Consider the following 72,089-nt stretch of genomic DNA (forward strand, 5'->3'; position numbering starts at 1 on the left):
TTGAAATCAACTCTGGATCCTGAAAGGAGACCTTTAGAGATTCCATTCTCTAAATCAGATAGAATGACTGGAACATACGAAAGTGGGACAATGCTTTAAAACTGATAAAGGTCCATATCTGAAAGTGGAGAATTTATCTTCTGCCAGATCTGAGCAGATGAGAAAAAGACCTTCTTTCATCTGAATCTCTACAAAGTCTAAATGCGTTGTACTTTCCCTTAATGCTGAACAAGTGCTAAAGGTTATGCCACTGACTTTTATTCCTAGACAGCTGTACCTTTATGTCATACTGTCATGGCTATTTTCCACAGATCATTCCCCAATGGATATGCATGCATTTTACAGCAGGTTATAATCCACCTACATTATAGCAGGTAGGTTAAAATCCTTTCAGGTATGAAACTGGAGGCAACTTGAACTGGAGAGATGATCATTAAGCCAGATCCTCTGGCACCAAAAGAAGGCATTTGCACTGATTTTAGTGTGAATTAGAGGCTACAGCAGCCTCAGACAGAAACCACAGCCCTTTTCACACAAGCAGTCAAATCTTCTGATTTGTAACAAAGCAGGACAATTATGACCAGTGTGCAAGGAGAGGAGACGGGGCAGGATTGAAGTGGTTTCCTGTGGAGTATCTCCAGGAACATCATTAAAAATCAAATTCCTTGTAGATGAATGAGGAACAGACACCAACCTCAACTTGTACCTCCATGAACTGAAATGTGTGAGGATCAGTGCAATGAATGGAAGTTAACTGCTGAAAACACTGTAAGGGAGGACTAGATGGGTTGTTTTTGCTTGACCTCAGTTACCTACTCAGGGCAATTGGATGATCTTTGGAGGGCATCTGAGTGTATTTTTCAGCAACTGGGCGCGACCAATATGGGTCGAGAAACTCAGTGTGTATTTGTGTCTTCTGAGCCCATGTGCTTGTTTTTTTGTCTGGGTCCTTAGAGTAGAAATCAAAACTAGGCCCAGCTGTTCCTTATAATTAAATTTCAGTAACTCAAGCTGGGTGATTTTATTTTGACTAGTGACTTAAAAGTGATGGCATTTAAATGGCCTTAGCTGTATTTCAAAGTTAACGTTGAGAAACTTCACACAGACTTTAGTGTTATTTGCCTGTTGGCAAACTCAACAAAATACCACTGTGTTGATTTACATAGCGAAGGTTATCTTTGCTAACAGAAGGACTCAGAATTTCATTATTTAAAGTATGAGTATGAATCTCATCACAGTGCAGGAGGCTACAGATGCCATTACACACAACTTACCAAGAGTCAAGAGCAGAGGTGAAATGTATATTGTGCACTGAGCTCCGTGTTCAAATATACCTAAAAGATGCAAAAGCCAAAACCCACACATTATCTGACTGTACAATGAGGACTTTTCCTTTCTGTACTTAGGTTTGTTTCTACATGTCTGCTTCTCTCTCTTATTTATTTATAAGATATTTACGCCATACATGGGCAGTCTGTGAAGCAATAAACCAATAATAGGCTCAGTTTTCATTGCAGTTTCTATATTTGGGTATTTTAGTACATGAAAATCTGGATATAGGAAGTATTAGCAGTCTTATGCCAGCAGAAAGAAATTAATTTTATGCCTGCCTCTGCACAGAAGCCAAAAGCTTCAGGAAATAAGATCTCTTCTCATAAGCATCTTTTCAGATCCAGTTAGGAGAGGAGAAAATAAACAATGAAATGCAAGCTTCCAGGCGACAGCACAGCAGTGAGATAAGATCATTCATGTGATAATACATATAATTCACAATATCTGTCTGACTCCAAGACTCCAGTACTTATTGGTGATCAAGGTAGAACCTGGTGCTTTCATCAAGCCTTGGCCCTTGGGAGTCCAGTTGTGACAGGGGACTATGTGCAGTCTGGCAGAGAAGAGAGGAAGAGCAGTCTTTTAAAACCTGAGCACCCCTTGTTGTGACACAAATCCTTGGAACCAGCATGCACAGCCTAAAGCAAGCAGCAGTTCCGTTGCCTGGGTGGGGACATGTTTTTTGCATGCCACTCCAGCAGTGACATGCAGTACCATGACATGGACTACTGATAGGAAGCTGCTTTACTTTCTTCCTGCAGCTACTCCTAACCCGAGTCTGAAGCCTCAGAGAGAAGCACAGGGAATGCTTACTGAGCCTGCCCAGGCAGACAAGGTGGTCCTTATAGGAAGCCAGGTGAGCTGAGGTCATCACAGCCAGACCTGCCACGTGAACTTTCTTCTGACCACTCGAAGCAGTGCTACAGAAATGGGTGAGAAACCAACAAGCACAATGGAAGAAAACAAATGAGGGAGGAAAAAGAAATCTTCTTGGCAAGACAAAGAGGGAAGCAATGAACAATGATTACTGATGAATAATGACCCAGAATTAATGGAGAAGGGCAACAACAAAAGCTGTGCACAGAACACAAATATTTTAGAACGAGTATAAACAGTGCCATTAGTAGGGTGGCCAGAACTATTACCCATTCACATAATACTTGTCTACACTACACTCCATGGTTGATGGCAGTGGCTAGGGCTATGACACTGCCCTTGGAGGCTCTATAATTTTATCAGAAGAGCCTTTGCACAAGAGGCAAGCTGTTCCAAAACTAAATGAAGGACTAGGTTTTCCTCTTGTTATTATTGGTGTTTTAAATTTGAATTCCTCTCAGATACGTAGCCCTATTTGGGAAAATGTTGAGCTACAGAGGCTCGAGGGCAGTTGCCAACTTAAGCACAACTAAATTAAGCCAGAAATGCTGAGCAGAACTGAAAGGAATATCACACTGTATTAGAAGCCAGGATTATAAAATCTCTGCCTATCAAAGAGATCAGAAGAATGCAGACAGCAAGACTGCTTGAACACAAGGAGGCACCACAAAATAAAAACACGGAAACAGACCAAACCCTGTCTCCACACCCTTTTTGGGAAAACAGACAGACTCATTGACATTTTTATCTTCCTGTCAGTTCAGTGAATGTAGGCAAACCTTGACTGCCACTCTAATCCAAGGCAATCTTCCCCCACCTCCTTTCTTGAGAGTCTAACTAAAGATCTGGGACAGATTTTACAAAACCTCAAGCATCACCACTGGTGGTTTTTTTTTTTTTTTTTTTTTTTTTTTTTTTTTTTTTTTTTTTTTTTTTGTTTTGTTTTGTTTTTTTTTTTTTTTAATCTCAGGAGACCTGTCTTAGCACATCTTAAGATCAGGGCACCTTGCCCTGTGCCGAAGCAGGGAGGAAGGGGCCGTCCCCGCAGGGCTCTGACTTTCCCACACTGCTGTGCAGCTCTGGCTCTTCAGTTCAGTGCTTCTCTTCCTAGAGTTTCCGAGCCCAGCTGGACCACAATGGATCCTCTGCAGCCTCCTCTTGTGGCGTTTCCTTGATCTGCATCCTCCCAGGTGAGCCAGTCCCTCTTGCTCGAGGGTGACCAACAGAGCGCGGTGGTTTCTCACCCTGCCCGTGAGCTCCATGTCCCAGGCAGAACATTTCAGTGCCGGTCCCTGGGTGGTGCACAGCTCACAATGGACGGGGCCACGGGGAAATTATTTGCTTTCCATCACAGAGGGAAACAGGCAAGAGGAGATGTCCAAGAGGGAAGTGCTGAGAGTTTGCAGGGGACTCGGGCATGTAGCAGCGCGTGGAGATGTGCACAAACACGCTTGCAGACTTAAAACGCTTGTGTCCTCTCAGCTGAATTTGGCGTGGTGTCTCCGGGAGATTTAATCGGGTTGGAGCAGAGACATTTCACCGAGCTTGGAATTATCCTGACCCAGCAAAACGCAAGCTCGCGCTCCCTTTGTGTGCAAAACTTTCCTGCGGCTGCTGAGAACAGACGCTGGCAGGAGCTGCGGGACCTGGACAAGCGTGTGCTCCCCCTGCTCCTGTCCCCGCCCGCCGAGCCTGCAGGAGCCCGTGGGGCTCAGCAGGGCCGCTCAGCCGCGGGCGTGCCCCTCCCGCCAGGCACACCAGAAACATAGAGAAAAAATATAAAAGGAGGGGAGGGGGGAAGGGTAAAAAAGCATGAGCTCAGAAGACACGGGATTACTGGAAGTGTAAAGCAGGTGATGCGACCGGTGGGCCGCGCACACCTACTGCAGCCCTCGCCCGGCGGTCAGGGCGGGCGGTGCCCAGGTGTCTGCCCGCCCCGCCTGCGCCCCTGGCCCCACCGGCTCCTCCCGCACGCCCGGCTCCGGCACCGGCACCGAGCGGTGCTCGGAACGCCGCCGAGGGACGTGGCGGGGGGCAGTACACCCCGGCCCCCCGGGCTCCCTGGGGAGCCTGGCATCGCCCAGCCCCACGCGTACCCCAGCGTAGCAAGCACGGTGCCAGACAGGACGGGAACAAGGGCAGGACCGAGGAGCACCTGCACCCGCCCGTTCCGCGGCATCCTCGTCGGGCTGGGAGGGGAGGGGCCGCTCGCCGCCTGGGCGGGGGACGAGCTCGGGCTCCTCCCGACGCCTGCAGGGGCAGGGGCAGGGCAGGGGCAGGGGCGGGGGCCGGCGGCGGGGCCAGAGCGGACCCGACTCCCCCCACGTCGGGCGGCTCGTGGGTGCGGGAGGGAGGGCTCAGGGAGGCGGCGGCGGCTCCTCCTCCGCGGGCAGGCGGGCGGGCGGCCCGAGAGCGGCACCGGTTGCTCGGTGCCGGCACAGCCCGCTATATAAGGGGCGGCGGCCGCTCGCCGCTCGCTCACACCGGCCCCTGCCCGCGGCTGCCGGCGCTGGGCGGAGGCCGGGCCTCGACAGCATGGCCCGCGGCGGGGCGCGATGGGAGGTGGTCTCCCCCCCTGCCTCCCGCGGACCCTCCTCTTCCTCCTCCTGCTCCGCCCGCGGCGGCGGCTGCAAACTTGCCGCGGCGGGCCGCGTGTGAAGGCACGGCCCGGCCCGGCCCGGGGGGCGGCCCTGCTGCCCCCGCAGCCCCCGCAGCCCGGGGGTCCGGCCGCCGCCCGCGGGCATGCGGCGCTGCCGCCGCGCCCGTCCAGACTCGGTGCGGAGCCGCGGCCGGCGGGGCTGCGCGTAGGGGCGGCCGGGGCGGGAGCCCCATGCGCGGGGCTGGCCGCGCTCCGCGGGCGGGCGGCGGGGCCATGAGCTGCCGGGGCCAGCGGGCGCGCCCGGCCCCCGGGTCGCCCGGGTCCCTCGCCCGCGGGGAGTGAGGCTCCGCGGAGCCCGCTCGGAGCTCCCGGAAGGGCGGGCGGGAGGTGGTGCCGGCGCGGCGATGCCGCAGCCCTCCCCCGGCGCCGACGGGGTCCTGCCGGGGTAGCGGCCCCGCCGAGCCGCGCCGAGCCCCTCCGGCTGCGGGGGCGGCGGCCGCCCAGGGATGGAGCCGGCCGGCCCCTGCCGGGCGCACTTGGGCTCCGCCAACGACTCTTACCGAAACTGTAGCGCCGAGGAAGTGATTTACCAGGATGCCACCCCCCTCTCCGGGAAGATCGTGCTCGCCGTCGTCCTGGCGCTGGTCACTCTGGCCACGGTGCTTTCCAACGCCTTTGTCATCGCCACGGTCTACCAGACGAGGAAACTCCACACGCCCGCCAACTATCTGATCGCCTCGTTGGCCGTCACCGACCTCCTCGTCTCCATCCTCGTCATGCCCATCAGCACCATGTACACTGTGACCGGCAAGTGGACGCTGGGGCAGATCGTCTGCGACATCTGGCTGTCCTCGGACATCACCTGTTGTACGGCGTCCATCCTGCACCTCTGTGTCATCGCCCTGGACCGCTACTGGGCCATCACCGACGCCGTCGAGTACTCCACGAAACGGACTCCCCGGCGGGCAGCGGGCATGATCGCCCTGGTGTGGATCTTCTCCATCTGCATCTCCATGCCCCCTTTGTTTTGGCGGCAGGCGAAGGCCGAGGAAGTGTCTAACTGTGTGGTGAACACGGACCACGTCCTGTACACCGTGTACTCCACGGTGGGAGCCTTCTACTTCCCCACCCTGCTGCTGATCGCGCTCTACGGGAGGATCTACGTGGAAGCCAGGTCGCGGATTTTGAAGCAGACGCCAAAGAAAGCGGGTAAAAGGCTAACCCGGGCACAGTTAATCACGGACTCCCCGGGCTCGACCTCTTCCGTCACGTCCATAAACTCCAAGGCTCCCGAGGGCTCCAGCGAGACGGGCTCCCCCGTGTACATGAACCAGGTGAAGGTGAAGGTCTCGGACGCCCTGCTGGAGAAAAAGAAGCTGACGGCCGCTAGAGAGCGGAAAGCTACAAAGACTTTAGGGATTATTTTAGGAGCCTTCATCGTGTGTTGGCTGCCCTTTTTCATCATCAGCTTGGTGATGCCTATTTGCAAGGACGCTTGCTGGTTCCACATGGCCATCTTTGACTTTTTCACGTGGCTCGGATATCTCAACTCCCTCATCAACCCCGTCATCTATACTATGTCTAACGAAGACTTCAAACAAGCTTTCCACAAACTCATCCGTTTCCGATGCACAGGCTGAAGTGTTGACTGCGATGTGTTCCCGGGGCAGCCCCCATTGCACGCCCGGCGCCACAGGTATGTCCGGGGACCCGCCCTGCTGGGGGGAGGCATTGGGGGGCTGCACATGGGGCGGGGGGCTCGACCCCACACAGACCCGCTATTCACACCCTCGGCAAGCTGCGCGCTCCCGACATCGCACAGTCCGTGTGTGCCCCCAGACCGCCCCCCCTCCGGATCGCGGGGAGTGACTCACGGCAGTCTGCTTTTATTCCACACATTAAACCAATCTGCCGCCATTTCGTATGCTAATGCCCGTGTTTCGGTCAATTAGTGCTAAACGGCACCTGCTTTCCCAGCGCGCACAGCCGAGCTCCCCGGGGAGCGCCGGGCCCCGCCCGCTGCCGGCACTCCGGGCGTGCAGCCCTCCTGGGAGGGTCCTACGGCCCCGCAACCAGCGGCATGGGGGCTTGTTGATTTTTTTATTTTTTTTTTTTGAGGGGGGGGGTGGTTTTTTTTTTGGTGGTTTTTTTTTTGTTTGTTTGTTTTTTTTTTTTTTTTTTTTGGGAGGAAGGGCGGTAGGATACGCCCCTGATGAAGACTGCTGGCAAAGTGCAGCCCGACTTCTTCCCACCCTCCTCACGGCTCCGGCTGCGGGCAGGCGTCCCGAGGGGAATGCTGCCCCTCTGCCACCGTGGGAGCCTCCACACCTCCATGTGTCTCTTCACACGCGGTGGGGCTTTGCCTTTCCGCGCCTCTTGACAGCAGGGGCTGCCAGCTCATCACTAAACTCGGCGCCACGTTCTGCAGAATGCATACGTGCCTTTACTGTGACAGTTTAATAATTCTGCCAATCTTTTGCTTTTTGTCTGCAGAATCAAGTTGCTATTGTAAAGACCCACTGCTTGAAACTTCCCCAAGCCCAGTTGCCAGACTCATGATGCTGCAAAAACGTCAATACATTCTGCCACCAAACTGCTCAGCTCTGCGTTTCAGTGTAATGACTCTGGCAGAGATGCTGTTCCAATAGGCACGCAGATCAGTTGCAAAAAAAAAAAAAAAAAAAAAAAAAAAAAAAGGAAAAAAAAAAAGAGGGCAGCCTCGACTCAAGGTCTATAATTCATCTGGAATGAAGAAAAAAAGTTTGAGAGTAAACTACTCCATTTATTTTGCAGGCTTAACTTCTTAATTTGTTCTCCGGCCGGTTGTAGGGGTGTGCACAAGAGCACAGTTGTCTCTGTCTGTGTTGGTAGCATCGTTGTACTTCTGCACACCTGTAATTTCTTTCAGTGTAAAGAGTTGCTCCCTTCACCCATGAGGCCAAGAGGAGAAAAAATCACGTTTAAAATAGGAGCATCACAGTAAATTCTGTAAATGACTCCTTCAGATGAACATGTGTGAGAAGTGACAGTGTGCAAAAGTTTTATATTTGTATTTCGAACCAATAGTAAATGCAAATGCTCTAGATACAAGAGTTGTAGACCTGTTTAACTGCACTGCATATCTGTAGTCTGTCCTCATATTTGCCTTTAGAAAGGAAATACTTCTTGCTTTTACTCCATAAGAGTAGAAATCAAGAAGTCCAATGACCTTTTCCATAAACCAGCTGGGAATAGAAGTAGCAGTTTGATGCTGTAACCATGTTTTCCATTTTGTGTCGGTTGCACACCCTTACCGCATGAACCACTGCGAAATTTAGAATTCTCTAAGTACTTAACATTATTTAGTGTATTTTGTAAAGAAGTGAAGCAGTTTGCTCGTTCAGAAGAGCTATTTTACCTGCAAAATAAATACCCATGAATCATGAATTAACTGATGTTAGTGAAATTTCTTGCTTCCCTACTTCCCCCCTATGTTTTTTAAGTTTTTTCTTTTGTTTTGTTGGTTTTTTTGCCTCCTGATTGGACCTTAAGACAGGTCTATGCGTATTCAGCAGAGTTTCAGGATATGGTCCACCTGCTGTGATAGAACTGCATTGATTGTTCCTCTTATGTGTAAATGAAAATGAGTATAAACAATAAAACGCTTGACTGTGTTCTCAAGAGTGGTAGCAATTGTGTGACTGAAAGGAGTATTTATTGGTTTACCCTCTTTCTCAGTATTGACTTTTTAGGTAACACTGATTTGATGAGTCACTCAAGAAAGCAATTGATGAAGGTTGAAATTACAAACTTCAATCAGGGGTCAGTTTTTTAACTGGCAGCTTTACTTTCAATGTTGCCAGTTCTATTAGGCATCATTCTTACTATTTTCTTGTAATGTCAGAAAAAATGTTTCATTTTTTCCACGAATTTTTCTTACTCCTTTAAAAGCAATCAAAACTTATTTTAGCATTTGATGGATACTGTAATTCATGTTCTTTTAAAGCTCTGTGTATATATTCTAGATGGGGGGCTGTTAAAAGACTAGACAAATCTTACGTGATTTATCTACCTGCTCTTCTGAGAGTTGTTCAAATAATAAGAACTTAACTGGATAGTAAAGGAAGTGCATGACCCTTTGGGCTTCTACTGGTCATAGGCAGGAGGAAGTCTGTAAGATACAAACTGAAGCAGTGAAAAATAAACATTTTCAGTAATTTGAAGAAATTCAAAAGAATTGCCTTGAAATTGTTTGCCTCTAAAAAAGAGAATTAATATACTGTGGTTCTAGAAAGTACTCCCTTAAGTTATTACAGACAAATGGGATGATAAGAGGATTTTTCTAAAATGTTATTTTATTTGTTTGCAATGCCTACAATAATTTTAAACTTAAGGGGGTTTTGCATATATGGTATGAAAAAAGTAAGGAAGATAACATAAAGCAATGCTTAACCACTTCTCATTTGTAATTTTTTGATCTTGTAGAATGAGTTTTGTTTACCCCAAATTCTTTCTCACTAGGCTTCTTATATGTGTGGAAAATGAAATTTAACTCAGTGTTTCCAGAGACTTGAGATTTTGGTCAGTTTTACAAAGTTGGGGGCTTGAAGAACAAGGAGGTTCAGGAGTTGGACTTTGCATTCCTCATGCTGTTGGAGTGTGCCTTCATCTTCAGCAATGGGCAGCAAATACTCCAACTCCCTGTTGTGATGTGCGGGTCTTGCAGGGAAGCTAATTCATCAGGAAAACGTCCTTCTAAGTTTATGCTGAGGCTCTGAACTTTCTTCACAAGCAAACAGTTAGATAACCATGCTCGCTCTTGGAGGAAGACAGTCAGTGTGGAAGCTGCTTGGGGACTTGGGGACAGAGGAGAGGAGGCTGGCTCAAGCCCTGCTGAAGTACCTGTTAGTTAAAGGCCTCGTGCTACTGGAGCAGCAGCATCTACCTCAGAAAACCATTCACATGGGGCAATAGGTAGAGTGAGGACACGCGTGTGTTCGCAGTGAAAGAGAAGAAATGTAGGGCAAACCTTGCTCAGTGCTGGAAAATATAAATATGTAAAGCATGTTCCAAGATTCACAGGGAGTGTTTTAGGGTGGGAAGAGTGTCCCGTGTGAGCTTAGCATCTCTGTGATTGGCAGAGTGTGTCCTGGTTGAACCTAGGTTTTAAAAGACGCTCAGGGATGTGGTGGTAAAGTTTTCACTCTCTCTGAAGAGTTCTGAGAATGTTGCTGTCCTGCTTCTCTGCTCCGTTGCTATGCCTGGTCACCACACTCTGTCTCTGGGACGATGGAGCATCTGAAATTTTTAGTAGGAGGGGCTGTCCTTTCTGTCCACCCTATGTCTGTATTCCTGTGGAAATGGCTCAGTGAATCCTCCCTCTGGGTGTTTTCTCATGGGAGCCTCTTCACGACTCCACAGGTAAACTCCAAGGGTGCCTGAGCCCATGCTGTTTCAGTCTTTCATCACAGAAACAGTATGCTTTTCTTTTATCTATTTCTTGCCTTGGGTTCAGATACTCAAATTATTCTTTTGATACGAATCTCTGGTGAGCACTGAGGTTTGAAGTTGAATACACACTTTAAAACCTTGTGTTTCCTATGTTTCATGGAAAGGGATATGTGTGTGATGGTGTTGATGACTCCAAGTGCTGTGGCACATGACAGTTCGACAGTAGTTGCCATTGTGGGAGTAGCTGTTTGCAGCCCCATAGCTGCACTGTTTTCCTAGTGTTCCTCAGTTTTATTTAAGAGACATTTCTCACTTTTCCAATTAGTAAAGCACAGATGCTGACTATAGAAATCAAGAGGAGAAATCCCTTGCAATTTACCTTCATATGACCATGCAGCTGCCAACAAAGTTCTGCCTTTTTTGCATGAATAGGAAGAAAATGTCTTGACAAATGCGCCAAGTCTCTGTGTGCTAAAAGGGATCTCAACTAAACGTCTGGACTTTTACATCTTATTCCCTGCCCAAGCATTTGAGGAAGCTGACCTAGCCTTCAGCCTCCAGTAGAGCCATGCTGAGTAGGGACAACTCTATTTGGAGCAGCTGATTTCCACCCTCCATTGCCTCTGCCTGCAAAAAGCCACTCTGAATTCCAGCAGGAAAACACTCTAAGTGCTTTCTGACTTGAAAATGCTGCCCCTGTGTTCTCTTGGTCAGAAAGGACTGGATATTGTCAGAAGTAAACACTTTTACATGAAAATCCAGATCAGTCTAAAGCTATTCTTTCTGGAAGCAAAATGAAAATGACTAGTAGTGGTTACACTGAGAACAAGAATTTGTGGTTTGTGGCAGCAAATCAGGTTGAGGAATGTGGCTGAGAGCAACTCTGCAGGCAAACAGTAACATTCCATTCAAATTGAAATGTAGCAGAGATTAAAGAACAGCTTTCTCCACCAAAGAGAGTCTGGAGCAAAGAAAGTCTTCAAGGAAGTCATCCAAAATCTCCAAGCCTTGATGAGGGTTTAAGGAAAAAAACTGAGGTTACTACTCCAACATCTCGAGACTCTGGCGGAAAGGTGAGCAGGCAGTTTCAGAAAAAAGAACCAAGCCCAGAGACATGTAAGAAAATTACAGGTGTACATTTATGGAATGAAGTAGATGCCAACTCCATTTAGTGTGTTTGTAACATTTTTGTCATTAGAGGAACCAAACATATTTGAGATATATCCTTAAATATTCCTCCATGTCAGTATCACAGTGATTAGTGCTTCGTATTAAGAGATTTTTACATTCCAGCGGTTCGTACCTAAAACACAGAAACAGTTTAAGTGAAATCTCCTACAGCAGTGAGTCTGGCTGATAATGAGCTTGAAACATTTAAACACAGAATAATCATATAGAAAAGCAAGCAGTGAGGCTTTTTAATCAATCACGTGCTAAGCTTGAAAGATGTAACACAACAAGCAACTCAATAGGTGAGATGAGAAGATCCACAGGATATCAAGTTTGCAATATAGAGATCAGAATCTCATACTGAGTCATTTTCAAGAGTTGGAGAAAGAAAATCTTTGTTGTTCTTTTCAGAGATCAAACTACTTGTAGTCATTCTTATAAAGGAACGAGAGTTTTTTATTGTCTTTATACAAATAATACTTTGAAGGCTACAAACGGAGTTCATGGCTGCAGGGCTTTCACTGAATAATCGTATGTTCTATCTTTTAGGCTGAATGGTCACAGAAAAATAGGAAAGACATGAGCAGGGGGTGATTATGTAAAACAACCGCTTTTTGGTAATTTTTTCCATATGCAGAACCAAGGCAAAAATAAAAACAACAGGAAAAAACAAAATCTGGAAAATGTAGGCATTTATGATGTTATGTGAAATTTCAGGAACATGTTTAGGGCTAAATGGGGCAAAAAAATATATATATATTTCCAGTATTTGGAAAAGTTAAAATTAAATTAGAATTTTCCTTCCATCCAGATACTTTATGGTTTCCACTTTCATAATATTACTTGTATAACACCATTTCTAAAAATCTTGATATTCCTAAATGTGTTCAAATTAACATTTTTAATACATTCACTTCTGCTTTTACATTAAGGCATACACTTCCCAAGTTCATCCACTCTTTTTCCTGTAGATTTAAAATTTCAATTCATGCTCTTTCCTACCTGTATGTTGTGTTTAGAACAGAAATCACATTTGGACTTAGCCCTCTAATATCCAGTCTCTGAAAAGATGAGAAATACTGTTTTCAAAATGAATATTGGGATAAGTACATTTAAGAGAATTAGTGCAAAAGCAAGCAAGGCTCCTCGTTCCTATCTACAGAGAAAGGCTGTTTTTCCCTGAACTTGGTTCCTAGAGAAATCTGAGGTAGATTTGGAAGATGCAAATATGATGGAAGCTGGACCATAAACCAGTGCAGATGTAGAGAACAGCCAGCTTTTTTGGCAGCAGCAGGAAAGCATCAGTGCTAAGTTCACATTGGGACAGATGTCTGTGACTCACAAGGGACATACCAAAACTCTGCGTTTAATTGAGTCCAGAAAGATTCAAAGGAGTGGTATATAGGTGAGAGATGGTGAAGGAACATGCATTCCCTGGAGGCCCCATGGGCTCTCTCCCCTGGGTCTGCATGGCCCTGGCTCAGGGCAGCTCTGACACAGGAGCTACGTGGCCATGGATCAGGCTACTGGGAGAACAATGTTAGGAGAGCCAAACCCAGTAGCCTTGTAGAGGTGAGGCTGCACAGCTCCATGCCCCAGGTCTAGTCAATAGTGAGGCCAAGGTATTTCCCCAGCCACATGCTGGGGACGTGTATATGTGTGCAAAACACACACACAAACACATTGCAAGCAACACACGTCAGCACAGATAGAAGTGCTCAGTGCTCACAGCAGCACAAACAGCCCCAGTGCCCTCATGGTCCTCACCTCTCTGGCTAACCAGGTTGGAGGTCCACTAGTAATAATTATATATATATATACACACATATATATACACATATATGCATATGTATAGGGTGCATCCCTTCAGCACCTGGGCTCATATACCAAATCCTAGTGTCTAGTTTTTTTCACCTGGACACATGAGTCCCCAGTGCTGTAGCCCCACTGCAGCTACTTGTACAGGTTCATTGCATGTACACACACATGCACACATTCATGCATGTGTGCACATACACCCGGTAGAGATGTCACAGCAGCACACACACACATGCATGCACTCAGCTCCCAGGGCATCTCACCCACTCTCTGGCTACCCTGACTTAATCTTTGCAAGTGATCACATGCTCACGTTGTTCTCGACAGTTTTTGCACTGCAGACACGCAACTCCCACCCACTGCAGTTACTGGCTTTTAGACCTCCAGCCACACGTACGCACGTGAGACACAGGGTATGTCCAGATAACTGCTACCAAACAGCCCTCCTTTACAAAAGGGCAGCCCCTTTTAACCTTTTATCACTCATCATGTCATTTGTTCCTAAACTCGTTCCTCTGCAAATGGTCTTGAGCCCTCCCATTCCTCAGCTTTGATTTTTCTGCCAAACATTGAATTCTAAATCTCATGTTATGCCCAAATGCTCTTCCCTTGCATCTCATAATGCATCTCATAACCATAGGGAATAATCTCCTCCAGTCCTAAAAGTTCTCCAGTTGACTCCTTTTTATGGGTTTTGTGCCTGGACACAGGAGCTTATGTCCCCTAAAACCACCTGCCACTGTGCCTGTGTGCTCTTCTGGTCTTGTGGAGATGGGTCTTTGATGGCCCTTTGGCCCCACCATGATGGGTCTGGGAGGAGCTGAGGGAGGATATTATTTGGCTTCCTCACCTGCCATTGTCTCTATGCTCCTTTGTGAGCTTGCAGATAAACTTTTTACCATGCAACCTAACATTTTCTTCCTTTCAGGAAAAAAAATAGAAGGAAAATAGCTGGCAGCCACTGTTCCAGATGTCAGAATACTAAATGTCTAGTTTAATTTGAACTAATTACAATGTCAGAAACTACCTACCAAAATATAGCAAGAGCATTAAAAAAATCTCTTGTGAAGTCTTCATGTTGAATGAATGTACAGACACCATAGGTAAAGCGTGATTATTTAGATGGCCACTAAGTAATCTTCAGCAGCTCACAAATGAGTATTCCATACCTATTCTCTGTTTTCACCTTGAAGAATAATAGTCTTTTTGTGTCAGGTAAGAACTGGATTTTTCATCTCCCAGGTTTAGATCTCTTTATATCAGACAGTTAGATCTGAAGTGCCTTTGTACAAGGTTCTGTACTCCGATCCACACTAATGGAGAAGATGATTGAAGGAGTCATGATAAGTTAATCAGTCTCTTTCATTTACATATACTTGTGCTTTGACTAAAATTTTAGAAGGAGCCACCATTAGTTTCTTATGAGATTGCTAGTAAGGCACTGGTCAAGTACTGGTGCCTGGGTAATGTACTCACATATTTAAATGTACTTCTAAGCAGTATATTTACATGCAGCTAAAACAAGAAACCAATAACTTCCTTGCTTTCAAAAAAGAGCAAGATATGATCTCAAGTGTGTGATCTGGGGCCTCACAGGAACCTTCAGAAAAAGCACTGTCCTCCTCTTGGACAACAGCCAAGTCCCACAGATGTATATGAGACATAGAATATTCAACATTTTCACTAGAGAGGCTTGGAAAATCAGTGAACAAAGGCAAGTGATGCTGAGAAGGGCAAAATAATGTTATATGAGGCAAAAATTTCCTCTTAAAAATGCACAATGAAATCACGACGACTTTTTTTTTTAGACACACTAGGAGCACTTCTCTGTGAAAACAACTGCAGTCAAAAGAGCAAACAAAAGATTGCGTATAGAAAACAAGGCAGAAGACAGCATTGCTCCAACTTGTAAATTCTGTGTCCTGTATCCTGCATGCTACAGGAAGATCAGACTTGCCTCAGAAATGATATAGTAGAATAGAAAACATTCAGGAAAACAGAGAGTGTCTTCAGGGTGTATCTGGAGCCTCATTTGGACACAAGGAATCTCATTTTCCAGCTGTCAAAATAGCTGAGATGGTACTTGAGGCGGCTTCTTTGTACCATGCAAGGGCAACTCAACAGCATGGCAAGGGAAAGCACATTCAGAGTACAACCATTATTATAGGAAACAACACACTTCTTAATGCAATTCTGCTTGGTCTGATTCCACTGTGTCTGAAAATCCCAAGAAAGGAAGCATTTCTGATACTTTTTTTCTCTTGAGTTGTACCAATGAACGCCGATTCCCCAGCCCATCCTGCCTGCTTCTGCATTAGGTGGAAAGGGATTAAGACACTGGACTCTTCTGACAAATTTCCAGCCATTACTCCTCTATTAAAGGAGTAAAGTTGCAGCCAAAAAATGGATACTGGATGGTACAATAATGATTGCATTCAAAGGAAGCATCACGTTAGGTTTTGCAGGGTGAGCATCCAGCGATGAGATTTCTGGAGCTGGGAGACTGCTTTGAAAATCCAGGACCCAGTTCCTCTGGATTATGAAGCAGATCTCTACACATACACAAGAATGAAATATTTAGAAAAAAGATAGTCACTGTGCAATTTCCCAGAACTGGAGACTCCAGGGTATTGTAAGGAAAGAAGGCTCGCACATGCTCCTCTGTATTCTTACTCAGCTATACACAATTAGATGGCATTAGCTTTCATTTATGAAGGAAGGATTTTATCTCTTCTGTTTTTAATTAAATCACCGACCTTCTCACTAGTTCATAAATTGGTACTCCTGTAACTCATCTCCCACAAAAAGAAGTTGGATGTTAACACCCTGTAGGATACTCTTGTCCAGCTAGTCTTTAAAAGTGAAGTTATTTATTTAAATTAAATAAAAGTTACTAGTACTGGGAGTTTTACATTTTGCTGTAGGAACAGTGAATTGATTTCTGCCTGAATGACAAGTTTCAGTCACACTTCAGTTACAGTTCACAAAATATTCTGAGTGGTTTGTCAGCAGAAATAATTGAGTTCCTTTAATCAGGCTTAGGGTAAGATCCTAAAGGGATTCCTCCAGGCTTTTTCCAAGCTGCATGGTTACTAGTTCATTTAATGGAAGGAGGTTCTTCACATTCTTTAAACTTCCTTTACATACGTGATTTTTGCCTGAGTAATATATGTGGGTTAAATTCTTGAATTAGGTGGAGACAATTCTCCTGCTTGTAAGAATTCAGACCTTAAAAAAACAGTAGAAAGAATGATGCAGTCTTTCCCCTGGTGTTTAATGAAGCAGCTGTTCCTAAACAGAGGAGCAAAATGGGTTTATATAGCTGCAGATTTGTGGGGAAAAAAAGTGGAGATTTTTAATGCTTTTAAAGTAATCCTAAGTGTTCTTTTCAGTTGTTTGAAAGATTGAAGTTTTTGAAGCTACTTTTTTCAAATCCAAGATTTGTGTCCTTCCCTTTCCAAATGTCTTATTTATTCCTAAAAAATGATTTAGGAAGCTGAAAATTATGAGAAAGGAATAACACAAAGGAGTAATCAATACTGGCAAGGAAAATTATGTCTTCTCTAAAAGATTCCCTGAATGTGACAGCAGTTCTTTATTTGAGGGACCTTCATGTATCAACATGAATGCTTCCTAACTCCCAAGGAAAACTTTCAGGGCTCAAAGTCTCATTTAGCTCAAAACTTCATATTTTCAGACCCACTATACAGTTGTTCAGTACTGCTGTGGAGTTCATGTTGGCATGTATTTATTTCCTTTAATATCTGAAATTGCTGCAATTTTACTTTCATGTGCTGCACAAAAGGCTGCTAGAAGCAGTGGAGGATAATACCACTCCCTTTGACTGAGGAATCATGGGCTCCATTAGTGGCCAAGTATCACTGTTTGGGAAGGATTTTAGACCCCTGACTGCCAGTAGACAGTGACATGACATCTGTGAATCAGTCAGCTCTCTGTCCAGAAAGCTGTGGATGTTCAGGGGTGAAAGCAGCCATAGTTGCTCTTGGGCTGCACACCCTGGAGGGGCTGGCAAGATTCTCTGGGGCTAATGGAGTTCAGGAGCTGGTCCAGAGAGCCAGGCAGCCCCACACTAGGCTGGGAAGGGCCTGTGAGATGCTGGCAGGGACAGGACTGGGACTGAGAGCACTGCAGCCCATGGGTCAATGGGGCTGCCTGAGGTGGCTCCTGCTGCTTCTGGGGAAGAGGTACATCCAGCTCCCATTTCTTGAGAGAGAGTCATGAGGATTTGGAAAAGGACTTGGCAAGCAGCCCAGGAATAAGGAAGGTAGAGAAAAATGCTTTTTTTCCTTCATTTAGTCAGCATCTGGCAGACGCAGGGTAAGGGGCTTGCCTGAAGGACAGCTGATGTTTGGTACAAACAAGCCTCGTGTTTCGGTGTCTGGACACTTCAAAATGTCATGATCAAAAGAAACAATAGATAGATAAGTACTTTTTATGTTGCTTGACCTTGATGAGCAGTCTAACAGCTCACTTTCCCATCCTCACTGCATGAAAGAAGATATTAAATGTATTTAGTTTTTCTTTGAAATGCTCAAATTCAACGTGAGGCAATCTCTCCTCATACCACTGAGACCTTGTACCCCAGGAAAATAATTATTGTTCTGCTCCCTGTGTGTTGCTACTCTTCACCTTCCCAAGGGGACCCAAGTCCTAGCTAGCCCCAGTGATTGCCCAAACTATATTTTTGCAGTGCTCTTCCCTTGCACCAAGGCCACCTCAGTTGCCACAGGATCCATCTCATGGGCACTGCCCCATGCTGTGCAGGCTCTGAGGCCCTATAGCAGTTTGCTGCCCAAGAGGGACTGTCAACTAGACATGGAAACAGAAGAAACACTGGGTTGGTTTTGACCTGCTAAGTGTCCCTGAGTAACTCTGTGCCTTAGATCTCCTCTGTTAAGGAAGTCAATGATACCAATTTTCTTCTGGTAAAATAAGCATTATTATCATCCTCTACTTTAAAGAACATGTTTGTGTCAGTCCTAGGAGAGCTGTTTTCCAAAGGAACATGAATTCATCAGAGTACTCACATGATTTGGCCCTTAGTGTTTCAGAAACAAAAATGATGAGTTGCAGCCTCCCACCCCACCCACAGTTCCAGAAAATGTGATATAAGATGACAGCAGAGATTTTCAATCAGATGATGTTGTTTTCTGGCCTGTTGTAGGCCAGATATAAAGGTTCAGAACTCACATCCCTTTTCTCTGTACCTCAAAGCAAGTTTCTCTGCTGTGAGCTACCTTTTTCCATGTTTCACAATACAGTGCAAAATGATGCTGAAAGTAGCTGGTGATGTGCCTACAATCTGACTGAGAGACAGGAAAATACAGGAGATATCAGAACCTAGACCTGAGCACAAATATTCATCTTTAATGCAGAAAGTGATGGAAAGTTCAGCCTGTCTTCAATACCAGGCAGGGCAGTCCACTAGTCCCCCCCTAGCTTGCAACTCCATACCAATGCTCCTGATCTTCAGGTGTGAGTGGCACTTCTTTCCCAGAACTCCCAGGGTTTGGCACATGCTCTCCTCTACCTCGATGGATGCTACAAAGCTTTCTTAGCTGTGTTTTCTTTGTTACAGGTTCTCAAATCATCCCGATAGTATTCCAGGATTCTTTATCCCAGGATACAAAAACATGCCTGATTTTGAGGCATGTCAAAGACAGAAGGATAAAATGTGTTGCCATTAAAGAATTATATTTTAAACTCTAAAGATAAAATTAATTTTAACAGAAGTATTTTCATGCATATGTGTCAACATTAGGCAATAGAATGAAATAAAGTGCATGTGTGCAGGGTGCCAATAAATAACTCCATACTTACCAGTCTGTTTGATTAATTTAGATATACTTTTTTTACCCTGCATGTTTTAGACAGGAGACTCATAAATATCCCTGCTGTGGGCTGGCATCCACTTGCGTTTTGGCAAACTCCAAAAGTGTCAGGTCCCACTTTTTTTGTATTCCAGACACACACCTGGACTTTGCAGTTAGGTCTAACTCTGAGTTAGGCAAATGCTCATCATTTCTAGCAGTTGGTTCATCCTCAACTCAGCCAGGAAAGAGTCCTTGACTCCCTTGTTCTTCCTGACAAAGCTCTTATCTACTCCCCCTAGCTTTGGAAATGCTACTCTCCTTTGGGTGTTGAGCTGCTGCATTTCTTTGCTTGTTCTAGATAGTAAGTAAAGAAAGTTCACCGGGACTTCTCTGCTTGGCTAAACCACTAGTGGATCATGAATTTGCTGGGAGTACTCCTATTGAACAGAGTAATCTAAAGAAGGAAGCCTTTTCATCCATTGATCCTTGCTTTTTTGATATATATGTATATTAACCATCATACTGTACCCAGCAATACAAATACAATTGATATGGTAGAAGAAAATCCATGCAACCTAAAGCATGAAGCTGGATCTGTGTTACTCAAATTGTTACCTACTTTTATTCATTTAGAATAAGACTAATAGAGCTAAAAATGAATAGTATTTATAAATATTTCCTCCAGTCATTGACTTACATATGTGTTTTAAAATGGTTGTTAAACATACAGGGTGAATGTGCTAATTGAGACATACATTGAAAATCTTCATGGAAAATTTGGAGAAGAGGTTGGGAAGGAGTAAAGTAATTCCTTGTTCCTCAGTGTTGTGTGGCATCACTCAGAAGCAAAGAGGAGGAAAACTTTCTTCCAGAGATGAGAGATTCTGCTTTGAGATGAGTCGGAAAGGGGTTTTCAGCCTTTGTCCTGTGGTCTTCATGTGCAAGTGGATGTGAGTGGAAAAAAGGTCTGCGGCATATGCAAGAGCCATCATGAGAAAATCGTCCTATCTTAACTCCCTAGTAGTGGGTAAGTTTTCAATTAAACCTAAGAGAAAATGGGGCACAACATAGCTGATGTTAGGGAGAATTCAGTTAGGGAGAACATCTTGCTAAATGAATCTTAATGATGCCATTGTAATTTTATCCTTCGTGACTGTATTTTAGGAGTGAAAACCTATGTTTCTTAGTTATGTTTTAATCAGTAATCATGTCAAGAAATAAACCTGGCTAGTTCTCTGACATATAGCAAAGCAGTCCTTACCCTGGCTGATTACAAATCTGAAAACTGTGGCATTGGGCATCTTTAAAAATTGCTGAGTTACAGTACATTTTGTTTCTCTTATCTAAAGAGCAGTAGGATAAATCCCTCTAGAGGTTCTTTGGCAATTTGTCACAAGATTTAGGAGAGGAAAATTTTTTTTCTTGGTCCCAGTGATATCTAGTGAAATTCTCTGACCAGCAGTAAAAAGCTGGAAGTATGACTTAATGGCTTTTAACTGAGACCAGACTTGACAGTAACCTGTAACATTGGGGCAATGGTGCATTTGGGGTTAACTGAACACCCAATCTCTTTCTCTCTCTCACCTCTGAGAGTACTCTAAATCATCATGTTCGTCTCTGTTTGTCTTTTTTCTCTTCTACACTTTATTTATTATGACTGCAAAATCTTTTGACACATCCAGTCCTCTTCTGTACATTATCACAGAGATTACCGCAGCTGAGGACTGAATTTCAAGCGGAAATTTTAAGGGCCAAAATGGTATAAGGTCAAAGGGCCATGGACTGAGATGTTGATCTGGTGTGCCAGTTTTCCAGTGAGTAGTGATGTCCCAGTGCTAAGCCAGAATCATACTTAGGTCCCCCTGACTGCACAACTTGCATGGCCACATCTGTTGTCACCTGACTGCACACTGCATTCTTGGAAAGAGCAGAACTCATGAACCTGGAGCCAAAGAAAAAACTCAAGAGGACCTCACCTTTTCATTGATAGAACAGTGCTAGTAACAATTTGTGCAGATTATGACAGTTAAATAAGAAGGAAGATATATTCTATCTTTTGATAAAGAGGAAAGAATAAATGACAGTTTAAAAATCATTCAGAGTATCATCTGAAAATAATTACTTGGACAACAACATATTGCAGCCAGACTGCAGACACACATATAAACCAAAAAGGAAATATTTGTCAGTGAATAAAACATCTTATTTTGGTGCTGCTGACTGAAAGCACTCAGATTTTTCTAGCTACTACACTTCCCTCAAAAACTACTATAGAAGGTCTATGAAAGAAAAAAATCTGTGGTGAAGAATTCATGTTTTAGAAGAGCATGATTCGGAGAAGAAAGAGTAACATTTGTCTGAATGTACGTCTGCCCATGAGTTAAACCCTGAGTAGGTGCAAGCAACAGGTGGCTTATACAAATTTTTTTTAAATTTTATTTATTTTTTTTTTTAGTATCAGTACTTACAGTTTACTTTTTTTCCTGATCTCTCTTTGATTGCATTTAGCCCTAGCCAGTCCTTTCTTTCTATCTTTATATTAAATTCCTTAAAATCCTTAAATTAAATCTTTCCTTCAAAATTTTTTGAAATCATACCTTTTAATAAATAACTCGGTTTCAGCTGAACTCTTTCTTTTTTTTTTTTTTTTTTTTTTTCCCACCTAATAATAAGATTATTTAACTTTTTGTCTCATGTTTGCATTCAGCATTTGGTTTTGGGATTGTCACATAGAGAAACTACTGTACCTACTGAGTCAGTGGGAGGCTTGATTTGTATCACTGGGAAGATACCTTTGTGGCTAAACCATGGGAAATACTGAAAACTGATAGCTAGTGGAAAAGAGGTGGAATTCTAATGACTGAAATGAATTTGTGCTAATGAACAAAGCTGGAAGGAGTAAGAATATATGTGGTTTGGGTTTGGGTTTAGGGTTGTTTTGTTGGGTTTTTTTGAGGTCAGCAAGTGGTATTATGACTGATCTACTGAAACATTCCTATCATCCATTAATCATCCTCATTTTACAGCCTTTTGCTTGACCAGTCTCATATCAAGTGGCTTAGAGTTCCACACTTCAGCCTGCCAAAAAGACCAAGGAAGCAAGCTGGGCCTTGAAGTGTGGCTGCCAGCAATTTGGCTGCAGTTACCAATGGATAACTTAAATTGGTCTATTTAGGTGTAGGAGAGGGGTGAGAATCGGTGAGAAGGTTGATTGCATGAATATGGCCTTTAAATGTAGTAATACAATAACTGGGAGAGGATAGATCAGACATAAAGCCTTGAAAGCACTCTGAGCAGCTTATGTTTGTTGATACAGGATACAAGGAGAAGAATGGTACAGTCAAAACAATGAGCTAAGAAAACTAACTTTGCTGCTGACAGGCTAGAAGCAAGGCAAGATGGTATTTGTCAAAGCCAGGGAAACGAATATTGTGAGAAGCAAGTAATAAGAGAGTGAGTGATGTGGCTGTAAGTTTTTGCTGTGAAGAAGTGTTATGCAGTGAGAATTGAAAGGTAGACATGGATAAGGAGGTCACATCTAAGATTATTCACAATCATAAGTCTTTGTGGTATTTTCCAGTGGTAAGGCTAAAGGTAATGGGAAGAAAGACAGGATTTGGCTTTGAACATTTTGCACTTAATCTTAAAGTCTTAAGTCAGAGCACCAAGAGGAAATGTCAGTGCAGCAGAGTATTAGTTCAGTTTAAGTTAAGTGAGACATGTCCATGGATGGGTAATAAATCTGTTGGTCACTGACCTAAAAATGATAGATGATTTTTTTATTTACCAGTATGGCTTATTTATGGGTAAAAAGCACAGAGGGAATAAGGCTGCAAAGTTTCTGCTGTGTGCTGGGTCATGGAGAAGATGAATAAGCACCTTCAGAGCTCTGCTACAGGAGCAATTGCAGAGGGAGAAGGTTAACTATGTGAAGATTAAGTTACAGACATCAAGTGAGAATATTCTGCTGCTAAGAAGAAGACAGTAATAGGGTGGGTTAAACACCAGGTTTGCCATTTGATCAAGAAAATGATTAGAGGTTGTCTCAAAAGGATTTTGAAATGAGTACAAAAGGCACAAATTAATTCGTATGGAAGAGGAATCTCATCTAGATATTGTAGACAGTGCTGAAAAATAAGGATGCACTAGTGATGAAAATGTTGGAGTAAAGAGTGACTTTCCCTAAAATGAAAGAGATTAAAGCATTAGAGGCAACAGCACATTTTCTAATTTGTCCTATCTCTGTTGCACATATGCTTGTCTGGCAAAGGCCTCTTTCCTTAAGCATGTATTTCTCTTAAATGGAGATCTTAAATACTGCTCTAATATACCTGATAGGGAGACTACCAAAAATCTCTTTCATACCTCAAGAAACTGTCTACCTTATATCCATATGTGCTGTCAACTCCACAGAGTAGATTCAAAATTAAACATTTTTAAAATAAATGTTTAATGTTTCAAGTTCTATTACATAATTTTATCGGTGACATCTCCTAGATGTGGCCTCAATGATGGGTGATGAATGTAGCACCACAGTGTCAAAAGGCACGGGACTTCAAACAGCAGCAAAGCTGTGCCCCAATACTGCTGCAGTTTGGGTATCTGCAATGACAGCCTTGTGCCCTGTCCTGCACAGACAGAACTTTTTGCAGTCACCGCCACTCTCCTACACTGATGGAGATGGGCCAGCAGTACCAGCCAGGCCTCTCTGCTCCACGAGGCTGTGAGCAAAGGCTGCACACTGGCCATGCTTCCCTTTGCTCCCTGATGGCATGCTCATCTCTCCCCTGCAGAGGCAGAGGATTACAGAGGAGCAGTGCAGAGAAAGGGACTATTTTGTGCTGGGGCAGAGAGTCCTATGGGAATGGGAAAAGCAGACTCAGCTCTTGTGCTCTCAAACATCAGTGGAGGGTCAAAGGCCTGTTGGAACAGCAGTTCTTCCTCCTTCCCCAGTGGCATCAGATTGGCAGGGAAGCTGTCTGAAACCCTATTGATCGCTTGTTCAGAAAGTTCAAGAGTGTCAAGAATGTTGCAATACCTTTTCTTCTTTTTGAATTGAAGTCATGAAAGAATGAAATGCTTTTCTGCTCTGAGAGGAGTCGTAGCTCAGTGATTCTCAGTGATGGTTTTTTTTGTTGGGTTGGGGGGGGGTTTTGAGTGGAAATACTACCATTTTTCTAGTGTGTGTTTACTGAGTTTAAATGTATTGTCAACTGAGTTTAAATGTATTGTATTAAGAAGTTTGCCCTTCTTAAATGTTGTATTGTGAAACCCTTAGAAATTATCACCACAACTACAGACATCTACAGCTTCGTGGTTCATCAGCACGAACCTATGCAAGTAGGTAGTGTTCCTCCTGCAGCCTCTGCCTACCAAGGAGGTGAACATATTGTTATACTTTTTCTTTGGGGATGACTTGCATTGCCTGCCAGCTGCACCTGCTGGGGTGGGCAACAAAGATCTGCAACATGATCATCTGAGCCACAGCAGCTGGGCACTCAAGAAGGATGAAAAGGGCATTACATGGTGCCTATTCCTGTCCAGTCCCTGTGTAGGACTGCGACCTAGACTGCTGCTTTGCTTGACTGTTAATGGAGGTGAGAGCAGGGTTCCTCACACACCTTCTTCACCACTATTTCTAAATAGAATCTGGCCCTATCTGACATCCAAATGTTCTGCAAGTGCATAAGGAGGAGCAGTCGAGTGAATTGGAAACTGGATGCCAACGCCATATGACACATGACCCAACCACAAAGAATAACTGGCATCCTAAATCAATGTTACCCCTTTAATAACCAATTTCCTGCATAGAATCATGTCTTTAGAGATATAAATGGCCAAATTCTGTTTCTGATTTCAAGGAACAAGAGCATGTCTGTTTTTACTGTAACAAACCAAGTTTATAGCATAAGTTGATAATATTTAAACCATTCCTAACATAAAACAGTAGAGCTATAAACCAGATTTCAAGGTATTAAAATACTGTTTTTGAGGAACCTGCTTTTTATTCCAAATATTTTAGAAGTACGGATTCTGAATTACTGGGTTGTCCAATCATACATATGCTCCTGGTCTTCAGGTCCTGTGTTTTGGGATCTAGACACAAGACTTCAGAGTTTTTTATTTACTTGATTTTTTTTTTAAACTGATTTTCACTTAAGCAGTGGCTGAAAAGGCTATGTCTTGTGTCAGAGCACTCAGTGAGGCACCTCTCCTGGGGATATTTTTGAAGCCCTGTAGGAAGTACTGCCCTCAGGAAAAGTTGCCTCCCCTAAAGTCAAGATGCCAGAGCAGACAATGGTGCATGCCTATTTCAGCAGAAAGTCATCTGGGTCAGCTGAAATCACCAAGGTAGGTTATTCTTAAACTGTTTCTGTAGGAGGACACCTGCTCAGGTCCCAAGGGTACATGTTTAGGTTCACTTTTAATTTAGATTATTTTGAAGGAGAGCTAATCAAAATATGAAAATATTTGATGGTGATTAAATTTAGAATTCATGGATAATTAGCTGGAGGGGATAAAAAAAGCTATCTGCAGATGCTGAATTCAGCATGTGTCAGTAGAGCTCCAAAAGCACATCCTTCCTATAGTCTTCAGAGCTGCTTTTCTGGGGTAGTCATGCAGTGTTTTGGGAAGACACTGCCTGAGCACAAAGTACAGTAAGTAAAGATAAGACAGAACATCAGGGCCCTCCTTAGAGATATCTCTTATTCCTCTGACCTTGTGCAGCCAGCTTTACAGAGCTATTCAACTTTTCAGAAATCCATTCCCAGCTAGAAAAGAGCAGTTCCTACTGGGAGTTTTGCTGTGCTCCAAGAAACTTTCATCAAGTTCCTGAATAGTGGGGAAGTTCCTAATTGCTTTTAACCATCTCTGCCCTCCCCTCTGCTTTGTTACATTTTCTCTGCTTTTGACTCCTGAGATATTCTGGAGAGGCTCACAGCCCTCAGAGGAAGCATTGAAGCTGATACAAAGATCTCCACAGACAGCACTATTTGCCATGTACATGCTTTATTGATCTTAACCCTAAGAACCATATTCTCAAGCTCTGCCTCCTGGTATGCTGTGTCTTAGCTATTGATATAACTACAAATAAAGAGGATTCTTGACATATTGTATATTCTTTCCCCCACTATAAATGGTTGCATTTATATTTAGATAGGATGCAGTTTTGGACTACACTGTAGTTAACAAGAAGTGCTGCAGTGGCTGAGCTGTTATTCTCCTGGACTCTGCAACAATCTCTGTGACAGGTATATATGTTGTGGAGCCAGCCTCACTTTGAAGCTGCTGAGCCTTTGCACTGCTTTGGTCTTCCCTCTGCAAGCTGCTTCTTTGCATCTCTGGTAGAAGGGATTGGCAGCACTAGCCCCACCAGAACAAAACAAATACAAAAGACTTTTTAATAGGACACATCCACACACAGACCAAGGTGTCACTTAAGAAAGTGATATATCAATAAATTATCAAAGTAAGCATGATTGCCCTGCCTGAATCCAAACCAAAAGGGGTTAATACTCTTTTGAGATGAAGGCAAAGTCTCCTTGGTTATATGGGGGAGGGACAAAGGGACAGTAAGGACCCTATCTGCAGAATTAGCAATGCTGCTACTGGAAGACTGGCTGCAGTTCGAAAGCACGATGCAGAACAGAAGGAAATTCAGACAAGAGCTGCATAAAGGATTTAATATCTGCAAAAGCAGCCTTTTTAATGAGAAACTAGGGATGCCAATGCATTTTCAATCACCATCTCAAGGCTCATTAGTGGAGTAGGCAGATGTTAATTTTGACATCCTAAGGCTGAGTGAGTGGAGCCTGGTTTCTTCTACTGTGGAAGTCAGATGGAGCCTGAGCAGTGGTAGCAAGACAGCTCTGGGGTTTGGGCATGCTGCTGCTCCTGCGAGATAGGAGGAATGGGGCTGGTGATGCTGCTCAGGAAGTAGGCTTTTTCTCACACCAACAGTGTTTTCTATGCCACAAACTATCTGTTCTCAGGAGAAGCATAGATCTGGTGGTTTTACATGGTCCTAGACATGTAAATGCTAATGCCTGTGATGCTGTTGTCTTTTTGGTGACCTTTTCTGTACTGCCCTCAGAAACAATGTCCCTAAGGGGACATCCCCACAACTTCCAAGGGGACCAGAGTGGTGCTTAGGTCTCCCAAAACAGAGCTGGAACATGGTCAGGGCATATCCAGCAGAGCAGGCCTTCAGCACACCCTGAGGTATGACTAGCTCACTAGTCACTTTTGTATACTTATATTTTCACTCCCTTTGGACCAAGTTTTGTCTCTTATAAGAAATTTCTCCTTTGAAACATTCTAGGGAGCCCAGATAAATCTAATCTTCCTGAACTTATTCTTTTGCTTCATTATCTAAGAAAACATCTGATCATTCCTCTCAATTAAAACAAGTATTTTTATTTCAGCTCCTTGGAGATGCAAATGTCTCTTGCTAGAACAAAGTCCTTGACTAGCTAATTAATAACTTCTATAAGCTAAGCAAGCTCTCTTTATTCCTTCTCCCTTTTGACTCTGACATGGCAAAATTATCGTAAACTTACTTTATATTCTCTAACATTAGGTATAAGTCAAAAATGTCCAATGCAAATATCTAACCATGATAAATGGGTCTTGACTAAAAGCAGGAACAACGGTGATTAATCACTTTGGGGTGATGTGATCCCAACAAGCTTCTTACTAAGCATGTGTGGCAGTCTCCCATTGCAGTTATTTCCAAGAAGGACAGAGAGTGGTGATGGGCTTCAGAGGTTTTGATATTCCAGTAATTCTGTGAAGGCAGGCAAACTAGCTATTGTGGCACCATAAAGAGAGTGGGAAATTCAGAATTAAGTTTTTATCATTACATAAGCCATAACCAGTCTCAGCAACCTACATTACAGCATCTTGCTGAGCTTTGTTAGCTGAGACAGTTTCAGGCAAGCATAGAAGCAGCTAGTCTCTTGTTGGTATAAAGTGTGTTCTTTATGTCATGTCTTATTCTCGTCTCACATGGAGATGTTTTTCAAAATTAGCAGGCATGCAATTCAGGAAATGTGTTACTGGAACTATTGCAGTGAGTAATGCTTACTGTTAATAGAGTTGCTCGGGGTTCTTTGTACTGGTAGTTTTGTGAAATTGTTAAGAGCTTTGTACCATCATTTCTGTGCTGTTCTATTGTCATACCAAAGTTCAGATTATTAAAGGAGTATTAAGATTCTGGGTTCTTTCCTCCAGATTTTTTTTTTTCTAATATCAATGGAAAAAAATAGATCTTTTCTGAACAAACCGCACCCTAGCACATCGCTCTTCACACATGCTGTTTTTTGGATAAAAACCTACCATCACCTCAGTTTTCTCTGAATCTTTCCTGAGCTGAAGCAGAGATTATTTCTTCTTCATAGTCTTCCCAAGTACTGTAATGTAAGTGGTACAACAATAGATTATCTTTGTTCTTCATGAAGTACTGAGGTAATTTCTGCAAGAACTAGCAGAACTGTGTAGCAAGGTACCTGGAGTCCCCGTTTGTTAGCAGGGACCACTCCAACTATGGGCAAAGCAGGCAGTGCCAGATTCGTTAAACAGCCACATCCCATCTGCCCCTTTCATCTGCCCTGAAGCTTTGCAAATCCAGCTGGTTGCTGGACCAGGGAAAGGCTGGTGGGAGTTTCATGGGACCTCCTTCCTGCAGCCATGGGAAATCTGGCTCTTCTCTCTCTGCTTCTTGCAGCAAGGGTAGTTCTGTGTCCCACCTTCATAGGGACCAAGTTCTGCATGCTGAAAAAGCAGAGAAGACACACAGAAAAATCATGCACGCACAGAGATTAACTTTAAACCAAATTGTGCCCGTCAGAATACAAACAACATATAAACATAGGACATAGCTGTCTAATTATTAAACAAGGTGCATATTTTTAAGGGCTGAATCTTGGGGAGATATAAAAGACCCATTGACATTTCTTTGTCCTTTTTTTAAAAAGAGCAGCTAAATTCTGTTGACCTTTTTATGTGATTGAATTAAAAAGTTTTTAAGCCCCAGAATAAGTTTTTTAAAGTCAATCAAAATTTTGGCATTTTAGTATATCTGGCATTTCGGTATCCTAATTTTCATCACCATAAGGATCAATACTGCCATCCTTCTCTGTTTATGGTATTTTATTTCCTTCAGAAGTTGACTTGAGTGTCAAAGAGGATCTCTAGATCTCTGCCAAGCAAGATTTCAATAAGAAATGATGAGAAATATTTGTTGTGGCAGATTATTAAATATCTCCCATTTTTGTGTGACATCCTGACTTCATTTCCCTCAAACCTTTCACAGCAATAGGTACAGGATCTCATGAGCCTAATAGCAAACATAAATTCTGTAGCAGACACGTAACTGAGTTATTGAGTTTTTAGATTACATGATTCTCTGAGATGGTTTTCTGACATAAAATGCCATCTTCTTTTACTTAATTTTCCTTGTTTCCTTCTCTAAGTAAACAACGAAAGAACATGTTTGTTCTGAAAGGTAGTTCCTTTGAGGCCCGTTATTTTCCTGCATCTCTCTAAAAAGACAAGATATGAATTTGTTAGTGAGCTACCAGACATTTCAATATACAACACATCCAAGGAGCCAAATAAATGCACTTCATTTGATACATCTTGACATAGCTGAAAGTTTGAATTTTAAAGTCAGATTTACCAGAAGGCTTCTGGGGCCACAGTCAGGAGCAGCAAACAGCTTTATTCTCAAATTATCGTCTCTGTTTTCTCCGAGGAAGCTGTATTTACATTTTGCAACACTACAGTTTGTATTGCAGCCCCTTATTAATGTTATAGGGGGTATGACACATAAAAAAATGAGAATAAAATAAAGCTTTCAAACTTTTCCATCTTCCCACCAGAACAGGATAATTAAGCTTTTCAACAATATTGGCTGGCAGCCAAAAGATACTTATACCAAATCAGTGTCAGAGCTTTAATAGGTCATAACATTTTAATGTTTTTTTAATAAATTAGATTATTATAAGGGTATTATAATATACCAACATTGTTCTCAATTAACACTTAAGAAATATATTCCTTGCAATACTTCTTCCTTGCAATTACTCTTTCTGTACTTAGTGGTATTTTCCAGACTCTCCCTTTCACTGAGGAGAAGACTTGATTTTCAAATGGCCTTCACAATGTTTGCTTTTGATTGAAAGAGAGCTGTAGTGTCTGCTGAGACATCATTAGCTGTGGGGCAATATTACCACACAAATACAAAAGGACCTGATTAGACAAGAGTTGCCTGATCTATAGTGTAGTTCAAACTGCAAGTAATCCTATGGGTAGTTGCAATTAAAAAAACCTTGGTTCTGTGTTAGGTTTGGAAAGTTAGTAAATTGAGACTGGTTATTCATCTCAACTTACCTCTTGATTTCTGAAGTCTATTTAATCTAGTAGTAGTAGTAATAGTAATAATAGTATAGTAATTTAAATTTCAAGTTATTCCCGTGGACTGAAGGGTTTGCCTTTTAAAAAGCTGAAATGAGGTCCATTTTTTTCAGAATTCAGAGCACAATGACAGAAAATTTCTATATTCCATAAAGCTGTTAAGGTCCTTTGACAACAGTCTTGCAACCAAAATGCATGAGATACAGGCTTCAAATTATAGAAGAATGTGCCTGGGGAAAAGGGTAGATTTAAATATTCCGCACTTACTTCAATGAACCTATTTTAGAGAAGGGCTATAGTCAGTGGGACATTATGGGGCACCCTGTGAGACAGCAGACTCCTTAAGTCCTTAGCTCCAATGAATTTGCCCCCTGCTGTGTCCCTTTGGCTTGCAGCCCTCTCACAGTGATAGGGACCTGAAACTAGAGACTGCTTTGGGCATGCTGGGTGAGAAACCATTTCAAGGAACCCCATGGCTGCAGAAATTGTCTGGGGTTTAGGAAGATGAGGCTCAGGCCTGTTTCAGAGTCGTGAGCACATGCCCCCTGCCAAATGCAGGCCCAGGGCTGGTGGTGGCTGGGCCATGGGAGTCTCCAGAGCTTTGCTGGAGTCACTCCTTTACTTATGAATACCAGCACCTATCTGTTGGGTCAGTGGGAGGGAGCCTAGGGACTCGGGTGGCATGTGGGAACTCAACATCCAAGCCCACAATGCTAAATGTTTAATACTCTGCCATATTTTGACACTAATTCAAGCCCTTGTTGCCGGGCTCAGCAGAATGGACAGAGAAAAGGCAGTGTCCTCTCACATCTACAGATGGTCTGATCAGTTCAAGGGCAAACAACTTTGATGGGCTTGGAAAGGTTATGCCTATGTCTTTGTGTGTATTCTAGATGTTCTGCAGTTAAAAAGTTCAGAATTCAGCATCTGTAAACAGATTTTTTTCTCAATACTAAATCTACGGTGCTATACTTGAAAAAGTGCATTTATCATAGACAAAACTGAGTTTCTGAGAAACATTTATTAAAAAAGACTAACTACAGCTTTTGGTAAGCTTGACAAGATTTTGTATTTCACTTTTCATCTTTACCAAGTGCATTAATAGCTTTTAAGGCTAAATGACATGAGTGCTAGATATTTCAGCAGCACATTAGAGACGGAGAAAACAGAATTTTGTAGCTTTGTTTACATGCCTAGTGGTCAAGAGAAAAAGCAGAGTGACTAGGACTGTTCGAAAAAATGGGGGTTTCTCCCCCAGTGCAAACAAATTCATAAAGAAAATTTTGATTAAAGAGCTGAAATTAAATTTAATTTCCACTGCTCAACAAATATTCCTCATAATATCCTGAATATTTGAATGACTCAGTATTCCTGAATATCCCTTTAAAGCCTCTGAAAACTGAGAAGTCAATTCAGAGATTGTTTGAGTTGCATTTGTCACTACCACTTTCACCACTTCACCATTTTTGCTTGCCTGATGAGACACCAGAAGCCTACCATGTGGTCAAATGTCCGGTAGTGAACCACAAAATGAACCATTTTTGAATGACTCAAGTCCTGAAATATCACTTATTCTCTCCATCTTATGCACATTTACAAGCAGAGCAAGTGACCTTGAATAAATAGATCCAAACTCCTGAAAAAGCCCAAGACTTACAACACATAAAAATAGTAAAGCAAGTGACAAAAATTATAGCATTTCCTAAAATCTTTTCCAAATGCAATCACTGTTCAAAATGGGTTAATGTCTTTTTTAGGTGAATTATATAGTTCTAAGCAGCCACTCATGTCTTTCTGTTATAACTGTACAGTACAATTCAACTCATTGTCTAACACAACTAAAAGAAGTAAAAATAGCTTCAAGTAAAATAATTTTTCTCAGCTTAGTCCCACATGAGCTCTGGCTGATCTTTCTTTCACTCAAGTTAACACAGTAATTTTCATGCACGTTACATTTTTCATTCAGACACAAGAGACTTGTTTAATGAGTTGCCTGAGGTGCAGCATCTTTACTTTGAAACAAATTAAGCCACTTTCTACAACAAGATGCAGGGTTAGTTTTGTGTGCGTGCGTGTATTTACTTTATTGCCATCACCACACTGCTGTGTGTGCTTATCCTACTACAGGCTACTATTCCAGGCTCTGCACCAACGTAAGGATTGGTGCAGGCCAGCACGGGTGACTCACTCGCTGTGGAGGCTGAGAACATGGGAATGTGCCTGTCTTTCCATACCATCCAGTTTAGGGAATTAGCAGAAATTCCAGGATGAACACTGAGTCTCTTTATACAGAACATCACTGGCAGCTAGGAGTAGGGCAGCTTTCTTCCAAGCTGAGTTCTAGCAGATTGTTCCTGGGAGGGTGAGCAAGGTCTGTGGGCTTCCAGGGAAGGGAGAAGATGCTTTCTGGTGCGGTTTGCACCTGGGGTGAGTTATAGTAAATTATTTTATCGGTTTGGCTCAACCAGAACAGAATGCCCTGCATATTCTTTAAAGGCTAACTAATTCAATTTCATGTTCTGCTTTTGTGCACTGTCTATAGGAAGAAGGGAAATAGCATGTGATTTTGACATTGAGCTCTGCCTAAAGGATGTGCATAAAGATTACTGTGTTTTCATGAAGGTGCTCAAAGCAGATAAATGAGTGTGTTCTCCACTGTGACAGATCTGGTCTCAAACAAGGATAAAAGGAATTTGGTGGACATTCCCCTCAGGGAAGAGATTCAGCATTACAGTGACATAATCATCAATCTCAGCTCACTAGTCACACCTGGTGAGTTGTTCAGAAAGACGACACAAAGGCATTTGCTGAACAGGACAAAAAGTTGTTTACACTGTGAGAGTCTGAAGTGCCCAGTAATGCTCTATCTGCATATTCCAAACACCACCTCCCCAGCAGCCAGGTACAGTGTATTGTGTCCTCCCTTTGTTCGCTGCAACATTTGGAACCACAACTTTGGAGATCACTTTAGGAAAGCTTTGCAGATGTTTTTCCTTCCTTAATCTTGCTGAGATATGTTAGGAATATTTTCATATATGAGCAACTCCATAATACACAGGCAGAGCCATCAGAAAACATTATTAAATTAACCTCATTCCTCTCTGTGGAGCGCCTCACTCCAACCAGTTGAGTGCATTTTATTTCTATTATATTAGTATCTGCTGTAAAGAGTTATGTTAGAGTGATTTCATTTTTTCAACAAACCTACTCACCATCTGCATTTGGCAAAACTCGTTGACATCAGTCTTTGTTGCTTAGCAATAAACACTTGTGCTGACTCCAGTCACAAAGAGTGTTCATTACTTTGTCATTCAGACATTTTACACAGCTTCCATGGCCTCAGAAATCGTTTGTTTACACTGGCCTTGGGAGAGAGGTGGAAGAGCTGAAAACCGAATGTGTAGAATGAGAGGAAAGGCACACAGATCTTGAAAGGTGTTGGGCACAAATAGTAAAGAAGCTGCAGTAGATCCACAAGTTGGATAATGAAGAGGAAAATACCAAAAAGAAATCAATGCAATACTGTTATTATAAAACATTAAAGCAATTATAGAGCTTGCCAAACATCAACAGTCTTGAACACTATAAAGTGTTTCATAATAGCATCAGTGATCACATTCCATCAATATGTGTTATTCAAGATGTACTAAGCAGTAAGAATATATGATATAAAATGTTCTTTGTGCTTATATTCTGTGTCTGTATTCGTAGAATACCTGGGTCAGGTATTCTAACTTGAACAAAATATCTAAAAAATTTGCATTTCTATAGAATTCCATGGTAATTGTCTTGTTACTCATAACTCCAGAATTAGTTGAATTTGACAATAACTTTTATAGTTAGTATTAGCTCAGAATTGATCTGTGCTGAAACCTTTGAGGAAAGTTTTATTTATAGAAAGTTAGTAGAAGAAATGCTTAAAGCTGCACAATTATAATTGCTTTACTCATTTAGCAGTGCCTATGTCCCACTTCTGTTTAGATACCTAATTTTAAGACATTAACCTTTGGCACTAAGACTAGGAAAAGTGAACTAGGAGGGTCCAAAAAGGTATAATTAGAATTGAGAATTAAATGGGTCACTTGTCATGGAGCATGTTACATTTAATAGATGAACAAGCTAACAAATGGATATGACAATGAGTCATTCAAAGTCAGAAAACAGCACACTGTTGGAATGTCAGATGATTTATAAAATGCATAGGTTTTGCTTTTATTTGTGGATACATTGTGCAAAATAAGTTGATCGTTTTACATGGTTAGCAGCAAAAGTGCAGAAAAATTCAGAACATGTGATAACAAATCCGTCATGGACAGGGCACCCACTGCAAGATACTTGGCATATTTTTCAGGAAATGGCAAAGAAAACTTCCCAGAGGAGAACTATATCCAATGATTTGGGACTCAAAATATCTGTTTACAAGTGATGAGTTTGATTCTAGTATGCCAGTAGAAATCAAAACAATAATAAAGGTAGCCAACAACTATGAACTGGGAATTTCGAGTTGGGCTGCTGGTGAAGCACATTGACCTGAACAGATGCTCCAGTCGTATCTAAGAAAGATTGTGCCTAAAATGCTGATCAGGCATGTTTGAAGACCACAGCTGCCATGCAACCTTCAAGACCAGAATGAGAGGCTGGAATGTGAGCTTTGTTACAAAAGTCACACTCTTTTAAAATGTGCAGGAAACTCAAAGGTAAAATGCCCCTTCCATGCCAGCCATAAGTCAGGACATAAGCTCCCCACCTGCAAGGGACAATGCCATGGTGTCAGTGCAATGCTGACCTGAATTCCTGTGGCAGGGGCATGATCATATTGTCCAGACACTGGCACAGAAACCCTGGATCTGAGTCTCAAATGGCTGCTCCGCTCACTAGGATTTTCTTTGGGAATTTGCAAGGCAGCATTGTGCCGCGTGGCTGTGCTCAGCCTGCTGAAGGGGACCTTTATGGCTGTCTGGGTGGATGTTCAGTTCAGACGCACGCAGCTGTTAAGTGCAAACTTGAAAGTCTGACCCTCAGCCTTTTTGGAAATGTCTCCTATTAAATACAACATGCTGCTGAAATAGAAAGCAAAACATAAAGGGACCTGTGCTGATCCAAGAGAAAACTTTTTCCTTCAATATGAAGGATAAAAATGTAAAAGCAACTGGACAGAAGGGGAAAAAACCCTACTCAAAAAGTCACATTCTGACAGGAGAATTATTTGAAAGATGAAAAATGGTACTCTGAGGAGTCAGAGCCTGGGAATAACAAGAAACCTAAGGCTTTTCTTTTGGCAAGGCTGGTATTCTTCAATACCCTAGAGCATCTGTAAAAGTTTTCTTATGGAAAATGCTGACTTTTCTAAAAATGCAGTCAATGGAGGAGGAACAGTGTATTCTTAGTGAATGATGGGTAGGCTCTGTGCTCCTGACAAATCCAAATTCAAGCTGAATGACCAATTGCCCTGACACAGACTTGGAACAGCTTCATCTCTGCAGCACTGATTATATTGGTAATTCCCTTCTCTGCTCTTTCTCTCTCCCTCTGTGTCTCTGGGATGTGTTTTTCTCTTTATTTCTAGCCACTTTTTCACTATTGTTGTATGGTAAAGAAAGGCTTCAGCGTCAATAGTAAACATTTTTTGAGGAAGAAATAACCCCTGTGTCAAATTCTGAATTCTGAATTGCTTAGACAGCTCTGAAATGATGTAGAAAAATACCACCCGACTAAGCCTGAGGTGGGGCAGAAGCCTTTTTATTTTCTTTCTTGGTTCAAACCCCTGAAAAGGTTCAAAGTGGATAATCCAGTGGTGTGTTCTGGATTTCAGGGCTGCAAATAAGGTTGATGAAAGGCTAGTGGGTCCCCAGGCTGTGGTGACAGAGTTAGCACAGCCACACTTCAGCCACACAGGAGAAAGGATAGACACAGGTTCCAAGAGGAGGGTGGTCATCAGTGCAATTTGATACTCTTTTCCCTGGTCCTCTGGCCAACACCAGCTGCAGCAGCGCCTCTTCCTCACCAGGGTTCCTTGGTGCAAACTTATGGCAGATTACAGGGAGAAAATTGCATCCTGATGTTTCTTGGTTTGCCCTAAAAATTATTAATCAGCGGATCTGAAGCTCAGCTTCTTGGGTAGGAAGCACTACATTACGGTTGTAAGGAGCTGGAGGAGATTCAAGTAATGGCAATAAAATACAAATGAGAGGCATCCTTACATGCAAGTTATGCCATTGGGGGACTGTGCCTATAACTTTTATGTATTTTTTTAAAAGATAACATATTCAGCAAATATTTTCAGCACTCAGTAGAATGACTCCATGAAACTGGGATATTGTGTACTGCCATTAGTAAAGACAGTAAATCAGCCATCACAAAGATAAAATTAAAAGGGCTATAGGGGAAATAGAGCTGATTAGGTGTCATTCCCTGATTATATCTTTTCCATTATGTATTTAAGTTAATAATTTTTACAGTGTTTCACATGCACATGTGCAACAATAGAGCTACAAAAATGGAATTTTGTCCCTGCTGTCAGTGAAGCTCCAAATGCAACAGTTTATTTCCTTCTTGAGGGATACTTTTTCCATACTTTTATCAACAAAGTGAATCAATGACTCACTGCTTGCCAATACAACTCACACTGCGTTTTCTCATTTCCCTAGAACCGAGACAGTCAGTATAAAAATAAATGTCTGTTCTCACCACTTCCTGTCCTGCTCTCCAAAAGAAGAGTTTCAGGGATTTAATTTCTCATCTTTGGTTTTCCCAATCTCTCATTACTGATGGGAGTGTCCTGCAACAGGAAATGGCCCTGTCATGTAAACTTCAATGTGTTAAGGACTTCTTCCAGCTAAAAATAAGTACCAGAACTATCTTCTAGTTTGTTCCTCTTCTTTTGTGTTGAATTCCAAATGTCATACATAGTATAGAGCTTAGAATAAACTCAACCTTTTATGCCATTTAAATGCAACAAACTGCTTTTAACAGCCTGCTTTGCAAATGTACTTGAAATCCTATCAAGTATTTGCCATGTGGCTCATGATGTGTCCATGCTTCAGGAAGAATTGGTACATGGTACATCTGCTGACTTCTTTCAGAGATTAGTATCTGCATTAGAAAAGCACTGGGTGACAATCAAGAATGAGGCCACACTAAGATCTGTGTATGGTCTTAGGTCCTCAGAAGGGAAATACCTTTGAGTTAATGGTTCACTCCCCCAAAATCTCAGTGGGTTAATAGAAAACCTTATATACTATTAATGTTGTTGCCAATGACATTCAAATCCAAAATATCTAATTGTACATTGAACCACTGTTAATCACCCTAACATTCAACACCATGTTATCTGGGTACATATAGTGCATATTCATCCTGCACATGAAAAATATGGTCTAATTAGCTTTTCTAATAGAGATATAAAAGATGCCAAAAAAGCACAACGCTTGCATTTATTGTGTAAAATATTATATAATTAGATAATCTCTGATAGTGAATGGCTTGGGGAAAAACACTGAGGGCTAAGGGAGCCATAGATTCCGATTTCAGCCGAATCTAATTTTATTTGGAAATAGTTGTAACTTGACCTCTTTCCTCTGTACATTAGTCAATATAACTGGAAAACCATTAAAAACAAGACTCTCTGGAACTGTTTGTTCAACTTGAAGATAAAAAAATTCTGCTTAAATACATCCAAATGCTTTCCACTGTGAAAAGAGTCTCTCTTCTTTCTGGCAATTCCTTAGTCATGAGATTAAAGCTGTGAAAAAAAAAAAAAAAAGTGTGACACCAATGCCTTTTAAAAAAATACCTATTAATAATTACAGTTCTAATGAATGGCGTGCTGAAGATTTAAAATCCAAATTCAGTGGAGCAGCACTAACAGTTTATTCCTCCCACCAGCACAATTATCAGGTCAAGGCTGCAAAGAGGGAGAAAGGTTTAATTTCTGGAAGTGAGTGGGAGCGAAGGTTCCGACTGTGTGGTCCTGCAATGTGTGACACTCTTGAGTTTTCCCTGAGAGTGCAACTGAGGAAGAGGACCTGTTTTGGAGCATGGCTGTGACAGTGATGAAAAGCAAAAGGAACCCTTAAGGGAGAAGGGAAGGTGAATTTGACAGACACAGTGGGACACCTTTGCCAGTTTCCACACTGCCTGACACAGCCAATGAGCATCATTTGGCCAACATGACAGAAACTTCCACGGCAGCGTCTCTCTTCAAGCCATTCATTACCAGTGCAGCTGCTGGGCTTGGCTTTGTAAGGAGTAGAATGTTGAGCATGTCAGTTTTGACAGGATTTCACTGGAAGGTTTCCTTTTAACTTTGGATTGACTATGGTTGAGCTCCGTGAATTTTTTATGACAGTGTGTGTAAATCCACCTCTCCCCATGCTGGCAGGATTGCCAGTGCTGCCTGCAAACGCTTTCTTCATGTCCTGCCTTCATTCTTGTCCTTCTTGCATCTGCCCAGCCCTTTTTTTTCAGAACTGCTTATTCACTTTTGTGTGTCAAATGCCCACATCTTTCATTCAACTTTTTCTTACAATTCACTTCTGTCAGAAGCCTCTATCTAGAAGACAAGAGACTATTATCCCTTTTTTACTTCTTTTTGCTTCCAGATTATGCTTTGATGTGATTTTACTAACCCTACATGTAAACTATAAAAATCAAAATGGAAATAAGGAAAAAAATAGCATTTGTTAAATCACAAGTGCATTTTGATTTACAGGGTCAGGCAAGTGATCTGAAGATATATTATACTTTCCAGTCAATGTCAGACAAATTGCTTAATGACTTGCTTCTAGGAATATACAATTTTTATTGCATTAATGGAGGATTTTCACCTTCTTGACTTCATGAATAAGCAGATATAGACACAAGTACATCTCAGTCTGAAGATAATCAAGTGTGTGGTGAGGTGAAATTTGCTTCCCTCCTGCTATGCTATACCTAGTGATGTTAAATCCTGAATTAAGATGCATGACTGCACAGTTCCTTTGCAGATAAGAATGGTTTCTTTCCTTGAATGCTAAAATGGTTCCATGGCATCAGGTAGAAAATTTGCGATACAAAATATCTCGAGAAAATAATTGACTCAGTGAATAATTTATTGAATTTACTGAAAATATTGACCTAGATTTAATGTTTCCACATTCAGAACACGGAAAATGAGTTAAATTGGTGTGTGGAGTTAGCCTAGAGTGAGACTGTTGCAGCATGATTAATTTACAAGTGTGAGTTGTTACTCAAGAAAAGCCACTTAGCTATTAAACACTCTGCTCGGGTTAAGCTGACATTTTCTTCAAACTAAGACCGGTGGTCTGATATTGCCAACCATTAGTGAAGACAAGCTGTGAAAAAAGAAATTGGGAGCAATTAGCAGGCTTGGGGATAGGTAAGGACTGCAATTCTGGGCCTTCTTGGTCTTCACTTTCATTTTTTTAATCACCTTTGAACCTGATTTGATACTGGATCTCCGTCAGCCTGGTGTCTTAGCCATATCTTATCCAATTCTGTATTTAAAGTGCAGAGGCTATTAGAAAGTCTAGTGCACTAAAGTTCAAAGTACCTTAAGTATGTACTAGCCTACTTCTCAGAAAAGTGGCTGCTATACCTGCCTAGGCTTTTTGTCAAAAAAAGCATCAAATAGCACAGAAAACTCAGAATAGAAAATTTTATTTCATGTCCAGAAGAAAAGAAAAGGCTGGAGACAGACAGCAGCACAGTTAACACAAAAGGAAAATGAAATAAAACTGATAGATAAATGTAGTTTTCTGTTCATTGTGTAGACTGATGTAGTTTCTTTTGATAGACTCCTTGTTTTAGTGGACATCAGAGAGCCAAGCTCATATGATGTCAGGCCTTTCTAAGAAGCATAATGTAGACAATGCTTTTAGACTGGACATGTACTGCCCATGCAGCCATCTGCTTGTGTAGACATACCCTTTCTCACCAGAAAGCATTTTGTCTTGCTGATCTACATGAATTATGCAATTTTTGTTTCTATACAGCAATCAATGGGCCAGCCTTGCCCAGCACCAGGCATGACTGTTGGCAGAAGTAGCCAAGAAAAAAGCTACTTGCTAAAATCTGAAGCTTTCAACAAATCTTATTTTGCAGAAATGTTCTTTGCAGGAAGAAGTTCACAAAAGGGGTTGCATTATTTTTAAGAAAAAGAAAAATTGTGTCAGCAAATTCCCCCTACAGGGGAAGGGCTCTAAGGGGTGTTGGATTCAAAGTCTTGTGGCACTTATGAAAGAAATGGTGGAAGTATTTAAGCTGAAAGAGAAAGTTAAAGGGAGATAGCACAAAAGCTGTGGGGGAAGTTGTGGGGACCTCCAAGATTGTAGAGGGATGAGAAGCCAAGCTTGGCTGTTTCAAAAAGAGGTCTGGTTGGGGTTCAGGCTACCATATCACTATGTTTACACTCACCCTTTAAAGTGCTTTTGGAACACAGAAGTCATTAAGCAAACTAGGGAAAACAACTCCCTATGTGCTAGCAGCTTCAAAATGATGGTTATTTAAAGAGAAAATGGCAGAAGGGGTTATGTTTTGTAAAAGGATCATGGGAAAGAGAAAGGAAAAGAGATTTTAATCTTTGCTTTGTAAGTAAGTGACCAGTAGTGGGAAGAAGGATTAAGAAATCCTAGTGTCCCCTACTTTTGACAAGTGTACCCCAAGTACTCATGTGCAGCAGCATTAACTCCTAAAAAAGCATATCCCTTTCAGTGCAATGACAACAGGCATTTCAAGGAGTCCTTCAGTTTGTAAATGAAGACAACCCATGCCAGCCATCTACTTATGGGTGTTATGATTTCAGATACAGATGTCTGAGCTCTCTTCAGAGTCAATAGGGAGAGCCCAGGGTGTGAGACTCAACCTCAGGCTGAGCAGAGTCACTTACTAGACCAATTTGTTTTCTAGGAGACTGGCTTTGTATGGGACACTGGACACCTAATTTGCTTGCAGCCACAAATTAAGAATCTTAATGAGTCTCAATGTAAAAAATGCATTATCAAATTAGACTTAAGATATCTATTTCTTGGGGGGTGTTGAAATCTGTTAGAATGTCTATAATATTTATTAAATGCAGGAAAGCAAGAGCTATACTAGTCTCCAAGTTCTTTTAACAGTACTTTCTTTGCACAATGCTGTCCTGCACCAGCAACTCATATATTTTGTATCTGAACTTTTCTGAACAGGAACTACTGTGTATAGGCAAAAGAAGTCTCCTCCACAGAAAGAAATACCTCTGCTGAAGATTTGCAGACCCTCTTCCACTCCACCACTTTTACTAAACCTGTGACAAGCTGAACACACTCATTGAGACAGTCCCTGTAGTCGAGCCCTTGACCCTTGTAACCAGCAAGAGGTGAATAAAGAAGTACCACAGATAAACCTGCTGGGTCCTTTCAATGTGTAAGAATCTCTTTTTCTTGGATTGTATGTCGGGCAGTCAGCCTGAGAGTATCCTCACAAACTCACTCTGATAGTTTCCAATACTCAGCATCTCCTGTACCACAGAACTGCTGATGGTGTATCAGCCAAGATGCAACACTTAAAAATTTCAGGAATGGCCAAGGAACCAACAACTGAGCATCAGGCACTGAATATCCTTTGGAAAGCACATCCTTTTTAGTTCACAGGTGGTGTGAGGAGGAACAATTGAATTGAAAATTACAGCAGTTCTGCAATTTCTTCAAATTGACATAAACCAAGGAAAAACTATTTAGAATAACCAACTCCTTACTCCATGACATGATCAGAACTAGAAAATTATATTGAAACTGGGAGGATGAAGAGATGTTTGGATGTGCTGAGATCACAGTTTTCAGCTGTAAGTACAGGAATGCACATTTTAACAACAGAGCAGATGCTTCCAATTATCTGCAATAAGGAGAAGGGACACTTGAAAATCTAGCTGGTATTAGGTGGCTGTCAGAAGGCTCTTAGATAAGAAGAAAAGGATGCAAAGTGCAGCAAAATAATTTTACTTTCATAACACATTAATTTTAAGACTGCTCTACAAGTTGAAAAACTCGTGTGTATTTGATGACTGAAAGCAAAACAATCAAAATGAAAATTTTAATGTAGAGTGCTTTTCCTATTTTAAACCATGACAAACTTTACTCATGAAATATTTCCTTTGATGTTCTACAATGTTACTCAAATTTAAATAGATTTACATGTTTAACTGTGCTTACTGCTTGCTCATATAGTGCTTATATATGAACTGAAAATAAGATTCCCATAGAAAGGGACAGCTTTTAAAATACAGAACTGTACAACATAAAAGAGAAGAAACTGTACAACATAGGAGAAATATAAATGTAGCCTTTTTATTCACTCTTTTGCAATTACTGCATGCCACATCCTGGGGCATGTTTTTGATTTGCTGTGTGTTTAGCGGGGTGATGTTCAGGAAGGCTGAATTGCCTGCCCAAACCATGCATGTGCTGACAGGCAAATTCATGTCTTGTCATTTGTTCCTTGGTCTGTACTAACTCATGATGCCTGCACTCTCTGCTGAAGACATGCCTGCTTTTTCTCCTGTGCCTCATGAAGAAGACAAGAACCACAGACAATCCTTCTCTGCAGTGTGTCAAGCCTGTGTTCCAGACACACCTTCACGCTTCCCCAGCACTCTGATGAGCTGGGCTATCACAATCTTGTCCATATGGCACACAGATGAGTGAGGTGCTAGAAGACACAAATAGTAATTGCAGATATGCAGGCTTTGGATAAGGGTGCTCTGAACAAGCCAGTACCAAGCTCAGGATCTCTCCACACTCACCTGTGCAGCCAAGCTCTTTGACCATATTGACAGCATGTGCCAAGTGATCCAACAACAAAACCAAAACTGTGAGTTTGTTCTCCTGGGCAATTCCAAATGCAATTTTACTTGTGAGTTCCAGCACTCTTCTTTCTTCTTTGATTATCTGGGGATGTGGGGCAAAGTCAATGAAACAGAAACAAGCTTTGGTGAAAGATTTGTGCTTTTAGCTAGTTTCTTTTTAAAATGCATCCATTTTGGCTGTACAGAAAAAATGTTATTTCAGCTTGCCTCCACAAAAAGTATGAGAAAAATACATCACAGAAAATTTTTATCATAAAAATTTTGAACTTATTGACAATTGAGATATTTTGATGATAAGATAAATATACCTTTTTAAAAGGTCCTTTCACTCCACTGCTTTTAGATGTGATTGCTAATTTATATGCAGGACTTGCACACAGCAGAGCTTATCCACACTTCAGATGCACCTAAAAATCCTGCAGGAAAGTGCTCTTTTCTTGGCAGTTTGTGCAAAACCTCAAAACCAAATAACTGAAATTTATTTTAAAATCATTATTTTGGGACTATATGCACTCATTACTATCAACTAAAATTGTGTCTACATAAAGGAGTGTTGAAATTGATTAAAGGTAACACATTCTTCATTCAGCAAACTTCTTAATGATTACTTTGGGTCAGATAATTGTTCTTACTCTTGGTGTTCTGTTAAGTTCCCCAGATGATTTGACATTGGCCTTTCCTGGATAATTTGTGGTGCTCTGAAGAAAGAGTGGATAATGAATTGTACATTGCAATTAGATGCCTCATTTCATTCTTCCTCAAGAACCACAGGAAGCTGCTCAACACTGATAGCAACTTAAAGAAATTCTGAACAGCTGGATATCACCTCTTCCTCCAAACACTGATCCACCCTCTGCAAGCCAAGGAAAGGTAATTGCTTGCATATTTGGACGTGTGGACAGAAGTCTTGGAGGTTATTATTGTGACTACACTGCTTGGTATCAATGTCATTTTGTAAAGAAAGTAGTCCAAGTCAGTAGACTGGGTACACCATGAGCAAGTAAGGTCTTATGCCCTCATTTACTTGCCTGGAAAAAAAGACAAGGAGTTCAAGGAAGGAAATCCAAAAGGTTATGATTAAAAATGTTTAAGGCTTCCTGAAAAACTTTGGAATAGGTTTTTCAAACATATGCTGGTGTTTGAAGTTTGTTGAACAAAACAAAGTTCAAGAATGACTACTGCAGAAGGCCAGACATGCATGGTCTGCTCAAAGTGCTGCTGCCAGTATTCTGCTCTGGCTTTGTGGGCTTTATACACCAGTCTCTTCTGCCTCAGCAGTGTACACATCAATTTTTCCCTAAATATTGTATCTCAAGAAGTTAAAAATAACAAAATACATGAAAATGGAGACAAAAATGAAAATATAATCAATGATATTATTTTAACCTAATTTTCAATTAAAATTTAATTATGTTGTAATATAATACCAAGAGTACAAGGAGCACTTAAGAGTTGAATTCATAGGCCTTTAATGGCCTTTTAAACATCCTGGAATATCTGAGACACCTGCACATAATTTGCCAGATAATATGGGACCTATGTGAGACTTCCATCTTTTTGGAACAAGGAAGTAGGAAGAATGTCTTGAAATTATGCTAAATATAATTTTGACTAGTAAATTTCACCCTTTTTTTCTAGGATTACATTTGAAAGGCAGCTATAGATAAAGCCCTTCTGTGTATCTTTTCTTGTCTGATTTCTACCATACAAAGCTGCTAAGTAGCTTTACTGATATAGGTTAGTAAAACAGTGGAAACAGAAATATCGTATTTTCTTTTCATTTTCCTAACTGGCAGGAGCTACATTATCTTCTGAAATTCTGCATAGGTGTATTGTATAGTTAATATACTTTAATGACAAATCTCTATATTAAATAGTGGTAGTGATTGGTTCACTATATAAGTAAAGGTAATTTTAATCAGCTGGATACCAACCACATCTACTGTCATGTGACAGAAAAAATTAAAAGGCTAGGGTGGATCCAGCTGGGACTTCTCAACGAAAATGCTGGTTATGGGGAAACTGTAACCATCTTATTTTTCCAGGACAAGGCCAAAATAAATCAGGAGAAGAAAAAAGTAACATTAGTGACATAATATGATATGCGAGTTTGTGAAGCACTCCATATTTTTTTAGCCTAAAGAGCAGAAGACTGAGAGGGGATCTTATCAATGTACTCAAGAATTTGAAGGGAGGGTGCCAAAAAGATGTAGCCAGGCTCTTCTCAGTGGTTTCAGCAATAAGAGTGAGAGACTATGGGCAGACAGAAGCTGGGACATGGCAACTTCCACCCAAACATGAGGAAGAACTTAACTGTGTAGGTGACTGAGCACTGGAACAGGATGCTTGGAGAAGTTGTGGAATCTGCTTCTCTGGAGACATTCAAAAGCCATCTGGACACAGTTCTGAGTGTGGTGCTCTGCAGGCCCCTGCTTGAGCTGGGATGTTGGACCAGGTGACCTCTGGTGGTGTTCCCTCTTCACCCATCCTGTGATTCAGTGTGATATACATTTGGCATTCAGATTACACAGTTAATTGTTAGTGTGCTTTCTTTGAAATGACATGCTGAGTATGTCCCAGGTAGAGGGATATGGGAAAGAGCACATAACAGTGTATTTGCATATTTTGATGAACTTCAGCATTTCAAAAGCCACTTCAATCTAATCCAGGTGTTTCACTGTGGATTGTCAAAATGCTTGCATCAAACATGTATCAACCAAATTGGTAAGAGAAACATTATTCTCCTACAAATTTTGCCACAATAAAAACATCATAAATCCATATCAAAGCTAAGAAGTAGATACCTGAATTTAAATAGATTTGAGAAGCCAGAAGTAACAGAAAATAAAAATTTAGCAATTGACCCTATTCCTTCTTGTGCAAGTGAAACAGAGCAAGTTTGGACAGGCAGTCCAATTTTTGGATAGCAACAAAATAACCTTGTTGCTCCATTGAGTAACTCAAGGAAAGGAAGTGTTGAGATCCATTTGCCAACTTCTGGGTTTGACTTCTAAATACTACTAAAACTAAAATAATTTCTGAACCAAATGTTCATATTCAAGTGGATAGATCACTTCTATCACACAGGAGACAGGGTGAAGAACAGTAAATACTGGGATTTATTGTCATAGATGGTTCATAGCACAGCTTCCTACATAAAACTGTCAATCTCAATAGAAATTAAAGACATATATGCAGTCCTATACAAATGTAGAGTTTAAAACTTATTTTTAAGAAATTTTTTTTCCCAAAGCCATATGAAAAACCCCTTGGCTTCTGGCATTGCCTGTAGGACCAAGATATATTTTGGGTAAGATATGATGAAACTAACAGTAGCATGAGAGCATCAAGAGACAAACTGAAAGCTAATTTCTGAGATGTAGCAGCCATTTGTATTAATAATTTTCTTAGTCTGCACACATCTTCAGGGTGCAGATTAATATCTTGTGTGAAGCATCTGGCCATCTCAAAGACTCCCTGGGTAGTTCTTGCTGCAGAATTGATCAAACTATATAATATAAGATACTTGAAAATAGTCAGTAGAATGTTCCTTCAGCTGTTGAAATGATTGTGTAGGACAATCTTATGCAGGTAGAATATCTAGGACATGCTTCTTATTTAGTGTAAGGTACTCAGTGATGGATCATGCCCATGCTGGAGCAGTCACTCAGGACCATGGTTCAGCTGACTATAGCAACTGAACTTTGAACAGTACTTTGGGAGAGTGTCTCCTGACCCAGTTGAAGGTGCTGCTGGAAGGACCCTTGCAACAGATACGCTCATTACCACTCAGACTGCAACCAGCCTGCTTGTTTATGAAATGTTTTTCCCACCCTATGCCAAAATCCACCAGTGTCTGTGCATCTCTGCACTTGATGCCTTAAGTTTTAGCTTTCATGTTTTTCAGATTCTGTGCTGCCTAGGGATGTAGTTCTGGGCCTCATATTTAGTGTTAGAAAGCTCTCTTCACAGAGTAGGTAGACAAAACTAATCCTTTTCCTGCTGAAGACCAAGGACAACTTTCAGACCCAAATGCATAAACAATGGTGGACTGAAGAGAGAAAACAAGAAGGATGAGATCTCACAACCTGAGGCTGTAATTGGACAGTTAAATATGCAATATGCAAATGGACTAAAACTTATAAAATGCAAGACCTCATGACCAGTCAGCCATTTTGTGACCATTGTCAGTCCTCCCTGGATGTAGCCCTGGTCAGACCCTGTACTGCCCAAGGTGTATCTCAGAAGCCTTTCAATAAATCCCTACTTTATTCTCTAGCTCTGTCCAGTCTCTGTTTCAGGTCAGCCTTCCTAAGGCATCAGTTTATGAAATCTGTTTTTCCCACCCTATGCCAAAGTCCATCAGTGTCTGTGCTCCTCTGCACATCTGCTGCTTCTCCAACTGCAAGTCAGTGTCAGTCTAAGCCTAGATTGTGTAAAATATCATCTAAATGTGAACAGGCTGGCTCAGCCTGAGAGAAGTGCAGTTGTGTTAATAAGGTGCTTTCCCTAGGCTTATGGTATTGCTCAGACAGGAGAACAGACCTGGGGGAGTACTATGCTAACACAATTAAAGCACTTCTAACATCTGTGCTGGCTGCTTAGAGGTAGCCTGAGAATTTTTTCAATACGGTTATTCCCTCTGAGACATTGGAAAATAGGGCTACATTTTCTTGCTTTGCAGGAATTTTTCCTGTCTTTTTGCACATAGGTTTTTACTGCTTTGGCTTCCAAGAAGCAGGACTACAATGGCAAAAGATGAGAGCAGATTTAGTCTACCTAAATTAACTTTCTTCCTTTTCTTCCCTAAAAAGGCAATTATTATCTTCCTAGTGCCATCTCAAAAAAAAATCAAATTATTTAGCTTGATAAACCTCTCTTTACATAAAAGCCTAAAGATAGAAAGGTTTATCAATTTTGGTGAAATTAAACTCCTATGTTTTAATTATTTTTATTGATGTATTTCTTCTAATTCTATATCTTTTACTCCATATTACTTGTGGCAGTATCTTGCCAAAGAAAGCAGGCCAAGACCTCTGTGTTTAAAGACAGGAATCTTGGTGCAGTGATAGACTTGGATGAAGACAGTTTATTTTTTGGAGCCAATTTCTTCCACTAAATTTAGGACTGTAGAGTGCTATGATAGGGATTGGTTATAAGGACCTCTGTGAATATATTTCTGTGATATTATCATTAATGTCAGTGCTGCTGTTTAACTCCCATGTAAACTTGCAATGAATGAGAAGGGACAACCTTATTTTACATGTTTCATATATAAAAAGTTTTGAAACCCTAACCTTGGTTGTAACCCCCAGATAAAATTGGAATAGCATAAAAAAGAGTAAGGATGATAAAAAATACAACATTAATAATACAATAATACATTAATACAACATTAAAAATACAAATTAGGGCAAATCACTGTGTCATACCTTAGATCTCCAAGACAGTGTTATATCCCTGCCTCTGTTACAGCATTGTTTTTCAGTTATTTTACCTACCTTATGCTATTTATTGAATAATCTTCTTTAACAGGGGGAGAAAGGAGAAAAGTTCCACATGGTACGACTATATTCCAAGTGATCTTCAGTTCCACTACAGTGCTTTCTCATACAAGAAAGTAATTTCTGGTCCGGATTCCTAAAAGAAGTACAAAATAGTCTGCCTGTTTTCTATCTTCAGCAGATTTTCCAAAAACAGCCTTGAGTTCCTCTGGTCAGAGTCCCTAACCTGCCCTTTCTCACTAAATAAAGAGCATGAAACAAAAGGGAATGGCAAGAGACTCTCACCTTATGGGGTAAAAGAGCAATTTTGCTGTCAGGCAGCAAGTTGCCCTATCCAACTGGAAAGATATGACTAAAATGGAAAATAGAAATTGGGGTGAAAAGGAAAATAGAAATTGGGGTGAAAGATGTTGAAAGGTGAGTCCTTACCCTTGAGGACCTGGTCTGTATGGAAAAGCCTGGCAGTGGGGGATCTTTTCTTTAAAAATTTAGGCTTATGAAACTGCTATGCAAAAGGAAAAGGCTCAAAGGTTTTCCAATAAAAACACAGCACAAACCAAAAGGAGCCAATGGGTTCATGAATCAGAAACTTTATGTCAAGTTTCACTCAGAGAAGGTGTGTGCTGAGGAGCTTCATTTATCCATGGCTCTGAGGAGCTTCCAGCTCCTTGTAAGACCAGGATGCATACAGAGAGGGAGAACAGGGTGGAGCTCCCTTTATCCAGGACTGTAAAAATTTTCCAGGTGCCTGTAGAACCCTGATAGTGTACAGAGTGGAACTGTGTGTGTTTCCTCATCCTTAGGTCAATATCCTTCCAGAAATTTACAACATTCTCTAGCAGAGTGTCAGAGGAGGTAGAGGATAAGAGAGTGACATGGTCTGTTTTCACCCCTGTCCAGGCACATATATCAGACAGGAGAAGCAATAAAGGAGAAGCAGCCACTCCCCACTGCCATGGGCATCAGTCCCTGCTGGCCTAGGCAGCCATCCTGGGCCTCCCATGTCACCCATGCCTCCTGTGATACATCCACTACCAGCATTCTACCTGCAGTGACTCAGCCATGGCACCAAGGGAGTTTGTGTCTGGAGTTAGTGCTGCATCACTGTGATGTGGCTATTATTTTTCACTCTTCAAGAGAGAAAAAAAATTGATGAATAGACATCATGGTAAAATCTGGGCAACTAGTAATGCTAGGGATGAAAATTAAGTAGCTGTAGCAGAAAAGTAAAGGACAGCAGCTCAGCAGATGTAGAAAGAGAATTAAAAGAAGCTACTGCTCACTTTTGAAGATTTATGGGGCACTTGCTGCTGAGATTTGTAGGTTTGAAGACTAAATGTTGGAAGAATGATGCTTGTCAAGTTGACTGAAGGTAATACTTTACAGTTTTCAAATTAAAGATGTCCAACACCAGACCTGCATCTGAGAGGATGCTGAGGAGGTTTCATCATGCAATTTCATTTCTTTCCCAGAAACGCACCAATGATTTTGACAGAGACTCTCATCTTTAGGCATCACTACATACTTCATTTGGACACTACAGTGAAATACATGAATTAGCTTCCATCAACTTGATTCACTGCAGGACATTATATTATCTTTAACTGACAGGACAAGAGGCAATGGCTATAAACTGCAGTAGGAGGTTTCATCTAAAAATAAGGAAACCGTTTTGCACTGTGAGAGTGACTGATTACTGACACAAGTTGCCCAGAGAGGTTTTAGAATCTCTATCCTTGAATATATTCAAAAGCCATCTGGTCATGGTACTGGGCAACCTGCTCTAAGTGAACCTGCTTGAGAAAGGGGTTGGACCTGATGAACGCCATAGGTCCCTTCCAACCTCAACGGTTTAATAATTCTGTGGACTTTGGTGCATGAAAACAATTTATTTCCCCATACGTAATTCCTCCTTAATTATTTTAGTTTGACAATTGTTTAAATAAAATTGGGAGCAAGGAAAACTGATTATGTACAGAAGTGAGATGACCTTTAAGTAATCAAGTTCAACCGCAAATTATAATAAACTTCCAGCAAAATATGACACATCCTTTAAATGCTTCAACCTCTGTGTTTGCCAACTATACCTACTATTGACATTCAGCAACAGGCAACCAGGGAAGTGGCTAGAAATTATAGGATCCTGTTGGTTAGAGATAGGGTAGAGGAATATTTAAAACATACTCCCAGACACCCTGAAGGACACAGTATCCAGCTCACTCAGCTGGTGTGTAGAATATTTCTAGTTGGTTTTTATGCCCTTTCCTGCTGTGTTTAACACTGACCTGAGAGCAGACACTGTTGGCAAGGTTATCCCAGCTTCTCCTTTCATTGTTGATTTGTATCCTTTGCTTCTAGGGTGCCTTGTCTAACCATGCCCAAAAAATTGCTAGGTTTCAAGATGCCTCAGGTATTTCGGCTGCTATTGACCGGACTGTACTTTGTACATTCTATACTAGACAAGGCCAAAAATGCATTAAGAAAATTACTTGTTGCTGTTGGCTACTATGTAATGGTTACACAGTAGATCCTGAGAGCTCATGAGATCATTCATAAGAAAGTTTGGTGCTTCCAATGGCTGTGATAAATTCATGATAATCACTACCTTGTCAGCCCATTGTCAGTGGCAACATAAAATAATCAGGTGTTTTATCTCCCAGCAAGCATCACACACTTTCATTTTCTGTTTTAGTCAGGTTTTATTTGTTTCTTTTTGTCAGGATGGAGTAGGACAACATAAAAAAAAAAAAAATCAAAAATAGAAATGAGAGAGCAGGCACCATTCAGTGCTTTACTGCCATTCCTTAGTTGCTTCAGTTGTGTTACTTTATCTGTTGCTGGCATATGCAACAGTCCCTAGGAATGTGGTTGCTGCTCAGGAAGCAACAGTTTGGTAAAAAGTCACAGTAGTAATAAAATATGGTAGATGTCTTCAGAGGTGCAGAGAAATTTGTTTCTGCTATCCAGAGAAATTTATGATCCTATAGGGTCTGTTTCAGAGTTGTACTGATTTGAGAGAATTTTAAACCTTGCTTATCAGTGTACGAAAAAGGTAATAAAGTTACCAGAAGGGAGAGGGTGGGACAGGATATAAACAAGAACAAAACACAACAGAAATCACAGAAATCTACTGAACATAGTATCGGTCTGTTTATTATGGCTTTAATTGGATTTTCATTTTCCTTCCAATCTATGGATGATCTGGCTGCTGGGATAGTTTGAAAGGACTGGCATAGTTGTACCACCAAAGGCTGTGACCTACTTAAATCCTCCCTCCTTCTACTCTTCAGAAACTGGTGCTCTTTCAAAAGCAAATGGAAGAGAAATGGGTCTGTCAAGATTTAATGATGCAGAAAACAATAAGGAAAACATGTTTTAATTTGATAGTCTTTGTATTTTACACGGGAAATATAAAAAGGCAAAAGGGATTTAAAAGATCACTTTTAAGGCATCCAGTTCTAAGGTTTCAATAAACACACTGAAAAACAAGCTCTTTGATTATTTTTCTAGCTCCCAGGGAAGCAGCAGTAAAATCACGAGTACCTTTATAAGATGTGAGTAAGAAGCAGCACCCAAGGAAATGAAAAAAATATTGGAATTGTTATTATCTATGCTTACAATAGAAGTATTGCATAGTAGATAAGAACACTGGAAGGATGCTTTTTTTTGTATCTTGCATTATATCTTTCTGAACAAAACCCCTCTGTAGACAACAGAAGCTTCTTCTAATAACAAAAATGTTGGCTGAAATGAAATTCTTGACATACCAATCATTCTCAGCAGCAAAGCCATTTTTCATATAAAACCCGCTTTGGAGTAGCCTTTAATGAAGGTCTCAAACCAACTCATGTAGCTTATTTTCTCAGAGATGGGAGTATTTAAACAAATTTAATAGACTATCTACCATAAAGACAACACAAATGTGGCTTGCCAAATCAGATTATGTATTTTTAAAGGACAAAAGGGTTCACTCTTCCTTCAAACCTACTCAAATACACTTTTTCCTTAGCTAAAATGGATGATGGTTATGATTAAAATTAATTGCCCATTGTGAAAACTCCTCCCACTGCACCACAATCAAGGAGAAAATGTCCAAAATAAACAGGCTTTAGACCAAATGCTGTGAAAGGAGAAACTTTTTTCTGCTATAGCTACAGCTTCTTCTCACTCTGAAGGAATGCTTACAGGCTAACATAACACAGTTGAGTAACTCCTTATATAATCTGCTCTCTTGTTCTCTGAATTCATTTGCTATTATAACTTAATGGGAAATTTAAAGTGATAATTTAGGAGTAAATTTTCTAAGGTCTTCATTTTAGCAATGCTAAAAGTGAATTTGGTGCATATTCTTTGTAATCTCCTCAAGGCACTGCTTTGCAAGAGTACAGTCTGCTTATCTGTGTTGCAGTTAAATCATAATTTATGAACCAGAAGTTGACAGCAAGTGTAAAAGGCCATAATAAGGATTATGTCTTTAAGTGAAAAACCATCAATGGATGGGATCCCACTTCTTTTTCAGAAGGAAGGAAGGGAGGGAGGGAGAAAGAAAAGAGGGAGAAAGAGAGAAAAAGAGAGAAAGAGAAAGAGAGAGAGAGAGAGAGAAAGAAAGAGAGTGAAAGAAAGAGAGAAAGAGAGAAAGAAAGGGAGAGAAAGAAAGAAAGAAAGAAAGAAAGAAAGAAAGAAAGAAAGAAAGAAAGAAAGAAAGAAAGAGAAAGAGAAAAGAAAGAAAGAAAGAAAGAGAAAAGAAAGAAAGAAAGAAAGAAAGAAAGAAAGAAAGAAAGAAAGAAAGAAAGAAAGAAAGAAAGAAAGAAAGAAAGAAAGAAAGAAAATTATTAACCCACTCAGCAAATAAAAAAAGCTGGTTTGATTTCTACGTGGATAAATAGTATGCCAGATTACACCTCAGACAGCTCCTAAAAATTCAAAAGAAAACTGACCTATATATTCACCAGCCATCCTGGAACGAACAAGCTGCACAGAGTGATCAGTGATCTTTAGGTTCAGCTTCATTTTCTGTCAGCGGGTGCTTCAGGAAACACTTGAAAACAGGAAAAGGAAAGTAGAAAATAGAAGTGGAAGGCTTTTTGACTTTCCATCTAGCTCAGTGGTTTTTCAAAGAGACAGAAAATATTTCCACCTCATATTAAAAAGTAATTAAAATTTTCTGTATTTCTTGAAAAGAAAGATTTTACTTGTAAACTCTAGCTTTGTTGTAGCATGTGTCTCTCGGAGAAAGAATACCTGTGTGTTGTCTTTCTAGACACTTCAGCATTCCTCTGGAGGGCGAGAAATCAGCAAAGACATAAAGAAAACTGCCTTATAGCTCGAGGCTGTAAGGGGCACCAGGAGACAACATTGACAGGCAGTGCAGTGCACGCAAGAGTAGCTGCAGCTTCCTGACTCCGCAGCATTCAGGAAGCTGTATTTGTCTCATAAAGCAACATTTAACGTGATCTTTCCTCGGCCTCTTGTTAAATAATAAAAACGCCATTAAGACAAAGTAGAGGGCCTTTTAAAGACAGGGAACTTATGCCAGTTGTAATGATCATGCCTGACTAATAGATGGAGGTATACAAGAAGGGCAGCAGCAAAGACTGGCAAAAGAAGCGGAGGATTATGCAGTATAAATCCACACAAAAGGAACCTAAAAATTCTAAGCAATTTAAAAGGGAAAATTGCTTTGTGTCACATTGCACTTACATTTTATGCTGGAAAATAAAACAGGTCTCTGAAACACAACAGTTGGTTGTAGCAGCAAGTTCTTCCTGAGCTGAGGAAAAGAGCCAGATGTCTTATAGACAGGCAAGCAGCTGCTCTCCAGGCATTTGATTGCTATTTTATATCCAATATCTAGCTCAAATGTGCCACACAGCTATCATTTATTTATGTTGCATGGCTCATACTTACAGGTTAGAATCTGACTTTTTAAGGTATTGTTACAAATTTGTGTTCAAGCCTTCTTCACCTGTCTCGTTTTACATTCCATCTGTCCTCCTAAACCAGAGAACAAAACAATTATGTTTGCTTATTTAATAAAATGTGTAACTCAAGTTCTTATTTACCTTTACCTAACATATTACTTCTTATTGGGTTTGGCTATTTGCAACATGCTTCAAAATGTAAAAATATCTCAGTGTAGCTTTTTTCCTTCATCAGGTTTGTTCAGTCCCACCCATACACTGTATCCATTTATTAACTATTCTTCTAGTTCGAAAAATGTGCAGAAAGACATTGGGAAAAAAAAAAATAGAAGTGGAAGATTCAAGCCTGTTGCACAAATTGCTATTTTGGCCCTGGGTGGCGGGTTCATTATAAGGACTTTATCTCAGAGGACCAGCCTGGCAGGCTGCAGACTTTTGGAGGTCATCAAGGTTCTGGTGGATGTGATGCTTTTGAGCACCTGCTGAAACAATAAATAGATTTTCAGTGTTGTGAAAAATGTGTAGATTTCCTCAAAGTTTTTCATAAAGTTACTGAATGTTTCTGATTCTCCTTCTAAAAGAAAGCATCAAAATCAGGAAGAAAATGGTATTAAAGCATCTGCTTGCTTTGGAAATTCTAGTTTATAAATGTCTTTCAGATATACTAACAGCACAATTTGACAGTACCTTAAATTTCAGGGTCACATGACACCAATTCATGATAGCACTTGTTCTCATCTGCCCACCAATCTGTCATCTCTGATTAATTTAACATCCCAACCTCTTAAGCAGCTTCCAAATGCTTCCAGATTTAAAATGATAATAATAAGACAAATTTAGAGGAGTTGTCTGCTACAAAATATATTTCTCCATTTTCTTATCAAATATATATATTTTTCCCAAAGTCATCATGTTGCCTTGAGGACTTGAAATAGAGGGTTTAATGTGATTTATTAATGTGAAATCCATTTTTAAGACCCTACTTTGTTTGAAGCTAAACCCATTTCTGACTTTTAACGCTGGGGGTGGATAAGGTAATGCATTATACAGTGACTTGGTCACATAGCAGAAGTGCTGTCTCCCATTATAGCACTTTCATATTTCTCCTTTAGAGATGGACTTGTTTAGCTGTGCTGCAACTCAACCATCTTTTTGAGAGAAAGAAAGGAAATCCAAAAATTTTCCAACGTAAGTCATAAATACCTTCAAAATGTTCCTGAAAACATTTGTTGTACATTATAGTTCACAAACAGAACATGCTCCAACCTGGTGTGGAACAGTAACACTCCAGATATCAGCAATACTCTGACGGTTGATTTCACTTCCATTACTATGATATAGATGGGAAATGGCAGTGGCAGCATCATTCAGAATTTCTCATATTTTTTGAGTGTATCTATCTGGTGAAAGGCTTTGCTGGAGTTTGGAGCAGCCTGCCCCAGTGACAGCTCAGCTACTACAGAATTGCACTGTGAAAATATTTTTAATTATTCCACCCTCTCCCAGAAAATAACATTCAGCCATGGTGGCATTTTGGGGATTGAAATGCCTGGAAATGGACTTTGAACCAAAATCTGCTTCCAAAAACTACTTACTGGGCAGATCTGGATAATGAATATAGTTATAGAAGGTGATGGTAAACAACTACTCAAGGACAAAACTTAAACAGAGAGAAAACTCCCTACAAAAAGTTTTTAGTTCTAATAGTGATATTAAACACTTTTTAAAAAAAGCCATTTGTTTTTCAGCAAATCTGAATCCACTTCTAAGGCCCTATTTGTAATGTGACATTGCTCCTCAGTAGGACAATTACAGGATGCTACCACTCCTATGCAGGACCAAGCTATTCATAAATATTGGAATAGCATGTTTACCAAAGAATTGACAGTTCTAAATTAAAAAAGTTCAGAACTTATTAGATCAGAAACAAAAGGATATAATGCACAGGTTGCTTGTTAGGATATCTGCAGTCTGAGACATCACAGGATCTCACCAATGCCCAGCACCAAACTGAAAGGGAGGTGGGGTCGAACCAGGGCAGCCAGGGAGCCCAGGGAAACTGATTTCTTTTCTTCCAAGATACCACCACAATGCAGATGGCAAGTGGTTTTTTAGACACATATGTTTTAACAACTCATGCTCATCTCATAAGTTTCTATGAGCTCCTCACTCCTTTTCTGAAAAAACACTCAACAACCAGATGAAGACTCTTGTCCAGTGCCTGGGTAGGTGGCTATTGATGTCCAAGTACAGATCCACAGACTTTTTCCTATTGAATCACCTCCTTGTTTGCCTCACATCTCTAAATTGTCATGGGTGTTTTGAGTTTTAATCTGCTATCTGCATTTCCTCCTAACTAGGTATCATTTGCAAATATATAAGGCACCCACACTTTTCCATCAGCCAAGTCATTGAAGAAAATATCAACTAATTCTGGAACAAGCACAGATTATTCCTCAAAAAACCCCACTCAATATATTGCTGTAGTTTGATTTCTTTCCTTTGCAGCCTTTTTGTCCAGACCATATGTTCCCAGCTTAGTTACAAGAGTGTTCTAGGAGACAGTGTCCAGAGACTGACTAAAATCAAGATGTTTTTGTGAAGCCATGTGAAGCACTATCCTATGACAGATTGAGTTTATTTTGGCTTGACATGGATTTTATTGACCAGTCCTTTCTCTTTATATAATAGTTTGTAAATGTTCATAACCAGTATGTTGTTTTGTTCACTATTTCTATAGGAATTGAAATTAACTCTATGTGTTATAGTTTTAATCTCACTCTTCCATTTCTTTTTAAAGATAGGCACCTTTTCTCTTTTGGATTTTCAGAATATCATTTTGGACTAGCTGATCACAAAATAGTTCATTTGCTTGCATAACTTCAAGTGTTTTCTTTCCCCTTTTAAGTTCTTGCCCTTTTTGTCATGACACCATCTGCTTACAACTGACCTTTTGAGTGAAAAAAAAGAAGGAGCTGAACCTATCAGCTTTCCAGGCACTGTTTGCAGAAGCCCTTCACTCTGCAGAGAAGTGGGCTAAGTCTTTCTTTAACTTCCTCTGCCTGTTGGTGCACCAACATGCTGAGAAGCATGCATCACCTATGCACCACATGGTTTCACTCTCTGCTTTTGATTTTCTCTCTTTAGTCTCACATGTTCATCCATTCATCTTTCTTTAAATTCTTTTCCTTGGTGAGTGATCTACAGCTCCTTCCCTTCCTCCGCACTGTCATAGCTTGCAATTTTGCATAGTTTTCTTTTGCATAGTTTTGCATAAACTTGCATTTAACATGGCTCTTTTAAAGATCTGCCTACTGCACTTAACTCTCTCTCAGAATTGTCTCCCACAGGATCTCACTTACTAGTTCTCTGAATTCCTATAATCTGCTCTGCTGAAGCACATTGCATCTCTTCCTGTTTATCATAAATTCTGCTGCTTCATCGTTGCTCAAGAAGTGCCTAAGTTGCTTTTAACTGTTACTTTTTCCTTTAGGTTTTACCAAATTAGGAGGATCACATTTGGAAAATGTCATCTCTCTTTGCATTTTCTAACTTCTACATAGAAAATTTCCACTGAAACGTTTCGAAAATTAGCCAATTGCCTGAGGGCAGCTGTATTCCTTCCCAATGTGCAGATTTTTGAAATCAAAATATGCTGATGGCACTGAGTGCTGGAGTTTGGATAATTCTGTTTACAAAAGGCTCATCATGTGATTTTCTTCATAGCTCTCCGACTATTGACTCCCATCAGGATATGAACACTTTTTGTCCTTTAAATTGTACTCAGAAATTATGAGATAACTTTTGAGCCTCTTTATTATTAACCTCAGAGCAAGAGATGCCTATGTGTACGTTAACATATAAGGTAATACCCGTGTCATTTTCTCTGTCTACATGCCCTGAACAAATTCCACTGTTTATTTTAATGTTCCCGCTAGATGAATCATCCCATCAAGTCTTTATTAGGTTTATTAAGTCATAACTTTGAAATGTATTTATACTGTTACTTCCTCTTGCTTTTTCTCCATGCAACTGCTGTTCAGACATTCCAGGGACAGAAAAATGAACCTGATTACAGAAAACAGACTGAGACTCCTAGAGAACAGCAGACATCTGGCTCTAAGAGACATGTAAAAGAGAAAGAATGTTTGGTGGCACTCTCTTGTATTGAACACTTAGGGAAGAAAGCACCACTCAGGCTCCTGGACAGTCTCCACCCATTCACTCCAAGAGGCTGGTGGAAGCCAGTGTGCAGCATCCAATGCAGAACCTGGTGCAATCAGCTCCACAGACAAATTCAATCCTTATGCCTACTTTTGATGCCTGTTCTTCAGATTTTTTTGTGGTGACTCAAACCCCTATATTAAATTCTTCTCCATCTGAGAGTGATACAAAACTTTCTGTAATGAACAGTAAGAAATATCTTCTGAGGATCAGCATTAAAGAACTGGCCCCAAATCCCTGAAAGTGTTGGATCATCCAGTAATCTGAAAACATCTCTGATGTTAATTTATAATGAAAACTAGAACATCAGAAAAATCTCAATGATTCAATAAGCATTAATATTGTACAAGAAAGATTAAAGAGATGACAACATTATTTACAAGTGGTATAGGAATAATAATGGAAAAGAAGAAGGATTAAGAAATTGATAGAAAAACTAACTACAACACTGACTGTTAGATGTCTCACATATCTTCATGTGTGAAAAAGACACGTTAATAACCAGGCAGTTCTTGTAAATGAAAATAGGGTTATACTGGATTAATCCTAGATTCACAACAAGTTCGCTGTGAGAAGAAGCTGACTGAATGTTTTTTTTTTTTATTTACTGGAATAATCTGGTGTGCTTTGGGAGTCATTCTGGCGACATCAAGAGAGTGAAGAGATTCAAAGGGTAAAATCACACCAAGACTGAAATCAAATACAGACTGAGCAAATCTGACTGAGCAAATCAGATTAACCCTTGGAGCATTCCTGTGTCACATGATGATCCTTAGCACTGAGGGAAATGGGGATTACTGGCCTGACAAACAAGTGGCTCAGGGTGACTGAGGGATTTCATGTCCCCTCAACAGTTTTTGGAGAGGAAACCATCTGTAAAGCCCAATCTAAAACAATTGAGAAAGGAATCACCTTCCATTCTGGAATACTGGAATGTCACCACTCCTTGTACCAAATGAAATGCATGTTATATATGTTTCTAAATAATGAGCTTGTTTACATGTTAGGAATAACATTATTTTGAATAATGTACATGGGAAACTGTTACTAATAACTTACTCTCAAAAGTAAATCTGAGAATTGCTTTCATTCATATAGAAATAAAGATATGTATGAAGCAAAGCTTGCATTCTGCCTTCCAGTGACAGTTTTTCAAATTCTTCAGTGCTTTGGAAAACAAGTAAATGTTCTGTATTCTTTGATAGTATGGATCTTAAAATAATAAAATTTTTAAAAAATCTGTAATTCTGTAATGTGGATAACAATTCAATAGTTATACCTGGCAAAATGTAAAGATAGCATTTTAGAATTAGTAATTTTTCATAGCTGGAAACTGCTACTTACAAATCTTACTGTATCTTTCCAAACTATCTATTGGAAACAACCCAAACTTAGCATACTGGATTGAATTATTTATTTTGGAGATAAATTTGAAATAAAATATTGCTAAAACAGTCTCATTTTATTCACTAGATACTACCAATTATATCCAAAGCACAATAAACAGAAAGAAATGAAGTATTATAGAAATAAACTATTTCTTTCCACACTCAAGACATCTGAAGTACCTGTTAGTTATAAACGGTTTCTGGTGAAGTCAAATTTCAGAATGTGCTGTAGCTGCTTGGTCCAATTTATAAGTTAAAATGCATCACCTGCCTTTCATTCTCTTACATGTGCTGGACAGCTGGTGAGCAGGACAAACATACCAAAAAAATATCTGCTAAAATATCTCCCAGGAATTTGCCCTCTGCTTGTGGAGGTGGCCTCACTCTCACTCTTTGGATGACTCTAGATGCACTGTTGTTGGAAGGTTCTGTAGAAAAGGTACCAAAAATGTGCCAGCTTCCATCTTAGGCAAAACAGAACACAGAAGACCCGACCACAGCCTTTATGCTTTTTTTGTGATATATATATAGGGTAAGTATTTTTTATGTCTTCAGTAACCTGTTCACACTTACACAGTTCACACAGGCAGAAGGATACAAATCAACACTAAAAACATGACCACTTCTTGAAACCATACTTTTTTATTTGCAAATAAAATCAACATTTTGCTGGCAGCTCTATGACAAAAATAAAAAGTATGTAGGGTTTTGCACAACCCAACAGATGCTCTGCCAATTTGAGTAGTGTCGTCCTTCTCAATAGCTGAAGTGCAGCAATACAAAGAAGCTTGTTCGATAAACAACTCATAGCACATGCTCATGAGGAGGTGAATATACTGGGATGTTTATTTCTACCCATCAATCACATTTGGAACTGAGCCAGATGACAGAACAGGCTCTTTTTTGGAAACTATATGGAATTCATTGATGATCATGATTTTAAGTAGATGTATATTAGAACCACTAAGGTATTCAGCACTAGAAGACATCTGAACTTTTCATAAAAGGCAGTAATTCAGTGAAAGCAATACAATTTATCTCTGGGGCAATGCAAAGAAGTCTGAATTACCATCTTTCAGACACAACTTTTCTTTGGGTAGCCAAGCACAGCAGTCTGGATTTCATTCTGGTGTAAGGCACAAGCACCCACTTCACCATCATGGCAAGTTCAACATTTGGTCTTTTACAGAAGTCTGTGCCACATTTAGATTAATTTTGACCAGCAAAGTTTTAAACATATAAAATTGTAGGTAAACATACAAAATCTTTAAGTTTTCTGATTTTTTTTTTTTTAAATAAAAGGCACTAGAGATTTATTCCTTATTCTGTGACCACAGAGTGATTTTGCCTTTCCCAAAATGTCTGCTTTTGAACTCTGCCCTTGTAACAACTTTGTAATGCAATTTAGTAGGATCTGTAGAACTGTGAATACAAACTAATGCTGGCTACTGTAAAAAAATAATTTGTTTAACATTTCTTAGATTTGCTCTTAAGTATTCCATGCAGAATATGCATAATCTATTCCAAAGTCCAATCAAATTCTTTAGGAACATCATATGAACAAACCATCACCTCTAACTCACTTCAACTAAACTACATAAGTATTTGTTGGAGAATAGATTTCAAGGTTCCATTTATAGAAAGCTCTTTCCACAGACTATGTAATAATTTACATTAATACACAGTAATATTATAATAAGGATGTAAAACGAAAATTGAAAAGACAATCTTTGAAGGAAAAGACACATTTCAAATTGGCCACAGCCTTGGACAAACCCCTTTTTACCCTTAAGCTGTCGTGACATTTGATGTCGGTAAAATACAGTAGGATTTGAAAAATGATCCAGTACATCACTATCCTGTTGATAGATTGCTTGTGGGTTGGTGATTCAGATATATTTGTTTATCACCTTGCTTTTAGAAGGTATTTGCCAATTATATACCATATATCTCAGCAGATATACAGTACAGCCAAGAAAGAAAATGCAGCACTCATCTCTCACTTTAAATGTCATTAACACTTCACAAAATCAATCTTTCCTATTAAAAATGAAAACACCTTCTTGCACACTTGGAGCTAATTTATTTTCCTAAGGTTTCTTGAACACCATTAAGATTTGAACCCTGTTTTTTTTTTTTTTTTTCAAATCTTAAATATATGCCTAACCCTATAAACCTCAGTGAAGAAATGGCTTATCCAACCCAAACCTAAATATATCTACTGCCTCAGATGCCCTCTTTGCTGTATGTACTTCTATGGTTTCTAGGCATCTGCTCCACTGTAGTCTTTGGTTAAATCTGTACCGATGAACCATCAGGGCCAGAGGATCTGTCAGTGTGTTGGCATGTAGTTGTTCACACCATTAATTTGCTAACATTCTCTATGGCTTTGCCCTAGGCCAAGTGGCATTTCTCTTACGTGGTATCCTAGGTTTACAGTGAGCTGGTGACCACGTCCTGAAGGTGGTATGGATATTACCTCTTGTTTTTGGGATGTAAGAGAACTCATTCCTGTGGATATGCTGTGCCAGATGGCTCCTGGACAGAGACCATCCCTTGACCTACTTTATTTACTACTGGAGATGTTGCCACATGTTCAGGTAGTTCTTACACTTCTATAAAGCTGTCAAAGTTCATCCTTACCAGGATTTAATGGAAGGGTATGCAAACTGTGTTCCATTATTGGTACAGCACATCCCTCACTCTATTAGATCTTTATTAAGAGCTCCTAGCTCTGAAATGTCTGTTGCAGTACAGCTTCAAACCAGCTTCCCCCTGGGAAGACTGGTTAAGAAGGACTTGCAAATTAATAACGTAACACTTTAAAAGGGTTAAGTCCTTTATTTTGACTCCTAACTTGTGTTTTTCTAGGCTTTCCCTATTATTCCTAGGCTAAACATCACTTTCAAAAATGTAACTCCACAAACCTAACACTATTTCTAAATGGACTACCCTTTAGGATCTGGCTACCTAGCTTAATCTGTTTCCTGTCTGAAGTGCTGATTACCTTAAGATGTAAACATTTAAAGTATTTTCCACAGTTCAAAGCTAAAATGTGTGATATGGATTAAAATCCAGAGCACCAACTGATTAAAGCCTCTAAATACTCTAAACAATTAAGTGCTTAGATAGCATGTTCGTTCATGCTGCTTCTTTGTTCTTGAGAATGTATCAGATTTTCAGAAACTATTTCATAAGATATTCTAGTCCTGAGGAGCTCTTGCTCTTGCACAGTTACAAGAGACCTATTTCTCTACTATCTTTGTTATAAAAAGTCATTTTAAAATAAACAGGGGAGGGGAAAAAAAAGCCTAATGTACTACTGGAGTACTCATAAAAACCTCCAGCCTTAGTTTAAGCAGGGAAAGCTAACAAACTCCAACCTACTCAGGGTGATAAAATGTGCCAAAACTACTGAGCCCAGAAGAGGATGTAATTTACATAAAACAGAGGCGTAGAAATAATTCTCCAAGTTATAACCTGGACTGTCAAACTCCTGTAATGTACAGACCGGAGTCATGATTTGAGAAAATGATTTTAAGACACTGTAGTTACACTTCATTTCTAATAGAATTCTATTTCTTTTTTCATTTCCTGCATGACATTTACCACACACGAAGTCATCGTGGGATGTATAGTTATAATTATGTATCTACTGGTGAATTACATGCAGCTAGTCTCACAGAACTGTTTACCCAAAAGAAGTGACTGTTTTATAAAGGATGATTTTTAGTACTATTCACAGAATTGTTATTTTTAAGGGACAGTGAATCCGATAACTGTTCCCTGGCTCCTCGAATAAATATTTTAAGGAAATGTTGTATCTTGCTCATGCCAAGCCTGGAACTGAAAGCTCCTGTCATCTTCAGTTTCTGCATGAAATGCCAGTCTGTACTTTGTAAATAATTCTCAGGCAGATGAAGAAATAGATAAAATTGAATGCCAGAGACATCCACTATATGATTAACAGTAAATGTACTTCTCTTGTGAAATGCATTGAGGCCAATTATCCATACATGAGATACTACCCAATTTCTACTCACAGTAGCTCTATCTGGAATCCTCAAAACATCTTTCAGTTGCTACTTTTTCATTCTATTTTCTAGATGGATAATAATTTACCTATGTCATAAATATAGTGTGTATACTGATGTATCCTATTTTCTGGCAATGACTTAATCCTTCATTAGTATTTTCTTTACTCACCCTTTACAGCACCCTTTTGCTTCATTTGCCGCCAACTTAACTAGCCTCTATCACACCCTTTTCCCCATAAAAAAGGATTTTTTTTGCAGACTGTCTACTGTTCTACTTCCCTCCCAGCCCCCAGATAATTTTCATACTGAACACTTCAGTTACACCTCAAGCTGTAGCTTAACAACTAATTCTTTCTTGTTTAAGCAGCTATTATTCCTTCCTTCACTTGTTCTACACCAGTTTTGTGCAGCCATACAGTGAAACAGTTCAGCAAATGCGTTTACATTTTCCCGTGTTCATTCTAACCCTGCTCAGACCCCAGCTTGGCACACTGTGCAGCTGCCCAACAGCCAGGCCAGTATAAACTGACAGCATGTGACCAGGAGCTAATGACCAAGGAGCAAGTTTTTCTAGCAAAAGAAGCACTCTTCACTACTCTTTATTCTATTACTACTACGCTCTTTGCTATTGTACTCACATTTCAAATATTGCCATTTTACAGAATCACAGAATATTGGACAGAACGTTATCCTGAGTTGGACAGGACCCAGACAGATCATTGAGTCCAATTCCTGGCCCTGCACAGGACCATCTGCAAGAGTCACAACATGTGACTGAGAGCATTGTCCAAACTTAAGTGGTCCTTGAGCTTTCTCAGGCTCAAGGACCACTTCCCTGAGGAGCCTGTTCCAATGTTCAACCAACCTCTGGGTGAAAAGCCTTTCCTTGATATCCAGCCTAAACCTCCCCTGACACAACTTCAGGCCATTCCCTTGGGTCCTGTCACTGATCACCACAGAGAAGAGATCAGTGCCTGCCCCTCCTCTTACCCTCCTGAGGAAGTTGTAACTGCAGTGAGGTCTCCCCTTGGTCTCCTCTTTTCCAGGCTGAAGAGAGCCAGTGCCCTCAGCTGCTCCTCATGCAGCTTCTCTCAAGTCCCTTCATATTGGAATACTTCAGTATTGTCAGGGAGTTTGCTTAAAAACCAAAATATTACACAATAAGTTTAAATTCATTCTATGGGAGAAGAGAAATTCACAGGGAATTAATTTTTTTCCAAACTATTTAGAAATCAATGACTGGAAAAACATCTTACGCTATCAAGACACACTCCTTGAGGTGATGCCTGAGTTGCTACCTAGCATGAGACTGGGTTGAAGTCATGCAAAATAGATATGATCTGGAATGGCGACAGGAATATCTTCAATCTTTGACAGCAATCTAATTTACCAAATTAATAAGATCTTGTTCCACAATGAGACTGTCACTTGTGGGTGTGCACACTGGCAGCTACAGCTCAAGCTGGCCCTCTCTGGATCCCATGATTATGTCACTCAGGCTGATAATCCTGTTTTGCTGGAGAAGTGAAGAGCTGTCACTCATCAACACAGAGACAACACAGAGGGAGGCTGAAGGAGAGATGCACACACACATGCACACCGGTACTTTTAGGGAGACTTAAGTAGCCATTGATCTCAACAGAGCCCTCTGAGATCTGCAGTGGCAAGACTGTGCATACATTTTTGAGTTGTGTGCTGAAATCATGGGAGTGAGGGAAGAGGAGCCTGGGCTGTATGTTGAAGATGCTGTGATACGATACTGGCCCACCCTGGAGGCCTTGTCAGACACCTCTGAGAACAAAACTGCTGATAGGTATTTAAGGCACTAGCTTGTTGCTTCTGCTTGTCAGGAAGCTTGTAGCATTTAAAGGTATAAAAAGCCCAAAGCCAAGACAGTATGCATTAAGGGCTTAGGTCTGGAGCCAAATTTTCTTCTCCTTAACCCCTGTAAATAAATCTGATAATGTAAGTAACTGCCTACTGTTGCCAGTGCCTAAAGACGGATTTGCAGGCAACTACATTGCATAATCCCTTCCATAAACTGATCAAACTCCACTCTAAAATGCTTTTTTTCCCAGCTTCTCAAAATGAAAGGGGTTTTTTGTATTACAATACTCTGTTAATTAGGAATGTCAGTTGAACTTCCCACTTAAATCTATTCATGGCTCATTTAAACATATATATGTACTTGTGGCAAAACTGTCCTTAAGTAGCTCTTTTCCTTCCCTGGTGTTTATCTGTCCTCCTCAGTATGCTGATGGATGATAAGCATATCTGTTCAGTTTTTCTTTTCTTTGGTTGAATAATTCAAGCTCTTCTACTATTTTTTTCTTAGACTCCCTATTTACACAAGTATCATAATAGCCTGCCTCTATACCTACCTTGGTTTGAATTCACCTTTTCTAAACACTGGCAACTAGAGCTGCATAGATCTTGAAGAGCCAGACAGTCAGGATTGAAAAGTTAGGCATCCTCTGCCAGTCTGGCTATAACCCAGCAACTTATACACAGTCACAAAGTCTCTGGGGGAGAGCAGTAACCAACAGAGTCTGAAGGGTCTCCCTGACTTCCCCCCTATCTCTTTCTAAAGTAAATATCATTCTGAATATTTTGAAAGAATTAGAGAAGTCTAGTACCCCTTTTTTTTTTTTTTCACAAGAACTTCACAAGTGTTGGAACTGTCTTCATTACACATATTTTGATTCTGCCTCTGACAATATAAATTATGCTTCTTTATTAGAGTGCTTGTTCCAGATCAGTTTTTGAAGACTCAAGCAATGCAATATAGACAGACCTATGATTCCCTTACTCTAGGTTGGATTTTAATGAATTTTAAATTTAGCAACAGTTTGGACAAAAAAAAAAAAGTTGAAAGGAAATTAAAGCCTGTAGAATTCTTATCACTTTTTCTTGTCTGTTATTCCTTTACTCTTATCTGAACTCAACCCCTTTATGCAACAACAGAAGTCTGGGATGTGATTTTGTTGTAGGTGTTTTGACTGCTTGACAGAGCTCTAAGCAGAGGACAAATATCCTCAAGTCCAGTATTTGACAGCCATGGTGAGACTCTAAAGTCTGAGCTTTCTGCTCCAGTCTTACTGAAACTACAGAGGGAGAAAGTATGTCTCTTTGCAAGAAACAAAGCTAATACTTACACAGAGTAACAAGGTGATCACAGTTATAACTACCTAATGTCCAGTACAAGGATCAATTTATAGGTAGGATGGTACAGGCTGAACTACTGTTTCAAGAGCAGAGTTTCAAGCCCAGGAATATCAAAACTGTGAAATGTGATCAAACTAAAATACTAAAAAAGTGATACACTCATTTTGAAGGCATGACTAAGACAACTACAAATTTGGTCCTTTATGTTTCAAAATAAAGCTGTCTTTGTAAATAAAATTATAAAATTTTATAAAATAATTATAAAATAATTTCTTTAATCTGAATTCTAAAGCTGCTAATCAACATGATAAAGCAATTTAGTTTAGTTAGGTGTGCTAGATAAATTATTTTTCTTATGATTATTTTTCCTTCCCTTTTTATTTAAATCACTCTTGTCTGATACCTAACTTCTTTTTTTTATCAAATTATGTCTCATGATATTTCAAAATGTTAAAAAGGAAATGAAAATGACTTTAAAAAACCCGAAAAAAACAGAAGCAAAACTTGTCCATCAGACACTCAACAACTAAATCTGCCCAGAAACAACAATTTGAAGGGAAAATCTATAAAGTAAGATGTGTGGACACGGTTTCAGGTTTTGGTAGAAAGTCAATCTATAAACTCAGTGGAGCAATTTTAGAAGAAAATCAAATTCAGTTGAAGTAAGTACTGTCAGTACCCTTTAAATTACAAATAGCTCCAGTCACTAATTTTGAGCTTGGATCTGTTTGACATTTTTTGATTTAGAAACTTTTATTCAGATGTAACTAATTTTCCATTTATTATATCTCTGCATTTTTATGTATACTCCATTATGAAACACGTCTTGATAAAGGATGAAAAAAAATATTTAATTACAATAACAGTCAACACCCATGTTCTACCTGCACCACTGTAGTGCAGCTAAAAACAACATGATACTATTTCAGTTTACAGCTTGAATATGAAATTAATCTGAAGCTCACAAGAGTTACAAGTCATTCCTAAACCTGCAGTGCCTCTAAGATGCAGCGGGAAAAGTCTGTAGTTCATCTTAATGCAGAACATTGAAAGATCTACTTTTAAAAAATCCGTTTCCTGATACTCGTTAGTTGAGATACCATCTATGCTGACAATAAAAAACAAGACTGGGGAGTGAAACTGGACTTCAAATTACTGATTTCCAGAAGGCTTGTTCTCCTGCATTATTGTGGTTTTGGTCCAAGCCAACTAGCAATCTCCGGGCAGTCCTAGGCAGAGTCTGGGGGGACACAAAGGATCGGCAACTATTCACAAAGCATTAGGAATGAGAAGGCATTATTTCCATGAAATTATTTCCAGTAGGCATCAGGAGCTACAGAGGGTTTCACTGGACACCCCGGGTAAGGTTACCTGGTCCAATGTACCTGCTCAGTTAAGGGTTCCTGAAAGAACCTTGCTCAGGATTGTGTCAAGATGGCTTTTGAATATCTCCAGAGAAGGAGATTTCACGCCTTCTCTGGGCAACCTGTTCCAGTGCTCTGTCACCTTCACAGTAAAGAAGTTCTTCCTCATGTTCAGGTGGAAGTTTCTGTGTATCAGATTGTGCCTGTAGCCTCGTGTCTTATTGTGCCTTACAAACTGGAAGTTTATCATCACTAAACATCTATGCAGTCTTCAGCCATGATCGGATGTACTACATTAACCAAATTTCCTCCTAAGGGCTGAAGCAAAATCCCAGCATCACCTCAGTGATCTATAAAATAAAAACAAACAAACAAACAAAAAACAAACACCAAAAAAAACCCCACAAAAAACAACAACAACAAAAAAAACCACCACAAAAAAAACTCCCTTCCCAAATCAGAAAGTTGTATTATACATTGTAGTTCTGGAAGGGCCCAAGAGGAGGTCCAGAGAAAAATGTGACACATCTAGCCTGTGTAATTTGACATCAGGACCAACATTGATGATGTTAAGCACAAGTCAAAAGGGGTTATACACGGTATAGTACACAAACAATTTTCTGAAATCCATGAAGAATATCAGGGAATTTATGGGAGTATAGACACAATGTGTACACATTTTCCTATGTGAAAAAAGGTTTTCTTGCTGGAAAAAGGCAGCTTCTAATACCAGAGATATGAATCAGAGATCATCTGTTCTTTAGATGCAATACTCATGATAGGGCATGGAGCATCCCTGTTAAAATACTTTTCTCCCCACTCAGTTAGTCCTTGTAGCTAGCTAGTTAGTCCTAGTTAGCTTCAGTGAATATGATCTTATTTGTGGAAATATCAGAAGAGTGAAAAAAAAGACAGGAGTGGTGTAGAAAAAAGCATCAGTGTGAGGGCATGTCCCAGGATTGTGCCCAAACAAATTGATTCTATCTTAATTGAGAGTCACAGTTCCATAGGTGTTCAACAGGTCCCAGCCTCCTCCTGCTTCAAACCCTCCATGATTTTACGAGCCCTTCACTGACTTACTCCAGTATGTCCATGTCTGTCTCTTAATGGAAAGCCCAGAACTGGACTCAGCATGTTTCACCAGCGCAGAGTAGAGGGGAAAGATCACCTTCCTCCACCTGATGGCAATGCTTCCCTCCTCATGCAGCCCACGGTGCTCTCGGCTTTTGCTACAAGGACACTTGCTGACTCATGATCAGCTTGCTATCAAGAAAGTCCCCTAAGTTTTTTCTGCACTACTTTGCCGGATTTTAAACAAGATGGGAAAAGGATAATTTGGCAAGTGAATTAAGAATAGACAATATTTGCATGTGTCTCTAGCTTAGCCTTAAGATGATAAGCATGCTAATGAACAAAATGTTAGAGCAAGTAAGACACTGTCTTCTGGTTATTTTCAGCAAGACTCTAATGCGACCATGTAATGCACCATTATGCAAATTTGTGACATGGTTTGGGATCTAATCAGAAAGGCACTTTTCCTTGAATGAACAAAAACAATTGCACACCAGTTGTTCTTATTCTGTGAATAATGTTTCCAAAAATAACGCTCCATGAATTATACCATTATTCCATGAATAGTTTAATGATAATAGTTAGAAACCTATGAACAACATAGAAAGGATCTTGGTGTATTTTAAGAGAAATCACATTTTTCCATTTCTAGTAGATGTTGAACTTACATAATTCTCCAGGTAAAAATGGAGATTTTGAAAAATATTCTTCTATTCCATAATTTAAAAAAAAAAATCTGCCTGCCCGAGACTGAATTTTCTAGACATTGAAGAGCAACTTGTCTCTTTATTTTTCTCCACGTCTTTTATAAAAAATAAATCATAGAAATATAGAATGATTTATGTTGGAAGGGATCTTAAGGATCATCTTGTTCCAGTTCCCCTTCCACTAGACCAGGTTGCTCAAAGCCCCATCCAACCTAGTCTTCAACACTTCCAGGAATGGAGTATCCACAGCTTCTCGAGGAACCTTCTCCAATGCCTCACCACCCCCATGGTAAAGAATTTCTTTCTAATATCTAATCAATTTCTTTCTAATATCTAATCAAAACTTAATCTCTCTGTGTTCAAAACTATTGCCCCTTGTTCAGATCTGATATTTTTTTTGTAAACAACCAGAGCTTTGCTACACCGCAAAAATTTCAAAAAAAGTCACTTTGTGATACTTCAGTAAGTCAGTATCTAACACTGAGTGACTGATGGTGAAAGCATAGTTAGAGGGTTGTAATTTTCACGATTATAATATGAATATTTGGAGAAGAATATAAAGGGAAATAAATCTAGTTGTTAAGGACAAAAAAAAAAAATCAACCTAGTACAATGTTGTTTGAAATATGCAAGTGCTTGTCCATATATTAATCGTAAAAGGAAAGGAAAACCCACATGAAACTCAGGATGCTGACATGAACAAACTACAGAAGATTTTAGTTTTAAAAAGGAGCATCAGCAGCACCTATGTTCCTGCAGACTGGGGGCTAATAAGGCTTCAGTCTAAATGCCTGGGGTCATCCCAAACCCAAGTTTACTTTGCAGAAGCAGTGGGGACACAGCTATGCTTACAGCATGAGTACCGACAGCCACGTAAGCTGGCAAACTTGACCAGACACCTATAAAAGAAGGCACAGCAAGGGACATTTTAAAAGAGATATGTTAAGTCCTACAGGTATATGAAAAAGAATATGATAAAGTGTTCATTTGTACAGCAAATTGTTCTCAAATCATACCAAATAGTTATGGCAAATAGAATAGCTGAAGTGAAATCCATGTTTAAGACATGGAATATTGGTTTAATTCCTAACAAAATTAATGTTGTTCCAGACTTCCAATGTCATCTGCATTTGTAAGACAACTGGTTATTTTTCTCTTACTTGTTTTAAATTTTTTTGCAGTATTGTTCTGCCCTGTGTTAACAGAAGGCCTCTGCAGACTAAGCACTGCCACAGTCTGAATATTGAATCCTAGTAAATGAAATGTGACAAGCTGGTGTGGTAATTGTATCGTACATGCAAAAGCACCAATCCAGAGTAGCTTGTACATATTTATACAGTCCTCAGAGATCTGATGGTTTGCAGATGAATTTTTTTTTGTAGGAACAGGACTG

General features: G+C 40.4%; 1 protein-coding gene across 2 annotated transcripts; it reads left to right on the forward strand.

Annotated features, from left to right (window-relative positions):
• Nucleotides 1-5,035: 5,035 nt before the first annotated feature.
• On the forward strand, nucleotides 5,036-41,798 carry HTR1B (5-hydroxytryptamine receptor 1B). Of its 2 annotated transcripts, none has more exons than XM_083858100.1 (2): nucleotides 5,036-6,503; nucleotides 41,661-41,798. In XM_083858100.1, the coding sequence occupies exon 1, from the start codon at nucleotides 5,314-5,316 to the stop codon at nucleotides 6,445-6,447; it is 1,134 nt and encodes a 377-aa protein (XP_083714226.1). In that variant the 5' UTR covers nucleotides 5,036-5,313; the 3' UTR covers nucleotides 6,448-6,503; nucleotides 41,661-41,798. The 2 variants fall into 2 exon arrangements, with proteins under 2 accessions (XP_083714226.1, XP_083714225.1); XM_083858099.1 differs by lacking the exon at nucleotides 41,661-41,798 and adding an exon at nucleotides 7,301-8,233.
• Nucleotides 41,799-72,089: the final 30,291 nt, after the last annotated feature.

Source organism: Zosterops lateralis (assembly GCF_965231275.1).
Source record: "Zosterops lateralis genome assembly, chromosome: 3".
Lineage (NCBI taxonomy): Eukaryota > Metazoa > Chordata > Aves > Passeriformes > Zosteropidae > Zosterops > Zosterops lateralis.

Excerpts from the sequence above, each read along its gene's own strand:
- HTR1B (XM_083858100.1), top strand. The coding sequence starts at position 5,314 with ATGGAGCCGGCCGGCCCCTGCCGGGCGCACTTGGGCTCCGCCAACGAC.